Source organism: Petromyzon marinus, chromosome 31, assembly GCF_048934315.1.
Source record: "Petromyzon marinus isolate PM22_M1 ecotype Great Lakes invasive population chromosome 31, UKy_Petmar_22M1.pri1.0, whole genome shotgun sequence".
Taxonomy (NCBI): domain Eukaryota; kingdom Metazoa; phylum Chordata; class Hyperoartia; order Petromyzontiformes; family Petromyzontidae; genus Petromyzon; species Petromyzon marinus.
The window spans coordinates 6,553,905-6,614,852 of NC_133697.1; the positions used below are offsets into that span (position 1 = coordinate 6,553,905).

Here is a 60,948-nt window from a genome sequence, read left to right on the forward strand (position 1 = left end):
TGGTTTAATAGGAGCCCCCCACTTCGTTTGGAGTATGTCACGGTTTAGGAGGAGCCCCCCACTCAGTTTGGAGTATGTCACGGTTTAGGAGGAGCCCCCCACTCAGTCTGGAGTATGTCACGGTTTAGGAGGAGCCCCCCACTCCGTTTGGAGTATTTCACGGTTTAGGGGGAACCGCCCACTCAGTTTGAATATGTCACGGTTTAGGGGGAGCCCCCCCTCAGTCTGGAGTTTGTCACGGATTAGGAGGAGCCCCCCACTCAGACTGGAGTATGTCACGGTTTAGGAGTATCCCCCCACTCAGTCTGGAGTATGTCACGGTTTAGTGGGAGCCCCCCACTCATTCTGGAGTATTTCACGGTTTAGGGGGAACCCCCACTCAGTCTGGAGTATGTCACGGTTTAGGAGCCCCCCACTCAGTCTGGAGTATGTCACGGTTTAGGAGTAGCCCCCCACTCAGTCTGGAGTATGTCACGGTTTAGGGGGAGCCCCCCACTCAGTCTGGAATATGTCACGGTTTAGGAGGTGCCCCCACTCAGTTTGGAGTATGTCACGGTTAAGGGAGAACCCCCACTCAGTCTGGAGTATGTCACGGTTTAGGAGGAGCCCCCCACTCAGTCTGGCGTATGTCACGGTTTAGGGAGAACCCCCCATTCAGTCTGGAGTATGTCACGGTTTAGGAGGAGCCCCCCACTCAGTTTGGAATATGTCACAGTTTAGGAAGAACCCCCTACTCAGTCTGGAGTATCTCACGGTTTAGGAGCCCCCCACTCAGTCTGGAGTATGACACGGTTAAGGAGGAGCGCCCCACTCAGTCTGGAGTATGTCAGGGTTTAGGGGGAGCGCCCCACTCAGTCTGGAGTATGTCACGGTTTAGGAGGAGCCCCCCACTCAGTCTGGAGTATGGCACGGTTTAGGAGGAGCCCCCCACTCAGTCTGGAGTATGTCACGGTTTAGGAGGAGCCCCCCACTCAGTCTGGAGTATGTCACGGTTTAGGAGGAGCCCCCCACTCAGTCTGGAGTATGTCACGGTTTAGGAGGAGCCCCCCACTCAGTCTGGAGTATGTCATGGTTTAGGAGGAGCCCCCCACTCAGTCTAGCGTATGTCACGGTTTAGGAGGAGCCCCCCACTCAGTTTGGAGTATGTTACGGTTTAGGAGGAGCCCCCCACTCAGTCTGGAGTATGTCAAGGTTGAGGAGGAGCCCCCCACTCAGTCTGGAGTATGTCACGGTTTAGGAGGAGCCCCCCACTCAGTTTGGAGTATGTCACAGTTTACAAAGAACCCCCAGTCACTCTGGAGTATCTCACGGTTTAGGAGCCCCCCACTCAGTCTGGAGTATTTCACGGTTTAGAGGGAACCCCCCACTCAGTCAGGAGTTTGTCACGGTTAAGAAGGATCCCCCCACTAAGTCTTGAGTATGTCACGGTTTAGGAGGAGCCCCCCACCCAGTTTGGAGTATGTCACGGTTTAGGAGGAGCCCCCCACTCAGTCTGGAGTATGTCACGGTTTAGGAGGAGCCCCCCACTCAGTCTGGAGTATGTCACGGTTTAGGGGGAGCCCCCCACTCAGTCTGGAGTATGTCACGGTTTAGGAGGAGCCCCCCACTCAGTCTGGAGTATAGCACGGTTTAGGAGGAGCCCCCCACTCAGTCTGGAGTATGTCACGGTTTAGGAGGAGCCCCCCACTCAGTCTGGAGTATGTCACGGTTTAGGAGGAGCCCCCCACTCAGTCTGGAGTATGTCACGGTTTAGGAGGAGCCCCCCAACTCAGTCTGGAGTATGTCACGGTTTAGGAGGAGCCCCCCACTCAGTCTGGAGTATGGCACGGTTTAGGAGGAGCCCCCCACTCAGTCTGGAGTATGTCACGGTTTAGGAGGAGCCCCCCACTCAGTCTGGAGTATGTCACGGTTTAGGAGGAGCCCCCGACTCAGTTTGTAGTATGTTACGGTTTAGGAGGAGCCCCCACTCAGTCTGGAGTATGTCACGGTTTAGGAGCCCCGATTCAGTCTGCAGTATGGCACGGTTTAGGGGGAGCCCCCCACTCAGTCTGGAGTATGTCACGGTTTAGAGGGAACCCCCACTCAATCTGGAGTATGTCACGGTTTAGGAGGAGGCCCCCACTCAGTCTGGAGTATGTCACGGTTTAAGAGGAGCCCCCCACTCAGTCTGGATTATGTCACGGATTAGGAGGAGCCCCCCACTCAGTTTGGAATATGTCACAGTTTAGGAAGAACCCCCCACTCAGTCTGGAGTATCTCACGGTTTAGGAGCCCCCCACTCAGTCTGGAGTATGGCACGGTTTAGGAGGAGCCCCCCACTCAGTCTGGAGTATGTCATGGTTTAGGAGGAGCCCCCCCACTCAGTCTGGAGTATGTCAAGGTTGAGGAGGAGCCCCCCACTCAGTCTGGAGTATGTCACGCTTTAGGGGGAACCCCCCACTCAGTTTGGAGTATGTCACGGTTTAGGAGGAGCCCCCCACTCAGTCTGGAGTATGACACGGTTAAGGAGGAGCCCCCCACTCAGTCTGGAGTATGTCAGGGTTTAGGGGGAGCCCCCCACTCAGTCTGGAGTATGTCACGGTTTAGGAGGAGCCCCCCACTCAGTCTGGAGTATGTCACGGTTTAGGAGGAGCCCCCACTCAGTCTGTAGTATGGCACGGTTTAGGAGGAACCCCCCACTCAGTCCGGAGTATGTCACGGTTTAGGAGGAGCCCCCCACTCAGTCTGGAGTATGTCACGGTTTAGGAGGAGCCCCCCACTCAGTCTGGAGTATGTCACGGTTTAGGAGGAGCCCCCCACTCAGTCTGGAGTATGTCATGGTTTAGGAGGAGCCCCCCACTCAGTCTAGCGTATGTCACGGTTTAGGAGGAGCCCCCCACTCAGTTTGGAGTATGTTACGGTTTAGGAGGAGCCCCCCACTCAGTCTGGAGTATGTCAAGGTTGAGGAGGAGCCCCCCACTCAGTCTGGAGTATGTCACGGTTTAGGAGGAGCCCCCCACTCAGTTTGGAGTATGTCACAGTTTACGAAGAACCCCCAGTCACTCTGGAGTATCTCACGGTTTAGGAGCCCCCCACTCAGTCTGGAGTATTTCACGGTTTAGAGGGAACCCCCCACTCAGTCAGGAGTTTGTCACGGTTAAGAAGGATCCCCCCATTAAGTCTTGAGTATGTCACGGTTTAGGAGGAGCCCCCCACCCAGTTTGGAGTATGTCACGGTTTAGGAGGAGCCCCCCACTCAGTCTGGAGTATGTCACGGTTTAGGAGGAGCCCCCCACTCAGTCTGGAGTATGTCACGGTTTAGGGGGAGCCCCCCACTCAGTCTGGAGTATGTCACGGTTTAGAAGGAGCCCCCCACTCAGTCTGGAGTATAGCACGGTTTAGGAGGAGCCCCCCACTCAGTCTGGAGTATGTCACGGTTTAGGAGGAGCCCCCCACTCAGTCTGGAGTATGTCACGGTTTAGGAGGAGCCTCCCACTCAGTCTGGAGTATGTCACGGTTTAGGAGGAGCCCCCCAACTCAGTCTGGAGTATGTCACGGTTTAGGAGGAGCCCCCCACTCAGTCTGGAGTATGGCACGGTTTAGGAGGAGCCCCCCACTCAGTCTGGAGTATGTCACGGTTTAGGAGGAGCCCCCCAACTCAGTCTGGAGTATGTCACGGTTTAGGAGCCCCGATTCAGTCTGCAGTATGGCACGGTTTAGGGGGAGCCCCCCACTCAGTCTGGAGTATGTCACGGTTTAGAGGGAACCCCCCACTCAATCTGGAGTATGTCACGGTTTAGGAGGAGGCCCCCACTCAGTCTGGAGTATGTCAAAGTTTAGCGGAAGCCCCCCACTCAGTCTGGATTATGTCACGGATTAGGAGGAGCCCCCCACTCAGTCTGGAGTAAGTCACGGTTTATGGGGAACCCCCCACTCAGTCTGGAGTATGTCACGGTTTAGGAGGAGCCCCCACTCAGTCTGGAGTATGTCACAATTTAGGAGGAGCCCCCCACTCAGTCTGGAGTATTTCACGGTTTAGGAGTAGTCCCCCACTCAGCCTGGAGGAAGTCATGGTTTAATAGGAGCCCCCCACTTCGTTTGGAGTATGTCACGGTTTAGGAGGAGCCCCCCACTCAGTTTGGAGTATGTCACGGTTTAGGAGGAGCCTCCCACTCATTCTGGAGTTTGTCCCGGTTTAGGAGGACCCCCCACTCCGTTTGGAGTATGTCACGGTTTAGGAGGAGCCCCCCACTCCGGTTGGAGTATTTCACGGTTTAGGAGGAGCCTCCCACTCATTCTGGAGTTTGTCCCGGTTTAGGAGGACCCCCCACTCCGTTTGGAGTATGTCACGGTTTCGGAGGAGCCCCCCACTCCGGTTGGAGTATTTCACGGTTTAGGAGGAGCCCCCCACTCAGTCTGGAGTATGTCACGGTTTAGGAGGAGCCCCCCACTCCGTTTGGAGTATTTCACGGTTTAGGGGGAACCGCCCACTCAGTTTGAATATGTCACGGTTTAGGGGGAGCCCCCCCTCAGTCTGGAGTTTGTCACGGATTAGGAGGAGCCCCCCACTCAGACTGGAGTATGTCACGGTTTAGGAGGAGCCCCCCACTCAGTCTGGAGTATGTCACGGTTTAGGGGGAGCCCCCCACTCAGTCTGGAGTATGTCACGGTTTAGGAGGAGCCCCCCACTCAGTCTGGAGTATAGCACGGTTTAGGAGGAGCCCCCCACTCAGTCTGGAGTATGTCACGGTTTAGGAGGAGCCCCCCACTCAGTCTGGAGTATGTCACGGTTTAGGAGGAGCCCCCCACTCAGTCTGGAGTATGTCACGGTTTAGGAGGAGCCCCCCAACTCAGTCTGGAGTATGTCACGGTTTAGGAGGAGCCCCCCACTCAGTCTGGAGTATGGCACGGTTTAGGAGGAGCCCCCCACTCAGTCTGGAGTATGTCACGGTTTAGGAGGAGCCCCCCACTCAGTTTGGAGTATGTCACAGTTTACAAAGAACCCCCAGTCACTCTGGAGTATCTCACGGTTTAGGAGCCCCCCACTCAGTCTGGAGTATTTCACGGTTTAGAGGGAACCCCCCACTCAGTCAGGAGTTTGTCACGGTTAAGAAGGATCCCCCCACTAAGTCTTGAGTATGTCACGGTTTAGGAGGAGCCCCCCACCCAGTTTGGAGTATGTCACGGTTTAGGAGGAGCCCCCCACTCAGTCTGGAGTATGTCACGGTTTAGGAGGAGCCCCCCACTCAGTCTGGAGTATGTCACGGTTTAGGGGGAGCCCCCCACTCAGTCTGGAGTATGTCACGGTTTAGGAGGAGCCCCCCACTCAGTCTGGAGTATAGCACGGTTTAGGAGGAGCCCCCCACTCAGTCTGGAGTATGTCACGGTTTAGGAGAAGCCCCCCACTCAGTCTGGAGTATGTCACGGTTTAGGAGGAGCCCCCCACTCAGTCTGGAGTATGTCACGGTTTAGGAGGAGCCCCCCAACTCAGTCTGGAGTATGTCACGGTTTAGGAGGAGCCCCCCACTCAGTCTGGAGTATGGCACGGTTTAGGAGGAGCCCCCCACTCAGTCTGGAGTATGTCACGGTTTAGGAGGAGCCCCCCACTCAGTCTGGAGTATGTCACGGTTTAGGAGGAGCCCCCGACTCAGTTTGTAGTATGTTACGGTTTAGGAGGAGCCCCCACTCAGTCTGGAGTATGTCACGGTTTAGGAGCCCCGATTCAGTCTGCAGTATGGCACGGTTTAGGGGGAGCCCCCCACTCAGTCTGGAGTATGTCACGGTTTAGAGGGAACCCCCACTCAATCTGGAGTATGTCACGGTTTAGGAGGAGGCCCCCACTCAGTCTGGAGTATGTCACGGTTTAAGAGGAGCCCCCCACTCAGTCTGGATTATGTCACGGATTAGGAGGAGCCCCCCACTCAGTCTGGAGTAAGTCACGGTTTATGGGGAACCCCCCACTCAGTCTGGAGTATGTCACGGTTTAGGAGGAGCCCCCACTCAGTCTGGAGTATGTCACAATTTAGGAGGAGCCCCCCACTCAGTCTGGAGTATTTCACGGTTTAGGAGTAGTCCCCCACTCAGCCTGGAGGATGTCATGGTTTAATAGGAGCCCCCCACTTCGTTTGGAGTATGTCACGGTTTAGGAGGAGCCCCCCACTCAGTTTGGAGTATGTCACGGTTTAGGAGGAGCCTCCCACTCATTCTGGAGTTTGTCCCGGTTTAGGAGGACCCCCCACTCCGTTTGGAGTATGTCACGGTTTCGGAGGAGCCCCCCACTCCGGTTGGAGTATTTCACGGTTTAGGAGGAGCCCCCCACTCAGTCTGGAGTATGTCACGGTTTAGGAGGAGCCCCCCACTCCGTTTGGAGTATTTCACGGTTTAGGGGGAACCGCCCACTCAGTTTGAATATGTCACGGTTTAGGGGGAGCCCCCCCTCAGTCTGGAGTTTGTCACGGATTAGGAGGAGCCCCCCACTCAGACTGGCGTATGTCACGGTTTAGGAGTATCCCCCCACTCAGTCTGGAGTATGTCACGGTTTAGTGGGAGCCCCCCACTCATTCTGGAGTATTTCACGGTTTAGGGGGAACCCCCACTCAGTCTGGAGTATGTCACGGTTTAGGAGCCCCCCACTCAGTCTGGAGTATGTCACGGTTTAGGAGTAGCCCCCCACTCAGTCTGGAGTATGTCACGGTTTAGGGGGAGCCCCCCACTCAGTCTGGAATATGTCACGGTTTAGGAGGTGCCCCCACTCAGTTTGGAGTATGTCACGGTTAAGGGAGAACCCCCACTCAGTCTGGAGTATGTCACGGTTTAGGAGGAGCCCCCCACTCAGTCTGGCGTATGTCACGGTTTAGGGAGAACCCCCCATTCAGTCTGGAGTATGTCACGGTTTGGGAGGAGCCCCCCACTCAGTCTGGAGAATGTCACGGTTTAGGAGGAGCCCCCCACTCAGTCTGGAGCATGTCACGTTTTAGGAGGAGCCCCCCACTCAATCTGGAGTATGTCACGGTTTAGGAGGAGCCGCGCAAACAGTCTGAAGTATGTCACGGTTTAGGAGGAGCCCCCCACTCAGTCTGGAGTATGTCACGGTTTAGGAGCCCCCACTCAGTCTGCAGTATGGCACGGTTTAGGGGGAGCCCCCCACTCAGTCTGGAGTATGTCACGGTTAAGAGGGAACCCCCCACTCAGTCTGGTGTATGTCACGGTTTAGGAGGAGTCCCCACTAAGTCTGCAGTATGGCACGGTTTAGGAGGAGCCCCCCACTCAGTCTGGAGCATGTCACGGTTTAGAGGGAACCCCCCACTCAATCTGGAATATGTTACGGTTTAGGAGGAGCCCCCCACTCCGTTTGGAGTATGTCACGGTTTAGGGGGAACCGCCCACTTAGTTTGGATATGTCACAGTTTAGGGGGAGCCCCCCACTCAGTCTGGAGTATGTCACGGTTTTGGAGGATCCCCCCACTCAGTCTGGAGTATGTCACAGTTTAGGGGGAGCCCCCCACTCAGTCTGGAGTATGTAACGGTTTAGGGGGAGCCCCCTTCTCAGTCTGGAGTATTTCACGGTTTAGGAGGAGCCCTCATTCAGTTTGGAGTATGTCACGGTTTAGGGGGAACCCCCCACTCAGTCTGGAGTATGTCACGGTTTAGGATGAGCCCCCACTCAGTCTGGAGTATGTCACGGTTTAGGAGGAGCCCCCTACTCAGTCTGGAGTATGTCACGGTATAGTGGGAGCCCCCCACTCAGTCTGGATTATGTCACGGTTGAGGGGGAACCCCCACTCAGTCTGGAGTATGTCACGGTTTAGGAGGAACCCCCATCTCAGTCTGGCGTATGTCACGGTTTAGAAGGAGCCCCCACTCAGTCTGGAGTATGTCACGGTTTAGGAGGAGCCCCCCACTCAGTCTGGCGTATGTCACGGTTTAGGAGGAGAACTCCACTCAATCTGGAGTATTTGACGGTTTAGGAGGAGCCCCCACTCAGTCGGCAGTATGGCACGGTTTAGGGGGAGCCCCCCACTCAGTCTGGAGTATGTCACGGTTTAGAGGGAACCCCCCACTCAATCTGGAGTATGTCACGGTTTAGGAGGAGGCCCCCACTCAGTCTGGAGAATGTCACAGTTTAGCGGGAGCCCCCCACTCAGTCTGGAGTATGTCACGGATTAGGAGCCCCCCACTCAGTCTGGAGTATGTCACGGTTTACGAGTAGTCCCCCACTCAGCCTGGAGAATGTCACGGTTTAGAAGGAGCCCCCCACTCCGTTTGGAGTATGTCACGGTTTAGGAGGAGCCCCCCACTCAGTTTGGGGTATGTTACGGTTTCGAAGGAACCCCCCACTCAGTCTGGAGTATGTCACGGTTTATGATGAGCCCCCCAGTCAGTTTGGAGTATGTCACGTTTTAGGAGGAACCGCCCACTCAGTTTGGATATGTCACAGTTTAGGGGGAGCCCCCCACTCAGTCTGGAGTATGTCACGGTTTAGGAGCCCCCCACTCAGTCTGGAGTATGTCACAGTTTAGGGGGAGCCCCCTACTCAGTCTGGAGTATGTCACGATTTAGGGGGAGCCCCCTACTCAGTCTGGAGTATGTCACGGTTTAGGGGGAACCCCCAACTCCGTCTGGCGTATGTCACGGTTTAGGAGTAGTCCCCCACTCAGCCTGGAGGATGTCACGGTTTAGAAGGAGCCCCCCACTTCGTTTGAGTATGTCACGGTTTAGGAGGAGCCCCCCACTCAGTCTGGAGTATGTCACGGTTTAGGAGGAGCCCCCCACTCAGTTTGGAGTATGTCACGGTTTAGGGGGAACCCCCCACTCAGTTTGGAGTATGTCACGGTTTAGGAGGAGCCCCCCACTCAGTCTGGAGTATGTCACGGTTTAGGGGGAACCCCCCACTCAGTCTGGAGTATGTCACGGTTTAGGGGGAACCCCCCACTCACTCTGGAGTATGTCACGGTTTATGAGGAGCCCCCCACTCCGTTTGGAGTATGTCACGGTTTAGGAGGAGCCCCCCACTCAGTTTGGGGTATGTTACGGTTTCGGAGGAACCCCCCACTCAGTCTGGAGTATGTCACGGTTTAGGATGAGCCCCCCACTCAGTTTGGAGTATGTCACGGTTCAGGGGGAACCCCCCACTCAGTTTGGAGTATGTCACGGTTTAGGAGGAGCCCCCCACTCAGTCTGGAGTATGTCACGGTTTAGGGGGAACCCCCCACTCAGTCAGGAGTATGTCACGGTTTAGGGGGAACCCCCCACTCAGTCTGGAGTATGTCACGGTTTAGGAGGAGCCCCCCACTCAGTCTGGAGTATGTCACGGTTTAGGGAGAACCCCCCACTCACTCTGGAGTATGTCACGGTTTAGCAGGAGCCCCCCACTCAGTCTGGAGTATGCCACGGTTTAGGAGGAGCCCCCCACTCAGTCTGGAGTATGTCACGGTTTAGGAGGAGCCCCCCACTCAGTCTGGAGTATGTCACGGTTTAGGAGGAGCCCCCCACTCAGTCTGGAGTATGTCACGGTTTAGGAGGAGCCCCCACTCAGTCTGGAGTATGTCACGGTTTAGGAGGAGCCCCCACACAGTCTGGAGTATGTCACGGTTTAGGAGGAGCCCCCCACTCAGTCTGGAGTATGTCACGATTTAGGGGGAACCCCCCACTCAGTTTGGAGTACGTCACGGTTTAGTTAGAGCCCCCCACTCAGTCTGGAGTATGTTCCGGTTTAGGAGGAGCCCCCCACTCAGTCTGGAGTATGTCAGGGTTTAGGAGGAGCCCCCCACTCAGTCTGGAGTATGTCACGGTTTAGGAGGAGCTCCCCACTCAGTCTGGAGTATGTCACAGTTTAGGGGGAGCCCCCACTTAGTCTGGGGTATGTCACGGTTTAGGAGGAGCCCCCCACTCACTCTGGAGTACTTGCCGTGTGGGACCTTTTGGAGGTGCCTTGTCGGCTTGTCCTGCAGGAGATGGCAGGACAGCAACGGATTATTGCGCCCATCTGTGCGGATCGGCTTTGAGTGTCGCCAACCCCGTCTGGTTGCCTCCCACGCAAAGCCGATTTCCCGTTATCATGGAATTGGCTAGACATTCCAGTGTAGCAGTACCCTCCCTAACACTAATCTTGAGTCTCAGTGAGGCTTTTCGGACACTATTAAAGGCTCGAAGCTGATTGTGAACAAATATTCAATATCGTTATCAGCAGCAGCAGCAGCAGCCATGGTCAATCCACTGCTGGATGACGGCCTCCCCATGTATTAATATTACAAGAGGGCTTAACTCAAAGCGGCGTTCTTCATTGCAAGGTCCGCGGGCCACTGGTGACCCCTGGTGGCCTTTAGTGCGGCCCCTGACGTGGGGTCACCGACAATACACGACGAGTGGCAACACCCCCCATTCGTGCTGTCAAACCCAATGGTTTCAAATGTGTGGCAGCGCTGACACTTATTATGCCTTATCAGCGAAAGTGGCCCCCTCCGAAAATGTGTGACGAACACAGATTCAAAATAAGCATTTGCGTCATTGTGGAGAAGATAAATAACAGAAAAGATAAGCATTGTGTCCTTCACATCTCTGTCTCTCCACATAAAAAAGTAAACATTAAGTATTTACTTTACAACCAATCAGCCGCACGGCCTTCCAGAATTGCATCATTTTAACAGCATTACTTCAAGACGAGCAAAACTCTGGACCAGTTTCAACATTCAGTGTCTCATCGCAGAGTCAGACCTGCTTCCATCAATACTGCTGAACTTCTGATCTTACAGACAAAGACTGGTTTCGACAAACAGTGTCTCATCAGTAGCAGAGTCATCAGACTTGCTTGAATCAGTGCTGATCCTACAGGCCATGTCCCTCTGTACGATATGGGGGTCTTTTCGTAAATATTACAAGAGTCGGCCCTAGTGTGCCGCGAGTCAAACAACGCGTGGTATAAATTTGGCGCTAACGTTTTTATAAATAAATAAATAGATATATACACCGTTTAAAAATAAATAAATTTATGCAAACCGACACACCTGATGACGACCGTTTGTGTTATGGTTGAAACGTCGTGAGAATTTGTATTGTTTTATATATATTTTATTATTTTATTGTTTTCCTTCAACGTGACTTTACCGAAAGAACTAAGGATATAACGCGTGGTATGTTCAATCTGAGAGAGACACGCGCACACACAAATCAATGATATTGGATTTTATCAACAACAATAATGATAGCAGTACTAACCAAAGCAGTCCCGACGTTATTAGTCTCCTAGGCAACCATTACAAAAGCGGGGTAATGAATCTCAATGGTTCCTCTGCTGGCGATGAGCTTTTGATTTAAATTGCCCTGATATCGATCTCATAAACAATGACCACGCCCTCCAGTGGGGTTTTTTAATATATAAAGGGGTCATCATCATGGGGGGTCGTGGAGGGTGTTGGATGGGTTGGAGAGGTCAGAGGTGTGGGGGTGGGGGGGAGGTGGGGTACAGGAGACACGTAGTAGAATCTGCATGCTGAAGGTCTCATTGCTGCACTCGAACTTTTACCATGTCCGGCCATGCCTGGACGGTTGGACTGCAGTACTGAGGCGGGGGGGGGGGTGTTGGTCAAAAGAGGATCGGCCACCTTTTAGCCCATGAAGAAACCGCTCGGAAAGCGCCCCGATCGCGTAAGCTAAGCAAAAGGTTTGAGCCTGGATGAGTCCCATGGGCCACAGCAGAATTCGGCACCATTTCATTCGCACCGTTGGCTACGTGCGGTGCGAAAGAAGTTCAACACGCATTCATTCAGGAGAGGTATTGTCGTTTTTCTCTTCCTTCTCCCCATTCCGTTGATAAGAGTGCAGGGTTACTGTGTGGTCTAGAGCGTGGGTTTCATGGCAATGTGCGGCTAATGGCTGTGGGTTCTCTGATGACATCCTTGTTAAATAGCGTTATTGCATTACTCACATAGAGAGATTTAAAGATGCTTGTAAAACTCAAGCGCTTCGGTAATCCTCGCAGCAGCGGCGGCTTTTGACTTAGCCATCGAACAAAGGCGGTCACCGCATCGCGCGCTTTCAGATGCGCTTCGGCGGCCGTCTGGAACGCTCTTCCTTCCGATATTAGAAATCCATCGGAGGTATGCAATTTTATATCTTGATTTAAAACTCACTTTTTCATAACTGCTTTTTGTGTTTAGTTTCTTGTCCTTCCACAGTACCTCCCATTAGCACGCTTGGCTACGTACTGTGCGAAATAAGTTATCTCTGTTGGTACCAACAAGTGAAGGATTTGGTTTGGGCACCATGGATAAATACGGCTCGGATGTGTGACCACCACCATGCATTAAAAAAGCAGGTGCCATAGGCTGCTGCTGCAGGGTTACACTGTGGGCAGCAGAGGGCAGTGCAGCAACATCAATGGTTGTGCTCTACTTCTATGCCCCCGCGTCTATGGCAGTGGTGAACAAGCACAGCCGATAATAGCACTGCCTTATAAAAGAAAACAAATATAATAGGCAATCTTTCGGGCAATGGACAAAACTTGTTTTTTTATTAATTAGGGTCATGGCCCAAAACGTCGCCTGTTACTGTATATGTTTCTCTTTCGGAAGCGTTATTGACAAATGCTAGTTGTTTGTTGGTTATGCAACAACAGGTTATTATCGGCTGCTGCTGCGCTACGCGGTAGGCAGCTGACAGTGGCAGCAAAATGGATTGTTGTACTGTACCTTCCATGCTCCCACGTCTGGTATACCTCCCCCAGTGCCGAATTATCCTCGTAGCAAAAGTAGCTACACATGTAGTAGCTACTACATGTGTAGCTACTACATGTGTAGCTACAACACATGTAGTAGCTACTACATGTGTTGCAGCTACACATATGCTACGGGCCCGGCACTTTCGAGGGTCCCACGCTAAATGCTCTCAAGCTATCAATTCCGGTTCAGTGATTCTGCACTTGCTCTACTACTATAGTACTATACTGCCTTCAACTTTTATGAACGACTGGGTGTTTAAGGTTAGCGATTTGTCGTATCATCTGGCTGTATAGCAAATGAAAAAATACAATTACTTTACTATGCAAGTAAAAAAATTGTTTTAATATGTATGTGTTTTATTTTTATTTTAGAGCCCCTATATAACAACATATGATATAGGCCCCGCACTAGCTTAACCCGGCAATGACCTCCCCGTGTTTACCAACAGTCCGACCAGCGTGGTGAAGTATAACCGCCTTCAAACGCCGTGTGGGGTCGCAGGTGGCACGCTACTAACGTGCATAGCCACAACCACAGCGAGATGGTTTTACTGAGTGTGGTGTATCTGGCATATCGAAACAAATCCCCAATTTTAAAAAAAGAAACCACGGTTGTAGCGTACACTCCCTCGTCTTCACCAACACGCACCGACTCGTGCGGTGAAGTATGGTCAAGTTTAAGAATGTGGCGAGGCCCTCGTCTAGCTAGTGGATTGACACCGCGTCGCTACTCTTTGTAGAAGAATCATTGGCCAACAAATACACGGGACTGGATTAATTGTGCAAGAGGAGACAGGCGGGTTAATGACGTGATCGACACCGTTGTGGGTTGTACAGGAACGCCTCGCGGCTCGAAGAGAGGACGGACGCCGTTCGGGAGTAATAACGGAACGGCAGCCAAGGAATGGAACGCGACCCAGAGAGAGGACGGACAACGTGACCGACGGCGGCGGAGAGATGGAGCTATGAATTCGATTCGCTGTGCGGCTGTCCGGGTGGATTGTCGCTTCGCGGGGATCGTGCGAGGTTGGCGCTGACGGTGGCGGATTGGGGGGGGTGGGGGGTGCCTTCATCCAGCGGTGGATCTAACGTGGCAGGATGATTATTTATTTGAAATCGATTAGCAGCGGCTACAATTCGGAGGAAATATTGTTGACCAACTGCTTCTCGGCTCTTGTTCAAGAGAATTGCGACCCAGTGCTAGCAGCTCCGTCCGTGTGCGTTGCCGAGTTAGATTGAGACACCGTTAACATAGATGACGATTAGTACCGTACCTGGCGGGAGACAAAGGCGGACGGGCGTGGTGCTGACCACCCACCCACTCGTGTGCCGTGCCGGCCTTCACAGGTGCTCGCTAACAGCACTTGCCCCAAAACTCTGTGTGAGGCTATACGGGGGATCTTTGTCTTTGTTGTTGGAGGGTTGTGATTCTGGGTATCGGGAGCGGTAGCGTAGCGGTTAGCGCGCTGCACTACGAACCCGGCGACACGATTTAGATTCCCGCGTCAGCAGCCAACACCAGTGGCGATTATCTGAAGCAGTCCTGGACCTCCCCTAGGTCGACTCAGCCTCAAAGGAGTACCTGGTGCGACCGGGCGTGGTGCTGGCCACCCACCTCTTCGTGTGCCTGCCGGCCTACATACGTGCTCGCTAACAGCACTTGCCCCAAAAACTCTGTGTAAGGCTATAAGGGGGATCTTTGTACGGGGCCGGGACAGGGTAGTGTGGGTGTCTGCAGGAGGACTGTTTTGGGCGCATTCATTGGCCAGTCGTCTCCGTAAATTAACCCATGATCCCTGGGTTCCGCCCCGTCACCTTAACTGCACGTGCACCTAGCCTGGCACGACAGCGTGACCGTCCCCACCACTTGGTGGTGAATGGCGGCTGTTTGTTGCGGTGAGTGGGGGGGGGCGCGCGCGTGCAGTGATCGACCGCAGGGGGGCAGTGCAGTTCTCAGGACGCTGTGACCCGTCCTGCAAATGGGGGGGGGGGGGGGGGGGCACCGCAGACATGCAAAGACAAAGATCCCCCGTGTAGCCTTTAACAGACTGCGGGGGCCAAGTGCTGTGAGCGAACAAAGACCTCCCACCCCATATGCCTTTCATAGACTGGGTGCTGTTAGGTAGTGGCACCTATGAAGGCCGGCAAGGCACACGAGGGGGTGGGTGGGTGGCCAGCAACCACGCCCGGCCGCCTTTGTCTCCCTCGTGGCGATGTTTTACACGCCGGACCAGGTGCTTGTTTTGAGGCTGAGTTAATCTAGGGGAGACCCCGGGACCGGTTCGGATCATCAATCGTCACCGGTTTTTTGGCCGTGAGCCGGAATCGAACTCGGGTTCGTATACGGGGTCTGTGTGTGTGTGTGCAATCGAGCACATCCAGTCCCACACAAAGACAGCAAACCAAAGACAAAGATCCCCCTTATAGACTACACAGGGCTTTTGTAGCAAGTGCTGTTCACGATAACCTTCGTGAAGGCCGGCACGATACACGAGAGGGGTGGTGTGACTACGCCCGAGCGCCTTTGTCTCCCCATTAGTGATGTTTACACACCGCACCAGAATACTCATTTAAGGCTGAATCGACTTAGGGGAGGCCCAAGGTCGGTACAGATATTCACAAAAACAAACAAAGATCCCCCGGATAGTATTTCACAGACTGTGGGGGCAAGTGCTGTAAGCGAGCATCGATGAAAGCCGATACGGCACACGAGGGGGTGGGTGGCCAACACCACGCCCGATCGCCTTTGTCTCCCCTGTGCTGAAGTTTACACGGCCCACACCAGGTACTCATTTGAGGCTGAGTCGACCTAGGGCAGGAACCAAAGACACCCACCCAGACCCACACGCACACATACTCCCATGAATATCTGCACACTCATCCAACATTATGCTTAAACCATGCACACAATGCCCTCCCCCCCCCAACCCCGCGCACAAGCCTGAACAGACTATCGCGCACCAGCTACTAATTTAAAGAGGGAATCGATTTCGGTGGTGTGTGTGGATCTAGCTGTGGATAAACAAAGACGGCCGGGCGCGGTGCTAACCACACGACCCGTCCCTCGTGTGCCGTGCCGGCCGTCAAAGGTGCTCGCTAACAGCACTTGCCCAAACAGTCTCTTAAGGCTATACGGGGGGGGGGGTCGTTGTCTTTGTGTTGTTGTGTGTGTGTGGGGGTCTGTGTTGCTGGGGGTGTGCGGGTCTGCGTGTGTTGCTGGGTGGGGGGCGGTCGTGTAGCGGGTAGCGCGCCGCGCTATGAACCATGGCCACCCGCTCACGGCAAACACCAGTAAGGATTATTTGAACCGGTCGTGAACCTCCCCTAGGTCGACTCAGCCTCAAATGATTACCTGGTGCGGTGTGGTGTATACATCGCCATCGGGAACACAAAGGCGGTCGGATGTGGTGCTGGCCACCCACTTCCCTCGTGTGCCGTGTCGGCCTTCATAGGTGTTCGCTAACAGCACATGCCCCAACAGTCTGAAGCCTATACGGGGGATCTTTGTTTTTTTTTGCAACTGGTAGGGTGTAGGTAAGGGTTCGTGACTGATTGCATGTGTGTAAGGGTTTTATTGCTGGTTTTATGTGGGTAAGGCCGTATTAATGGTGCGTGTGTGGGTTAGGATATGTTGCTGTGTGTGTGAGCCTGTGTTGCTATGTTTGTGTCTAACAGAATTGCCCTCGCCTCCACGTGGTGTCAGACGTGTGGTAGCGCTGTGGCGAGCTGTGAGCGGAACCACAGGGGAAAGGCTGACGCTCGTCGGCTGATTGACGTCACGGCCCGCTCACATCCACCACGGGGCAGACGGTGACTATGGTCTGGGGCAAGGGGCGAGTAACCTCATCATCACCATCTATCAAATCAAAGCAGGAATGTGCCAGAGGCCACAAGGGAACGGATGCCCCCGACGTCACCTGGTCCGCACCTCCGATTAGCACGGTTGGCTACGTACGGTGCCAAAGAAGTTCAACATACTTACATACATACAAACCTTCTGGCTGAACCAGGGAGTTGAAACCCTATCTTGGTAAGCCTCCAGAAACAACAGGCAATCGCTACGTCTGATCCCGTGGAATTCCATCATTCTCACTGGGAAGGAGAGGTTGTCATTCCACTGGATGGAGCTGGACCAGTATCGCCTGGATCTCTGTGGAAGAATACAGGAGGTCCAGAGGATTGGGTTTGATTCCAGTCACCACGAGGGGTGGCAAGCCCTCTACTTACGGCAGGACGTCAAACAACTGGGAGTGGCTCTTCTGAATTAAATAATGAAGGTCGCATCGGAGCACGGAGGTGAGGTGTAGAAGCCGTGAACCCCAATCTGTTGTGGGCTATCAATAAGAAGCAATCAGTGATAGTTGCCTATTCCCCTACAACAAAAAAAGAGAACATCTGTGAAGGGACACGGGCGAAGCTGATGAAGCAGATGCCTTCTATGATCTCCTGTCGTAGGTGTTAGCTAATGGGAGCCCCTTGGGATAGAGTCATCTTATTGGGGAACTTTAATGCCTGTAACAATGTTAGCAGTTTTATGGGGGGTAGTGAGATGAAAGCATGGGCCAGATCAGCTCAGAGAGAATGGCAGGAGGCCGCTAGATTTTTTTTGTTCAGCTGCCGAAGACGTGTGAATAGTGACCCAGAGCCTGGGACCAAATAAAGCTATGGGCAGGGATGATCTCCCAAGTAAATTGCTGAGCGAGGGTGGTGTTTGTGAGCGGGCTGCCTTATATTACACTGCTATAACTGCTTGGATCAATAGACGGTATCAATAATATTCGAAGGATACCCTGATTGTTCCCCTTCGTAAGAAGGGAGACCACACTGTTCATGGTAAATAATAGAGCATCCCCCTCCTAAGTGTGCAAAAAAGGGCCCCGAAAAGTATTATACATCATCGCCTTGCCATGAAGCCTCAATGTGGCTTCAGACCAGGGCGGCCCTGCACGGATACCATATTCTCTGTCCATCTGCTACAGCAGAGATATAGGGAATTTAAACAGGACCGACATTATCAATAGGCTCGGGCTCTGAGCTATTCTTCATTATTTTAGGGTCCCTGACGCTCTGCTCACAATCATTAAGGACTTTCGTGATGGTGGGTAGGCCCCGGTAAGGCTGACTGTTTTGGAGTCAGAGCCATTACCTGTCCCCGTTCGGGGGTGTGACAGGGATGTCCTCTGGCTTAACATATTTTTGTTATCACATTTTGAAAAAAAAAAAAATTGGCCATGCAAGTGAAATTTTCATCTGCTACAATGGGAGGCTGCGATATGCCTGGGTCCTGTCTACTGATCAACCGTGTTATGTATTCTGATGATCTGGTGATTGCTGCTCACTCTTGAGAAGGAGTTGGAAACTCTGCTGCTTGAGCTCAAGCCAGAAATGCATCACAATAATAATACTGTCATGTTATATAGAATCATTCATGCCAACAGCATCCCACAACGCTGTACATTAACCTTATATATAAGGAACAAATCCCGTATACGTGATTGGCATGGTGTGACACACATCGACATACATACCAAGCGAATGAAAACCCTACTCAGAAGCAAAGTAAAAAAAAGAATAAACATGGGGATTTACTATGATCCCCACCATGATAAAAAATACCTGCCTGGGTACTTTGCGCCACCGAACTACACACCCCCTTAACTCTCCATCAGTAATGGATGGTTGTCGAACGGGTGAAGGAGTTCCTGGGCAGTGAGGGGCGGTGGCGCAGTGGTTAGCGCGCTGCGCTACGAACCCGACTTACCTGCGTTCGATTTTCTCTCACGGCCACCAACACCAGTGACGATAATGTGAACCGGTCCTGGGCCTCCCCTAGGTCCACTCAGCCTCATATGAGTACCTGGTGCGCGCTGTGTAAACATCGTCACTCGGGAGACAAAGGCGGCCGGTAGTGAGTGGTGCTGGCCACCCCACCCCCTCGTGTGCCGTGCCGGTTTTCATCGTTGCTAGCCAACACCACTTGCCCCAACATTCCGTTAAAGCTATACGGGGAATCTTTGTCTTTGGAGTTCCCGTATCTGGGCAGTGTGCTAATGATTTGGTCTGGTTTGGCGGCAGCAGCAGAGGTCTCACAGTGAATCAATCGTCACATTATCTTTTCAACCGGCTTTGCATTCGTAGACTCAAGACGGAAATGGTCAGTAACGCTTAAAAAGCATAACCCTAATTGCCTTCCCTTCGTGATACCCTTTGCGCTGTAAGAATGGCACCGATACCAAATGCATTTATTTATTTTCCCATCGGCTGCGTAATGTACGGAAGCCGCCTGGTATGTCGCTCCACGCGACGCTCCCTGGGACCCTTCTCGGCCCCATTCACACACTCGCCATTCAGTGGCGGTGACGTCGCAACGGAGCTTGTGCCAGGCTAGGTGCACTCTGAGGCCACGTAACGTGTCGAGGACTCGCTGGCAGGTCACGGGATAGACCCCGCTGTCATGGGTTAACTGACTTAGATGACTGACCAAAGACACAAATACTGTACTAAGATCCCCCATATAGCCTCAACAGACTTGTTTGGGCAAGTGCTGTTAGCGAGCACCTTTGAAGGCCGGTACGACACACAAGGGGGTGGGTGGTCAATGCCACGCCCGGTCGCCTTCGTCTCCCCAGTACTGATGTTTATACACTGCACATCAGGTATTTGATTTGATGCTGAGTCGACCTAGGGCAGGCCCAAATACACAGACTGATGGGGCAAGTGCTGTTAGCGAGCATCGATAAAGGCTGGCACGGCACACGAGAGGGTGGGTGGTCAGCACCAAAGACAAAGATCCCCCGTACAGCCTGAACAAACTGTTGGGGCAAGTGCTGTTAGCGAGTACCTATGAAGGCTGGCACGGCACACGAGGGGGTGGGTGGCCAGCACCACAAAGATCCCCCGTATACCCTGGATAGACTGTCGAGGCAAGTTCTGTTAGCGAGCACCTATGAAGGCTGGCACGGCATACGAGGGGGTGGGTGGGCAGCACCATGCCCGGACACACACGCACACACACCACATGCATGCACATACCCTACAATACATACACGCACACAGTGTTACCACTGCGTGACGCCTCACAGCAAGAAGTTCCTGGGTTCAAATCCCGACTCGGGCGCAATTCATTCTGCATGGAGCTTGTATGCTCCCCCCCCTGTCCTGAATTGGGGTTTCGTACCGGGTTCCACGGTTTCGTCCTATATAAAAAAAAACCACACATCTAATTTAACTCGTATTTGCCAAAACATCCCGATGTTTAATCCTTCATTGCAATTACTCAATCGGGATTACAAACAGCAGCAACATCGCCTTCCCCTCCCCCAACTAGGACAACATAGCAAGACCCTCCTGAAAACACAGTATTGAGACTCGGTGAGACTTTCCAGGGTTAACAAGAATAGGAATAAAATACGTACATCCAGAATCACGAAACAGCCGCTATTCACCACGAAGTAACAGTGAACGTCATCACGGCTCCTGTGCCCGGTTAGGTGCACGTTGAGACCACGTGGACTGTAAAATGCTCATTGAAAGGTCACGGGAGAGACTCCGGTGTTATGGGTTAACTGGCTGAGATGATTGGCAGATGGACCAATTGATGGCGTAAGTTGGTTGTAGCCGCCCGGCGCTCCGCTCGTTGTTGTGAGCGTCGCTCCTCTGCCCTCCGTTATTGCTGGAGGCGGTTGTTGCCAACTGCCCAGTAGCAGCGTCCTTCACGAGTCTCCTCCACAGAGGCCGATCTTGCCCCCACTGGTAACAATCATTAGCAAGTCTACTCAGCTCCACATTCTCCCGGACAGCATCAGCCCATCTCTTCTCCAGGGCGTGCCGCGCCCATTTAGCTCCCTCTATCCGGCCAAAACAGAAGCCGCTTGGGCATGCGGTGGCTGGACATGCGGGCTACATGACCCAGCCAACGCAGGCTCGCCAGCTTGAGGAGTTCACTGATGGGACTGTGTTCAGATCTTTCAAGCTTCTGTGATCTCCTCGCATAATCCAGTCCGGTGAAAGCCAAGATAGATTGTAGGCAGGCCAGCCTCAATGTGGGCACATGTTTGCCTTTAAAGGAGACAGAATTTCGCAAGAGTACACAAGAGAGGGCATAATAGCGCAGACCGAGAAGACCCAGACCTTTGTGCACAATGACAGGCCGGGCAGCTTCCGCACAGCATTACACTATCATGCAAACCCACACAAAACAAAGATCCCCCGTATAGCCTTGAACACACATACTTGCATCTACTCATCTGTATAAACACGCACACATGCTGCTGCACACTTTTACCAATATTCAACATCCTGCAACACATATTCTCAGACTCTCCACACCCCCCTTACAACACTGAGCCACTGCCCCACCACCCACTTAGCAACACACCCAACACAGCCCAACAACGACGCATCCAGACCCATACACCTTCACCCATGCACAGCCCAAGTAACAACAAAAGACAATCCCCTGTATAATCTTCCAAGGACCTTCGAGCAAGTGCTAATAGCGAGCACACACCTATCAAGGCCAGAACGTTGCACGAGTGGGTTGTGTGGTCAGTACGACGTACGGCTGCGTTTGTATCCCCAGTGTTGACATGTCACACACCTCAGCGGGTACTCATTTAGGGCCGAGTATACCTAGGAGCAGCCCATGCATTGTTCTGCACGTGCTGATGTTGGCCGTGGCTGCGAATCGAGCTCAGATTGCCGGGTTTGTAACCACGCCACCGCTTCGCACACCAAAACAAAGATCCCCCGTGTAGCCTTAACAGACTGTAGGGGCAAGTGCTGTTAGCGAGCACCTATGGAGGCCGGAACGGCACACGAGGCGGTGGGTGGCCAGCACCACGCCCGAGCGCCTTTCTCTACCCAGTGGCGATGTTTACATGGCCCCAGGTGCTCATTTGTGGCTGAGTAGACCTAGGGGAGGCCCAGGACCGGTTCAAATAATCGTCACCGGTGTTGGTGGCCGTGAGCGCGAACCGGGTTGCCGGGTTCGTCGCGCGGCGCGCCAACCGCTCCGCCACCGCTCCCCACACCACACCCAGAGCCCGCACAACCCCATAAATACCCCCTAACTCATCTCTCCTACACCCCACAGTCCCACACACCCAAGATGCACACCCCTCCCCCTCACTGTGTCTCACTCAACACAACACACAGCAGGGGTGGGGGGCGCTTTGAACAAAGTGAGCTGTGGTGAGTGTGCGTGAGTCCACACACGTACCGTATTCACTGGCTTATAAGACGCAATGGGAAATTAAGACGCATCCAAGACTTGTGCCCGGTGCCAATAAAGTCATACACTTTTGGTCACCCGCGCATACACACACACGGACACCACGTCTACCGTATTTTAAGACGCACCCCCAACTTTCGCTTTAAAATACAGGATGGGAGGTGGGGGGTCGTAAAAGACGGAGAATACGGTAACTGTGGATCCTCTGGCATCCCTTGTTTGTGTGGGTCTGTGGACCAGGGCGTGACTGATCAGCGCGATGTCGTTTCAAACTCCGCAATTTGTCCTGCTGAAAGTATAGTACAGTAGTAACAGCAATCCACTGCTGGATGAAGGCCGTCCGATACTTTTCGGTACGAGGGCTCGTTTCACTATACTTCACGATATCAGAATACAAATTTGTGTTTATAATGGAGAAATACGATGAGCTATACGAGCTATTTTTTTCTAATTATGTCCACTAATTTACACAGGCAAGCCTCAGCGAGTCTCAAAACTGATTTTCACGAGGGTGCTGCTATTTTGGGATGTTCGGCCAATGCCAATAATGAGTGTGGGTGGCTCCGTGCGGGAGGGGAACCAGAGGCTAAACCCTGACCTCCGCACAGATAGATTCAAGAACCGATCATCTCTGCAGGCCCATTCTAGAAGAAACAGTAATAAGCTTGTGCCTTCTTTGTTGATGTTATTCTGGGCAGGTAACATGCATTGTTATTTAACTTTTTGCCAATTACCAAATCAACCCGAATGCATTTGATATTGGAAGATCGCGGAAGCTAAGCAAGGAATTCGACCTGGCCAGTGCCATACACGAGAGGTGTTATAGGCTGTGGCGCTGAAAAAAATGTTTTGTACCACGTCTATGCCCCCCCACCCGCTTTCACCGGCATTTAACCAGCGTGAAGTATGCTCAAATGAATTCCACGTCGTGGGGAAGCACCTCATCCAGCAGTGTAATCGACAAAGTGCTGCGTGTGTACCGTACATCATCACGATGACCAGCCACGGCCGGATGAAGGCCCTCTTTAAAGCAGTCGCCATTTCTCACGGCCCTGCAGATGTAACCGCACCCAGCTGCTCCGCACGAGCTCAATTCGTCACTCCATCTCCGGAGAGGATGGGCCGTCCCTAACTGCCTCCTTTGGCTGCCACTCCGTGGTTATTCTCGCCCCACGGGCGTCCTGCCCAAGCCTCACACTGGCTTTCCTTAACGGGCTGACTGATGCCATCGAGCTGCGTATGTCCTCGAATCCGAGCGTTCCTCTTTCTGTCTCAGTGTAATTCCGAGCACGCGTCGCTCTGTGCGCTTCTTTGTGCACTTTTCATTTCTGTACGTTTCGCTAATTCACGCGTTTACATTTTGCAAAATCATTTTTTTTCCTGTATAGTTTTCAGTAGGGTCCTGCATTTGAATGTTTGGCCAATTCCGTTAATGAGTGTCACGCACTCAGCACGCAGCCGCGCAAATGGGACACAGGCATTGTCCGCGCCGCTCATCGCAACACCGTCACACGCGTGCGCACTGAAGTGGACATCACTCACCACCCTGTCCACCACCACCATCACAGCGCAGGGAGAGGGCAGAGCGAGGTGAGAGGAGAGGAGAGAGAGAGGAGATGAGAGATCGAAGAAATGGGAGAGCGAGGTGAGACGTGGAGAGCGAAATGGGAGGAGGGGGAAGAGCGAGGTGAGGGGAGTGGGGTGAGCGAGGAGAAAGGCAAGGGGAGAGCGACGTAAGACGACAAGGAAGAGTGAGTTAAGAGGATAGGAACGATTGAGGTGAGAGGAGAGAGATAGAGTGGGGAGAGCGATGTGGGAACAGAGGGGAGAGAGAGGAGAGGGGAGTGCGGGGTGAGATGTGAGATCGAAGAGGGGGTGAGCGAGAGGAGCGAGCGAGGAGAGGGAAAAGTGAGTTGAGCGAAGAGGGGAGGACAAGGCGAGATGAGAGGGAGAGCAAGCGGTGATCAGGCGAGGCGGAACAGAACAAAGGAGAACCAGGAAGGGATGCGAACCTGGGATAGTTAGGTGAGAGGCTGAACGAGTTGTAACCAGCCTTCGCCCAAATTACACTAAAGGCGCCCGCTCTCGTCATATTTCTGAAGCTAAGCAGGTTGGAGCCTGGTAAGTACTTGTTGACCACCAGCAGGCTTACTAGGTGTTATAGGGTGGGGCTGTGTGGTGTGGCCAGGAGATGGCAGTGCCGAGTGCCAGCTCCTCGCATATGCGCTTGGTGTTCTCCGGGTTCTCCTCCATCCACACGAAGTCAAACTCTCATGGTGTCAACCAATACCGAAATGTAGCAGGACCCTCCTAAATACTCGGTGAGATTTTCCTGGATGAATCCGCCCTTCTGAGTTAAATTCCCAGCGACGGCTAACATCAGTGGAGAGTGATATCTGAATTGGTCCTTGGCCTGCCGCCCACCCTCCCCCCCACATTCACCAACTCGCACTGAGCAGCGTCGTGAAGTGTGGTCAAAAAACCTCCATGACCCACACGGAACGGACAGGTCTTCATCCAGTCTTCATCCAGCACGGAACGGAATGCAAATCAGAAAAATGAGAGACGCCACGTGGTTGATACGTGTTCACGGTTTAAAGGGGAGTTAGCAGTGGTTGAGCTATGGACGTATTAGTTCTTTCCATAGAAACGTGGAATATCTACCGCTGGCTCGCTCAGGCCCAAAGCCTACTTTGAACACGTGGATCGTATGCATCAACATAAAAAAGATGAAAGATGCAATTTTTTTAATGCGCAAATGAAGGAGAGATCATCATCATCGGCCACGATCGATCCACTGCTAGATGAAGGCCTCGCCCCTAGCCGTCATCGTTGACGGTTCTGCAGATGTATCAATGAGAGATGCGTGCTCAGAATTACACTGGGAGATTAGACGCACGCGGATCAGGAAACCAAATCAAATCAGATGCATCCGAGTGAACGTGCAGGGCAATCAAGTGGGCTCGGGCAGGACGCGTCGTGGCTAGAAGGGATTTTGCAAAAAGGTTAAGACTGGTGAGGAAACGGCAACTAAGCGAGAGAATGGGCCAGAAATTACGACCACGCAGGAGAACGATTGATGGTGGGATTGCAGGATTGTAAGGGATGGCGACGGGGTAAGCAAGTAAATGAAATGACTCGGGATAATGATTATGATGACGATGATGCCATAGCTGAATTATAACACAGTATCATCACCTGTCCAATGTGCCTGGTTTGAGAGCACAATGGCTCAGGTACCAGTCAATAGGTACTAACATCAACTCATTCAATCGTGGTGCAAATTTAAACCGGCGTTCGCTTGCTCAGAATAAGGAAGCCAGTTTCAAAATGTTTGCCATAGCTTTGTTCACTTGATTACTCTATTGTAGCTCGGTGAGCCTTGGGCAGAATCTATCGTCAGCATAATCAGCCATGGTGAATCCACTGCTGGATGAATGCATCGGGAAGCCTCCATGGTTAGAGACAATACCAAAGAAAAATAATAATTTACATTTCAGGAAAAGTATGTAAAGTCTTGTTATACCTTGGCACCCAAAGACAACAGCTGCTCTTTACGAGAGTCCACTATCCAGGAATCCATTACAAGTTTTGCAAGAGCGACGTGCACTGCACAAGCTTTGGGGGTTGTGGGGGTGGGGGTTGGTATTGAATAGAGACACAATGCGGTGAATGCAGGTGGCGTTCCAGGATAATGCCTCTCGGCGATGCGGTGCCCTGCAGAAATCCATAATCCACACTCATCTGGAGTCCATCCCGGGCGCTGGGTCATCCCGAGCTTAATTGACAGTGTTTGGCCCAGCAGCGCTTGGCACACACAAAGGGCCCCTAGCAAAACCTGGCCTGCAGTCAGAACGCGCGAGCTGAGCGTGTGACGCGCGCTGACCTTGCGCCGTGATCCAGAATCCAGGAGGGAAACTGATACACGCCGGTCATTGGGAATTACCGCGCGCACGGCGATGCAACACGGAGGCGCGTGAGTCAGCACGGAGGGCCACAAACAAAAGGCATCTCGCAACACCCGGCGTGGAGTTCAGAGTTTGGTGGCACATCGAGAGCGTATAGCTGCACTGCACTTTTTTTTTAACCAGAGTAGCGCGGAGAATGGTATCACAAAAGGGGGTTTGTCTTGCAGCATTCACTTGCCCTCACTACCCCCCCACCGCCACCCCCCCCCCAACAAGTACCAGTTTTGACCGATCCACCAAAAATAGGCTAGGGCAAATGGAAACAGGAAGTTTAAAATGGCCTTAGGTATTCGTGGTATGTATTTGTTTAGCATTTCCTGAGATCGGTAACCGTCGAGAGTATTTGGTGTTAGAGTGTGTGTGTATGCGCGCGTGTGTGTTCGTGTCATTCGACCCACAAAACCTCGATCACTTCTGTGATGACCTGGTGCCAGCGAGACTTCAAACACTTCGCGTGGCCTCATAGTGCACCTAGCCTGGCACCATCGTTGTGGTGATACCACCGTCGCTGAAGTGGCGAACGGCGGCTGTTGTTATGTGTATCTGTGTGACCTCTATACCTATGTAGCTGTATAGAAGAGGTTATTACAGGTATGCACGCGTATGTTTCAATTTAACTGATCATCATTAGCCACTCTGATCAGCTTAAATGCATCACCCCGTCTCCTCTCGTCTAAAGTAAACTGTTTTTATTTTACCAGGTAAGGTCCACTGAATTAAATAGCTCTTTTTCAGAAACGACCCGGCCACAAACGATAGTTCAACGAAGTGGCTTATGTGGAAATGTATACAAGCCAAATACTCTAAACCCATGATTCTAAATGTGGAGGGAATAACCAGAGGACCCCGAGAAAAATCCACGCGACAGAGGAGAGAGGCACCGCCAACTCCAAATATACAAGCGTCAGGGTCAGGATCGAACCCACGACCTGCATACCAGGCGATGCAGTTAACATCTCGCCACTAAATCTAACTTAGTTTGCGCAGATTTTGCACTTAAATCCGGCACAAATAGTTGGCAGATTTTAGTCCTTTCCATGTTTGATGCCGAAACAACAGAAAGACCAATAAGTTGGTGTTATTTACAAAACACCACGTACAGTCAAAAGCAAACGTTAACACGTCGTCTCCGCGCCCAAACTGGCATCGGGTGGCCCTGAGCCAGTCGTGGAAATTCCACATTTCCAGGGCACTATAAATAATTCGCACAGCTCCGTGTATAAATAAAAAAGCCCCACCCCTCCCACCTCTCTGTGTGTGAGGGTAAACTTGGAATGGCGTCACAGTGTGATACACAATTAAAACTAACCCCACTGTCAAACCCACAGCATGAACGTGTACAGGCAGTATGTTCAATCCACTGCTGGATTCCGGTCGCCTCCCCAGACCGTGTCAGTCGGTGGGGATTGTTTGACCATTCATAAATCAACCCCGCTGGTCAGTGCTGGTTGGTGAAGACGGGGAGCATAGAATAACAGTACAGCGTTTAATTGTTCTGAAATTCCCCACTGTAGTTCCACAGCGAGACTACTTGACACGGTACTTCAGTTGCCTATGATAACGTGCAGTAAGGCCTACCGAGCTATATAGCTTTTTTTCAGAAGGGACCTGGCCACAAATTATAGCTCAGCGAAGTGGCTTATCACGTGGAAATGTACAGCAGCCAAATACTCTAAACGCATGTTTCTAAATGTGGAGTGAAAAAACGGAGGACCTGGAGAAAACTCCACGCGACCACGGTGAGAACATGTAAACTCCAAATATTGCGGCGTAAGGGTTGGGATCAAACCCATCATGACCTCCTTGCATACCAGCCGAGGGAGCTAACATCTCGCTGCCTTGGCGCCCCTGTGATGAAATAGGGCGAATAACTAGGTGATTTGTTTATATCGGCGTATGAGTGATAATAATGCCTTTAATTTACACGGGAAAGCCTCACCGAGCCTCGGGACTCTTGGGATGTTAGGCCAATTCCATTATTAATGAGTGGGCTTCGTGTGGGAGGAAATTGGAGATCTTGGAGATAACCTGCAATGCATAGGAGGAGATAGCACTCAAAGCATCATACGGCTGGATTCCAAAATCCATTCTGTTCTGCCACCTCCTGGCTACTTCGCTGCCAAAGCCTATAACACCTGATACTACTGAGAGAGTGTCTCCCATATCCATGGAGTAATCACCAGCCTCAATCCTGCTTTGTCAATGTGAGAGCTGTGTTTAATAAAATCCAAGTATGGTCGAAACAGTGTATAGAATGAATCACCGAAACTGACGCCTAAAATGTACGAATGTTTCACTTATTTTGCATCGTACGTAGCCAACCGTCCTAATCGGGGATGCTACGTCCTAAAAAGAGGAATCTATGGTTATATTTTTCTCAAAGGTTCCATCTCTATCTCAGCCATTTACACTTAATATTTACGAACATGCTTTATTTAGCGAGGTGAAAACCCACTGCGGCAGGTTTGCTTCACATAATCAGTCGACTAATAACGTGTGCTAAGAAGTGTGAGCCATTCATAAATTTCGCAGCAATACAGTTGCAGTTCTTCAGGTGAACAATTAACTCGCGCTGATTAGAAATTCATTTTCACTGGATGTAAACGCAATCCCGTGAATTGTGTCGTTTGTTTTTGTTGTTCTAATTGAGAGGCAGAGGAAAGGGGTGCAATTCATGTTGCAGCACAATTAGGGTAGCGGGGACGCGAAAGTTGAGCGGCATTTGTGTCACAAAACTCCCCAACATCCGTGTCACCTATCGCGGTCGCCAGGGCAACGCAAGCCGCCATATCCAGGGCAACGACATTGCCCTAAATTACAGTGAATGTTTTGATTTAAAGCTTTCGTGACTGCAGAGATTCATATTCTTGGTTCTTTCGGTAAAGTCACGTAGAAGGGAAACAATAAAATAATAAAAAAATATAAAACAATAAAATTCTCACGACGTTTCGACTGCAACACAAGCAATCGTCATCAGGTGTGAAAACTATTTTATTGCTGTGGTGTTCACACCTGATGATGATTGCTTGTGTTGCAGTCGAAACGTCGTGAGAATTTTATTGTTTTATATTTTTATTTTTTAAATTATTTTATTGTTTCCCTTCTACGTGACTTTACGGAAAGAACCAAGAATACAGTGAATGTTGTTATATTACGTTCGTTCCGCGCGAGCGTCGTGTAAAGTTGCTGCGCCAAGTGAACTTTTGCCAATATGAACCTCAAGTTGTTTGAGGGAGGTGTTTTTATTCTCACCGCCACTGAGTTTGAAGGGGAGAGGGGGAAGATACAAAATTGTAAAAAAATACACGGTGGTGGTCCGTTTGACCTAATTCGTTGAAAGACTGAAGGCGGCCTAATTCAATACATGTTTCGATTGTGCAAAAGTGTGAGGGAGGTGTGTGCAAACATAACACGATGACTGTCAGAGATTATATCTGGATACCGTTCAAGGGTACTGATTAATAAACAAACAAAAAAACATTCATTTAGGCTGGTGAGGGGAAATAACAATCATGTATTCTAGATGTGAAGCTTTCGTGACTGCAAGGATCCATCCATACTCTTTGGTTCTATTCGGTAAAGTCACGTAGGTAAAAAAATAAAACAACAAAAATCACGATGTTTCGGCCACAACACAAGTAGCCTTCTTCAGGTGAAGGAACAGAACTGTCGTGACTTCACCGAATAGAACCAAAGAGTATAACAATCATGTAATTTATTTTTGGCAGTATTCTGATACCTCCTGTGCAAAAAATGACAACGTCGCCTCCGAGAGTCCCCACAACGAAAATTGTAATAAATTAATTGATAAGAAAGTAAAATTCTTGAAAGTTTGATGCAAAATTTAAAACCCAACCCCTCCCCTCACAATATACCTCAACCGCGCCCCCCCCCCCATTCTCGGCGGGGGAGGGGAGGGGCACGAGTTGGTCGGGGGCGGGGCATTTGGGGGGGTGGTCGCTGTGTGGCCCCGCCAAGTCGGCGCGCGGGCGACCGAGTCCTCTTCCGAAGATTGCCGAAGACGGCGTGACGTCACTCGGCGGAAGTGGGCCTCGGCTTCGGCCACTCGCTCGGGGAGGGGGTGGTGGGCATTAGACGCTCGCGCTCGGTGTCGCGTGCGAGCGGGCGGGAGGGCGCAAGCCCCCCCCCCCCGTCCCCTCCAACCAACACGCTCCGCCCCTTCTCCGACACGCCCCCTTCGCTCTCTCTCCGCGCGCCCTCGCCTCGCGCTCCCCCACCCCAACCCCCGCACTCGCCACGCGCTCCTCGGATCCCCCCCCACTCCCTCCCCCCACAACGCTCGATCCATTCCACTCACCCCCCCTTCAGCTCTCGCCCCGCCCCTCGCCCCCCCACCGACCCTTTCGCCCCGCCCCTCGCCCCCTACCCCCCCCCGCCCCCCAGCCGCTCTCGCCGAGCGCTGCCCCGGCGCTGGTGAAGACGACGCGCGCGGCCGAGCCCCTTTCCCGCCAATTTGTCGGCGATAAACAACAATAATAACAATAACAACAAAAAAACAACAGTAGGTGACAAATTTACCTCATTAAAGTGACGGAAGACGAAAAGGAATAAGAAGGAGAAATAAAAAAAAGAAAGCGGAGTCGGTCGGGGTTTTTTTTCCCCCTCGCGTCGCGAGGATGGCGGCGAACATGTACCGGGTTGGAGGTGAGTGAGTGGATTTAACCCCTGAGGGGGGGGGGGTCCCTTCGCGCGACGGCACGGGTCCCCTTTCGCGGGGGTTCTCCGCGATTAAGATTATTATTGTCTTTGAACTACTGCAAGTCTCGTTCGTGCGCGATTGAGAGTCGTGCTCGCCGACGATGTTTCCTCGGAAAGTCATCTCGGATCGCGGCGGCCTCTCCCGATTTCCCGTCCCCTCGCCGGGTCCCCTGTTCCCTTATACCACTCGCTTCCCAGACCCTCACGCGTTGTGGCGGGCGGGGGGGGGCGCCCAAGGGCCCCCCCCCACAACTTAACAAAGCACCCCCCCCCATTCCCCTCACAGCACGGCACACGCCGTCGTGAATACAACCAAACCCCATCACCGCGCACCATCAACACCATCTCCGTCGTTCGCCTTAAATTTCTCGTCGGGGTGGTGGTGGTGGTGGGGGGGGGTGGTCTGCTCCGATGTCGGCCCTGAGTGTGGACCGAATGGAGGGAGTGAGAGAGATAGAGAAGAAGGAGAGTCGGGGAGAGGGAAGGGAGAGCGCTGGGGGGCGGTGGTGGTGGTGATCGTGGTGGTCGCGAGGAGAGCGGCCGATGTCGAAATACGGTCCGGGATTAAAAATGGCGATGGTGACACATCCAGGATAGCCGAGGGCTCGGCCCTGCGTCAGGGTTCACTTAGTCGCGACACACTTTATTATTATTTTATTATTATTGACACCAAAAAAACACACATCGTGGTCATACCGTCTTATTTGTGTGCCGTGTGTACTGTCGTAGAGTGTTACTGTAATGCAGTCGCCGCTCGTACACTTGTTTGGTCTCTTCGAACGACCCACGCCGGGGACTGGATGAGGGTCGCTTCCTTTCGGCCCTGCGTCAGGGTTCATTTGGTCCGCGACACTTGGTATTAATTAATTGTTGTTTTAATCGCGGTTTTACGTGGTTTTTTCTTTTTATATTCATGTGTGTGCGCACGTGTGGTAGTTTTGAGTGCATTCGCTCACACTTATTTGTGAGCGACCACAACACCGGTACCAATAGAGCGTAAGGGTTCGCTTGGTCCACGGTACTTTTAGTTTATTATTTAACTCACGTTTTTTAAGAAAAACTCGTCCCTTTTCGCGTACGACAATGCGGTCACACAGGTACATTCGTGGGGCAGTAAAACAACTTGATACTCAGCCCTGAGACCGAAGGGGTCACTTCCCCTCTGCACTTAGTCCCTGGGTCACTTCACTTATCCGCAACGCAATTGTGATTTTTTTACGTTATTTGACTTTAATTGTATCATTAGTTGTACTGTTCGTGTTTATAGTTTTTAGAGTTGTACGGCAGTATCCATTTCACACTGGGGGACGAGAGTAACTTTCATCTACTCGGCCATGTGTCGTCCACTGTGGCCAAGATACGTTTATCATTATTACTGTTTCGTATCCAATAAATGTTATTTGTGTCCTAATATATAGTCACGTTCACCAATCCGCACTGACGAGCTTTGTCAATAAAGGATGGTCAGCGTAACCCAACTACGACTGCGCAGCAGGGGGAGGTCTCTTGTCCAGCAGTGGATTTCCGAAAGGATCTACATGGAACTGTTTAGTCGCACGTGTCCATTTGTGGGGCTCTGAACCGCCACCATTACTGATGCTGGGACCTTGGGTCCTTACCTGGTTCAGGGTTCACTTGGCCGCAACGTTTAATTTTTATTTATTTATGTACATTTATATATTTGGAAGTTATATACATACCGCAAACAGTATTTCATGTATGTACGCATGTAGGGGGCAGTGAAAGACCACAATAAATGCTATGCCATCGTAGTCGCCTCCCTCTGCGTTGGGGTTTATGTTGCCCGCCCCACGCTTGAATTTCACTCGTAATTTGACCAAACGTTTTGGCTCCTACGTACACCAATACTTGTTATACATTATCGTACACATGTGCACGGTCGTTATCGGGTCGGGAATGACCACCCACGGTGGTGAAGTGTGGTCAAAAAGTTACCACGATCCCGCACGACGTGGAGATGTTCTCTTCCAGCAATGGATTACAAAAGGGCCGTACATGTCCGTGAATGACCACAGCACCAGCGTGAGGTTGCCTGCCTCACTCTTGAGAGCAGCATAGGGTTACTCCTGTGTCTGATCCCCTGAAGGTTGCGTCGTGGCTCTTTGCTGGTCCCAGTTCCTTTATTGTAACAACATCTGTTGCTTTCGTTGCAGACTATGTCTTCTTTGAGAACTCTTCAAGCAACCCCTATCTGATCAGAAGGATTGAAGAACTCAATAAGGTGAACTTCACTGACCCACTGCTCACTTTGAAATGTCCCATGGTATAATAGAGTAGTGTTGTCCATTCCGGAACCCGACAAGTCATTGATAGTATTTTACAAAAAGTCCCCAAATGCAATGTTTTTCTTTCAGTGTTTTTTAAACAAACTTACTGATTGTTTTGTTTAATTTTAGTGGTCATTATGTACTTGTGCGGTTTCACCACAATAACACCAGGCAGCTGAGACTTGTACTAATTCTGAATGTGTTTGTCGCTGGTCACAGACGCCGAGTGGCAACGTGGAGGCCAAAGTCGTGTGTTTCTACAGGAGAAGGGACATCTCCAGCACGTTGATCACGCTCGCTGATAAACATGCCAGTAAGTGCTGCAGTGAGCCTTCAACGCAACATTGAGGCAAGGCGGCAATATCATTCTTAATGGGACTTTCAGAAAAAAATATATCCTCTTAATTATCCATCACTGAAATTCAACCAGCAGATTTTGTATTCCGTAAACACGATGGCTCACATCGCTTGTTGCCTTAGCTTTAGACTGAAGCAATCTGGCACATTTATCTGGTTTCAGTGTTAGTTTTATATTGGCATTTGCCTCGTTGTGAGTAGTAGACACATCTGTGGTGCTTGCATAAGACTTGAGTGGTTTGCAAGTTAGCAAATTATTCCATTAAATAAAGACACCCATCGTAATGAAGCGGCAGCCAAAGAATGGGAAGTGTCCGAGAGAATGTCGACCGAGGAGATGGAGTGAGTAAAACAGATTCGTGTGCAGGCGTGAGGGGGAATACTGCATAGCAGAATCGTGAGAGATGGCATTGCCTTGGGGGATCTTCATCAAGCAGTGGATTGATTCAGGCTAACGATGATGATTGCCCTTCATCTTGAAAGAGCCCAGGGTTCTCAATGTGACCTCCTTTTTGGGCATTTGCTGAAATTTGCATGTGTGTAGAGCCTCACCATTTTGCAAAACCAGTCCCACATTGCATCCTTTTAATTTCCAGTTGACAAAGATGTGTCGTGGGCCTTGTGAAGAGTTGTATTCAGGAACAAAAAGAAGTGTCTCCATGCCCTAACCAAACTCGTGTATGGAGATGTGACGTTGTTGTGTAGCTCTCCATTTACTCAGATCCTCATTAAAAATAACGTCGAGAACAGGAAAGCATTAGAACCCTGCTGATGTGATTTTTTTTGGATCAGTTAAGGTTCATTATATTATTAGTGATGTAAAAAGATGCAGCTGTGGTTTACAGCATACAGTGCATTGTTACATCAGGCCTTGCAGTTATTTACTGTAAAAGGAATGTGCTCCAAAAGTAGTGCTGATTTTGTTTAATTCTAACAGCACTTTTAAAGAAGATGGATGTTGTGTCAGTGACCGAATGCTTGGAAAGTATAATCTTCATCTCTATTGTGTCATTTTATGTAGAAAAATGTGCAGCATTGGGCCTTGTAGATGACGTTTGTGCCTGCAGGCAAAGACTAGGGCTGGGAAGGGGTTAAGCTTTGCTGGAGTCATTAGGCAGATGTTTTTGAAGCGCAGCATGTAAGGGGTTTCCTGGTTGGGCTGGCAGGGGCTGTAACCTGTGCAGACAGGTCACGGCAAGTGAGACGTGCCGAGTCGTGTGGCTTGGGTCACTCCGCATTTGACGCCTGTGTGGAATAATGGGTGGGGGCAGGGGGACGGGGTGGGAGTGGAGGAGGTGAAGACAGAAAGAGTTAATGTCCCATCTGAAAGAGGATGAGCAAATGGACATTTAATACAAACATCTATTGTTTCTGCCTTAGAGTTTTACTGACCATGGCTGTGGATGTAAAAAAAAAGGTTAACCCCTTTGTACATTTTGGCTTAAATAGTAGGTAATATCCTTCATATGAGCATATAATTTGTATCATCGAAATGTATGTGAATAATACTGTAGGAGCATTGCAGAGTGGTTTTTGGTAAATCACATTTAGTTGGCTTTATAATGCTCATAGTTATTGATACTTTCTAGTTTTTGTAACTGGTTGTTTTCACCGAGAGATTTTGAAGAGTATAAATGCATTTTCATCCTATAAATCATTAAGTGTATGAATAGTCAAGTTGTTTAACCAGGTAATAATTCAATAGACCAGGGTAGGCTTATTTGCAAGAATGACCTGGGAATAGGATGCCACACTCACTTATTTTATCATACGTTTTAAAATTGGAATGTTGTACTGGGTTTTTCCTTTTTTTGTGATATATTCTCAAATTTTTCATGGAATATCAAATTTATAACAGCACAGTTTTTGATAAGGTGCTCCAGTTTATTCATCCCTCCTGTTTGTGTCTTATGAACCTAAACATAATGGCGGATGGAGCGATGATGGTGATGCAATTATTAGCACACTGGCAACCTCGGTTCAAATCCCAGCTACAGCTAACATCGGTGGCGAGTGATACCTGAATTTGTCCTGGGGACCCCCCACTTCACCATCGAACACCGACCCACGTAGATAAGTGGTTTCAAACAACCATCACGGCTGACATGGTGTGGTAAGGCCTTCATTCAGCAGTGGATTGACAAAGGTTGTAAGATAAACAAATAGGTAAAACTACCAGGACCTGTGTAACTACTTCTGTCGCATGCTGCCGTGATGTGGCTTGCATTTCTAATGCGTAAAACTGACCTGACGCACGTTAGGTGGTTCTTTGTTGCATGAAACAGAGGAGATGGAGGAAGAAATGGAGAGCGTGGATGACCTTTCTGAGAAGCAGAGGCATCAGCTCAAACACCGTGAGCTCTTCCTTTCTCGACAGTTTGAGAGCCTCGCTGCCACACACATCAGGTACGTGAATACCTCTCACTGAATTTCAGCACCCAAGTGCCATGTGGAACTATGTCAGGGTCCGTTATGCCAGTTTGACATTGGATTTGTGGCAGCTGTTGAAATGCAGATAAAATTTTGGTTCGGTTGGAGCAGATATTTACATGTTATGTGTATGATGTGTTCCTTTGCTAAAATGAAGTAGCTGGCGGGTTTTCGTGTCACAGCCAGAAAGCTGAAAATTGTAATAAATGACTAAAACCCCCACTTTTTTACATATTGGACTGGTGCAAACCTCGGATACTTTCCCCAGATTTTAACCGGCTAAATCAAGTATGCAAGATATGTTTTTACACCTCATGCTGTAGTATGGTTACCTGGGGTTTCCATTGAGGGTTTACCATAGTCTTGTTTACTTTGGGCAAATTGTGTTATGTTGCATTTTTAACACTGGCAACAGTCTTTGGTTGCCGCTATAATCAACTTAGTATATTTTGCTTGGTTGCTGATCATAAGGATTATTTAAGTTGTTCATTGTCAATGTGAAGCCACTTTTCCTTCGTCAATTAGGCTGTCTGCGATAGCCAAACAGTGCAAAGCAATTAATGTAATGCCCATTCCTGCTTTTAGGGGGAAGTGTAGTGTGACATTGCTGAATGAAACTGAAGCCCTGTCATCGTACCTGGAGAGGGAGGTGAGAACACCTTAAAGTTAGAGAATCGTGTATCTCGAGATTGTAAAATTATATACATTGTTCGTTTTATTTGTAGACTTGTTGACTTTGATGCTTCATAGCGAATGTATTGTTTCTAGATTGTTGCACGTGGCTGAAATTTTAAATATTCTCCACTTTGTTTACTTTCTCGCAGTATGGTGTTATCAAAAGGAATAGTCAATGGTGCTGTTTATAAGACTGCCTTGCATCTCTAAGCTACATGCTTCTTTTCTTTCATAAACAGGACTGTTTCTACTACTCTCTGGTATACGACCCAGCTCAGAAAACCTTACTAGCCGACAAAGGGGAAATCCGTGTTGGACCAAGGTACCAGGCAGATGTGCCAGACATGCTGAAAGAAGGTACGTTGAGTACATTTCCACACACAATATTTTAACCAGACCAACGATTCTATTACCCTTATTTAAAATTGTTATATGTCATTGGGCACGGTTTAAAAATGTAAAAAAAAAGTGTTTCCTTTATTTTACTGGCATATCTATCTATCACCTTGCTCTTCTCTCCAGTTTGTCAATCTCAGTTTGAGAAGACAATATACCCCAGGCTGAAACAACATCACATGGTAGCATAACTTCTGGTTAAGGGTTGGATGGGCATGGCTGCTTGCTTCCTGTGGGAACACTGTTGTTTGTCATGTATTTATAAATATTTAACTTTAACAGTAACCCCATTAGATTTGTTCCATGTTAATTTTGGAGAATTTTAATACAAACACCAAAAGCAAATACTGTAAATGTCAACATTTGAAGTGTGCGTTCATTAATTAATGAATGCGAAGAATGTTGTATTGGGGCATTGTATCATCTCTGCATTTTCTTTAATTTCAGTAAGAAAAACCTCCCAGCAGTTGTTAATTTTTTGCAATGGTGGTTGTGAAATAGTGATGGTGGTGGTGGCAGTTGTGTCGTATGGCTGCAGTGGTGTGACAAACTAGGATGCCCTGCGCTTTGCTTGGAAAGCTGCAGTACACCCGAGTAATGAGGCTTCACACCTAAACAGCCGAAAAATGTATTTCACACAGCACTGGCAACAGCTCTGATAAAATGCCTCAATTATAAGAATAATGCTGCTCTTGACCCATGGGTGGTTATGCGTCTTTAATTTTGTGGGCGGGGGGGGGTAACGAAATGTGAAAATTGTAATTTGCCATTGTGAACAATCAATGTGTAAACGACCAAATTAATGGAATCCTGGTAGTTGAGTCCTGTTAGGTGTACGACTGGTTCTGAGACTGGTGTGTTTGTATGTGTGTGTGTATGTATAATCAAGGTCCCGACTTTGAAGATGACAGGGACCAGGTGAAGCTGGAAACAAAGATCTGGGACCCCGAAAGCCCACTTACGGACCGGCAGATTGACCAGTTTATGGTGATCGCTCGGTATGCCATTCGTGATCACCTAACCTCAGAATAGCCATGGAACAGGGAGGGCTGTGCAATCCTTTTCTTTCTAGCTTTGTGTTTGTTCTTTTGGTAATTGTGAGAATATTGTTGTAAATATTTGGCCCTTTGTCAGTAAAACTACTGGGTGAAATTCTCCCCATGCGATGTTGGTGATGGGGTTGTTTGACCATACTTAACCACGCTGGTCAGTCATGGAACTTTGGTCACTGGGTTCATATGGCAATCCATTAACCGCTATGCCACTGCTTCAGCCCATACATTATTACTATTTGTGAAACAAACCTGTAACTGGAACCATGGTGATATATCCTTGACCATGGTGTACCTCTGCCTCTATGAATGCTATTGCAGGCAGTGTAGTGAGGCATGTGTTGTGGAAGTTGCCATCTGTGAAAGGCGTGTTACGCTTAATTTTGTCGAATGCATTTGATAGATTTATAGAATTACACAACGGAGCCTGTGCTATTGGCTCTGCATGTATACAATATCTTTCCACCTGTTTGTTAGAATGGCAGTTTTGATTGTGCCGTAAATGAACCAGATGTAATAAAATAATAAGATATGGTTGTATTTATATGGTATTTAAATGCATTTTTTTGCAGCAGGATTTATTCAGGAAAGCTTCAGTGAATAAATGCTGTTTTTTTTCAGGAAAGCCCCAGTGGTTTCCTGCATTGGGATGTTTGACCAATTCCTTATTTTTATTGAGGGTTTTAGATGTGGAAGGATACTTCAGTTCCTGGAGGAAATTCATAATGCACCTATTCGAGGGGATTACCCCCCCCCCCAAGTGTCCACAAAGACGATTTGCAAACCCATTTGCTGTATTGTTGTCATGACCAACTTGGGTTTGGTAGTCTCACAGATGAACTATGCATGACAGGTTGTTTTAGGATCTTGTTGCTAAATGGTGGCAAGCTGAGTGCATTAGAGCAAAACCATTAATCTCGTGTATAGGCTCCCTGCCTTCACTATTCCGTACTAACCAGCGTGGTGAAATATTGTCAAATAACCCCCACAACCTGCATGGCATGGGGAGCCCCTTATCCAGCAGTAGATTAACAAAACGACTGTACATGTTTATGTACACCAACCCATACTTCCAAAGCAGTGCATAACAGGCATGTGTAGCCTGCCATGTCTGGATAAGATTTAAAGTTTTATATATTTTACGAGTGCACAGAGTATACGCATGTCAATTGAATCTTAAGGATGTGTTGTAATTGTTGGTTAATGATAAAAAAAACATGTAATGTTCACATGATGGCATGCTGCTTCAGTGTTATATGTCTATGTACACGTGTGCTGTGTTCGTGGGTGTCACTACCTGATTTTTTTTATGCATGGTCCCACAGTTCGGTGGGTACATTTGCCCGTGCACTGGACTGTACAAGCTCCGTCCGGCAGCCCAGCCTGCATATGAGTGCCGCTGCCGCCTCCCGGGACATCACACTGGTGAGCCTGGGCCCAGCGCCCCCTTCTGGCCCGTGTTTTGTAACTGAATCCTGTTAAGCTGAGGAGGCAAACATGCGGCCCATGAGCCGTGACGCACCTGCAACTTCATTTCATTCTGTCCGCAGCGACATGCCTACCCCTCTTTAAACGGTCCCGCAAACAACATTTGTCAGCACTGCAAGCATCTTAGCCATACTAGTAAGGTATTAGAGGAACATTTCTGACCTGCAAGACTCTAATTTTAGCATGCATAGTCACTTTTTTTACTGCATAGGGCCTCTTGTGGGGCGGATGTGACTGTGAGGTGTGTGGTAATGGCTGGCCCCGGAACAGTTATTGATAGTTCTATTAGCCTTGAGTAACAAAAAGTTTTCCCCACCCTTGCTGTAAACCAATGTTATACTGTCAGAAGTAATGAAACGTCCGGTTCCTAACCTGGGTGGAGGAGATGGGCACCAGCGCAAGATGTCATCGTATTATGTACTTGTTATTCCAAGCAATGTAGGTTTTTAAATATTTCAGTGACTTTGTGTAGGCCACTTGTGCTCAGAATGGATATGGAAGCAAAGTATTGTAGATTTAATCAGAATGAGGAGGTTGCGATGGGTGAAAACTATTTGCAGGATGGAGAAGGGCAGGTTACCGAGGCAGGAATTGGAGTGGCAATCAAAGAGAATACCTCATGCCAGATGTTGGGTTATCTTAAGAGCAGACTTTCGTAGCAACTGTGAGATATGGTAGAGAAAAGGATGTTGATAAGTGTGGCCACATCGACATTGGCCGTGGTGACATCATGATCTTGGCTTATGTTAAAGTCATTTAATTACAATTATTGTCGCTGTTATACTATTTCTGGTCAGTAAGTTTGAATAGTAATAACATTAGGCATGGCTGTTTTTGTATTTGGACAGATTTGTATTGCAGTACAATTGGTGACCATGCAGCCATGTATTAGCTTGCAGTTTAGATGAGTTAGAATGTATTTTCAATTCAATGCTTCTTGACCGAGAAGTGGATAATGATTCCGAAGGCGGAGCCTAGGTTATGGAATGGTAGCCAAGAGAACATGCCAGAGATGAGGACCACCATACATGTGAATCGAATAAATCAATTAAAGTGCAGGAGTGAGATGGATTGTGGCATTACATGTAGAAGCAGTGAAGAGGAAATGGATGATGATAACAACACATATTTTTATTATCGTCTTCTTGTGGGTACTTCTGGGAAAGGCAGCATTTTTTTAAGGGGACTCATGCTCGATGGCTTTTCCATGCATCTCCAAATAGTTCCACGCGATGGACACGCTTCACCGGAGCACGTATGAAGTGGCGAAGGCCATCGGCCTGCTCGTGCCGCAGGGCGGGCCAGTCTTGTGCCGCGACGAGATGGAGGAGTGGTCAGCCGCTGAGGCCAACCTCTTCGAGGAGGCACTTGAGAAGTATGGGAAGGACTTCACCGACATTCGACTCGACTTTGTAAGTGAGCCCCCCCCCCCTGCTTTTGTGGCAATGCTTGTAAGCGGTCGTGTCTAACTCCCCCCTCCCCCCATGGCTCCTAGAAAAGGCTTAGAATAGACACATTTTAATCCGCAGCAGTGCTCCTTGGGAGTAGTTGCTATATTTCCCAAAAGCCGACCTTACCTATTTCATTTAGCAATTCTCCAGGGGCCCTTGTCTTGCCTGCTTATCCATAAGCCCAAAGAAATACATGGAACCGAAGAAATATTGGTATAAAACATTTATTTGATCAATCACTGCTCTGGCAGTCAAGGACACCACTGTGTTTGGGAACATGAAATGAGAAACTGGTCATTAAAAATAAATAGCCGTTTTGTTCGTGAAGGATGGAAGGAAATCCCAAATGTTATTTTGTTAATGTTGGCAAAAGCAGCGATGTGATTTATGTTAATTGCCATGCATTCTCTTCCCAAGGTTCCTTGAATTTCCAATTTAAAGGAGAGTACACAAAAAACAAATGGCTGTTAGGTTTTTAATATATACCTAGGTTGTATCCCGGGCTGTCTGACACAAGTTTCAACCTTTCATGAGAAATAAGCTATTTAAATGCTGTCTTTTGTGCCATTATGGCACTAGTGATGTCAGAGGAGTAACAAGTGAGTGACCTGTATCAATGCAATGATGTCCCATAATCTCAAAACACATGTTCGTGATTTTAAAGTGTTTTCTCACTGTTGAACATTAAAACTTGTCAGACAAACCCAGACACATCCTCCATACTTATCTGCATATTTTTTTGAGATGTATTTTCCTTTAGACCATTGTTTTTAAAGGATAAAGTCTTGGCCTGCAATTTGTATGAACAAACATTGCTGTTTTTGCAGCTTCCTTGGAAGTCACTCACCAGCATCATCGAATATTACTACATGTGGAAAACGACAGACCGATACGTGCAACAGGTAATGTGTTGCTTCCATGAAAAAACGCACATTGATATTTTTTGCCTGGTTTCTTTGTGCATGCCAATGTTCAGTCCCGATTGACAGGAAATTGATTTTCTGTCTACTTTTGTTCAGAAGCGGCTGAAGGCTGCAGAAGCGGAGAGCAAATTGAAACAGGTGTACATCCCCAATTAGTGAGTAATCCTTTTCTTCTTCTGCCTTAGAGTGTTGCCATTGTAGCTATCGCACAGAATCACATAATCCAAATGTTCCAGGTACAAGGTGTTTCACCTTCTTGGGAGGATTTGAGGATTCATTTTTAGAGGAGCTGAAATATGTGCCAGAATCACTCGGTTCCCTGAGTGATTGAGGCTTGTGTCTTGATGTCTCAATAGTGATAACATGACTGTTGAAACACCCTTAAATTGCATTGTCTTCTTCATTTTAATATTTTGGTGAAAAAAAAATTTAGACTGCTGTTTTTGTATGCACAAGAAATTCAGTAAAATATGCATTGTGTATTCATCCTAGGTTATATTTGTAAAAGATAATTGAGTCTCGGTGAGTGCTCACGTGATTATAAACAAGTTTGTCTCATTACATTGAATAGCATTTTCTTGTACTAAATTATCTAACCTCATTTAGTGAAGGAAAGCCTCACATTCTTGAGACCCTTTTATTAAGATTTTTATTGAGATAATTTGGCCATTCTTAAGATAATGCTTGTAGAACAATGTGTGCAGCATCATTTTCTATATTAGCTATCGTGTGAAGGCCTCTCACAAGCCAAATGAACATCTGTTGTTCCGATCTTGCCCTCAACATTTTCTGTGCAGCAACAAACCCAACCCCAACCAGATATTCACCAAGCAGGGGGTGCCCAATGGCTCGGGCACAGCAGGGCCCGGCCAGGCTTCAGGAACCGGCAGAGCCTGTGAGAGCTGCTTTGGTGAGTCACCACCCACTACGTCCGAGCGTGCATTAACTTCACCCATGCTGCTGCACAAATATTTTTTTGTCCTACTTCGCTTCTCGACCTGTGTGACACGTGCTGATGACACTGGTTGTGACGTGCGCGCTTGTGTGTGCAGCATCGCAGTCACAGCAGTGGTACTCGTGGGGCCCGCCTGCTATGCAGTGCCGCCTGTGCTCCTCGTGTTGGACCTACTGGAAGAAGTACGGCGGGCTGCGTCTCCCTACGCGCCTCGACGGGGAGCGCCCGGGCCCGAACCGTGCCAGCAGTGGCCTGCCCCTATCCATCCAGACCAGCGAAGGCACTCTCAAGTGTGCCGTCAACGGTTGTGGAAAGGTATTGTCTTCATCATCATCATCTTCATGATTTGTCCACTGCTAAATGCAGGCATTTCAGATTCGATCGACTGGACCAGGGGTCAGCAATCAAAATAAGAAGAGCCTTTTTTTCGAATTCGGTAATGAAAATAGTATATTTCAAGAACTGCAATGCAAGTGAATATGAGATGGTCCTTAATAAATGACGTCACCAAGCAGTCCTTAAAGAGCCATATTTAGCTCCGGAGCCACATGTTGCCAACCCCTGTACTAGACTGACTGTCATCCATACTTTGTTTTAGCACCTTAGGGCAGTTCACAACACTTCTCTTTATCTCGCACTGCTCCACTTGGCATTCCTTCTCATCGTTTCTTTTTCCAAGTTCTTATAATTTCCCCAAGTTCTCAGTTCAAGAAACGTATCAACTCTTATCTGTTCCATATTTCGATTTAAAGCTTTCGTGACTGCAGGGATTAATATTCTTGGTTCTTTTGGTAAAGTCACGTAGAAGGGAAATAATAAAAAAACTAAAATAAAACAATAAAAATATATGTTTTATTTTTATTATTGTATTATTTCCCTTCTACGTGACTTTACCGAAAGAACCAAGAAGATGTTCCATATTTATTGTGCATTTTGTTTCTGGTCACTTGGCATTTTGGGCCAGTCCTCAGCAACTGATAAAAAAAAGTCCCTTGCTAGATCTCACAGTCTGATGGTTGCGTGCAGGAGCTGTAGCCCTATCTCCGTGGTGGAGGTCCGTTCTCTCTTGCCTGCGCTCCGCCGTTAGTCTTGGCCGTTATCTGTCCAAACGACGTGTCCTGTCTAAAGCCCACTTTTATCGACAGTCAATATGATATTCTTTGGTTCTTTCGGTAAAGTCACGTAGATAGAAATAATAAAAATAAAAACCACGATGTTTCGATCGCAACACAAGCGGTCGTCATCAGGACGACCGCTTGTGTTGCCCCACCCCTCTTTTCTACGTGACTTTCCCGAAAGAACCAAAGAATATGAATTCCTGCAGTCACGGAAGTTTTAAGTCAAAAGTCAATATAATCTCTCTAATTATGTTGTGTTTCTCTTCCTGTGTCTCAGTGTAATCTCACCATCTCACGGTACTTACTTTTCACGTGTTGGCCAATCTGTTCAATTCGCACGATTGAAGTGTATTCCCTACCCCCAACCCGCACCCCTGAGCTTAGCACAGTTAGCTACGTACGGTTCAAAAGAAATTCAACATACATACATTTGTTATTCCAAGCATGCATATCTTAATGCTGCTTTGCATAATCTTCAGTTGTTAATTTTTATTTGTGAATGTCCATGTTTCTATATGATATAGCAGTTAATTTGCATTGATTCAAATATTTCTTAAGTTTAGATTACCAATGGCACTCTAACCCGCTCTCGTCTTCCAGTTGTGTTCCTCCAACAGATATACTTATTTGTTCAGGGAACTTATATTGTTACTTTTTTCATGCAACCTCTGTCGATGTTCAATTTTTGTAAATGGTTTTAATTTGGAAGTACTTTTTTATTTTATTTAAGCCTTGGATTGTGAATTGGGATGACTGCATCGATATCTTCTTTGGCAAATACGTTTCCATAGTATACAAGAGCTAGGTGTATTGGGAATTGATATAGTTTCGTCCAGAATCGGGTTCGCAGTATGTGTGTTGTCGGTGGTAGAGAAACCTCATTGTAAATGCAGCAAGACGCTCACCCCTCTCATTCCTCGATTCAATGCCCAACTTACCTTTTGTACTCCCTGCACCTTTTGCCGACTTTTTACATTATTCACCCATTACGATGTTGTGGTTTACTCTCCCGTAGAAATGTGTTCATTTCTTCACATTTGGTCTATTGCTTCATCTTCATGGCTTGTTTTTGGAGCATTCTATTTTAATTATCTTCAACTTGTGGTTCAAGAACCTCCATATTATCTGGGCAACTCTGTCCCATGTGCCCTTGAAACCTAAAACGGTCTGGAAACTACGTGATTACTTATTCTTGAAAGTTAATATTTGGTAGTTTATTGTGATTAATTCTTCTTCTTTACCCTTGTTTTGTTTATTATTAATACTATTTCATTCATTGTGATGACATTAAGGCAAGACTGTATTTTTTCGATTATAATATGTTATTGTAATAGTGACTATAGTTAATTTGTAATAATGAAATAGTATAATGACAACGTCAAGCAATACAGTGAATATTCAATAGAGTGATCTTTCTGAAATGTTCTATAGTCACAATCATCAACAATCAGTCATGGAAAATTCAATAGATTCCGATTAGCATGGTTGGGTACGTACGGTGCAAATTTTTTTCAATATACACGTACATTATCTCGTGAGGCAATTTTTATCGTGTAGCATAATAACATAATAAATGGCAAAACAGCATATTACTCATATCGTTATACCTACTATAATCACCCAGGAATGTCTGCCCTTAATGCTCGTGACGTCACTCCACATCGACCAGCCCCCCTCCAAATGGACACCCCCCCACCCCTCATTAATAATCATGAGCGGGTGACATCACTCAATATGGAGCACTCCCCCCTCACATAATCATGCGCAAGTGACGTCACTCCACATCGAACAGCCCCCCTCATTAATAATTATGTGCAGGTGACGTCCTCCAAATGGACACCCCCCCATTATTATTACCTACTATAATGAGCCAAAAATGTCTGTGCAACGCTCGTGACGTCACTCCACATCGAACAGCCACCCTCATTTATAATCATTAACCGGTGACGCCCTCCAAATGGACCCCCCCCCCCCCATTCATAACAATTAGCGGCTGACGTCACTCCATATGGGGGGCTGAGGCGCCTTCTCCCCCCTCCTTGGCGTCAACTGACAACCATCACTACAAAGGCAGAACCCTCATGTCACGTGATCTCCGTAACGCTATTGAGACATCAAAGTAAAAAGGACGTCATGATGAACAAGGGATTATAACCTTAAAATGAAATAGGTCTGTGTCACCACGCCCTTACAAATTGCACGCGCATTAATGCAGTAAATATCACGTCGCGGTCTGCTTTTCACTTGCAAGTTTCAGATTTACTGCAATACACCCGTCCTTGGACAGGCAAAAGGCTAGTATTTATATAGCAGCATTAGGGCAGTTTAGCTAAATCCGTTATACTTAACTATCTATGCTCTCACGTCTATTCTCGCTCTCTTTGACCCGCACTGACCAGTGTAGTGAAGAGCGGTCAAAAACCCCATAACCAATATGGTGTTAGGAAGCTCTCATCCAGTAGTGAAAAAACAAAACGGCTGTACATCTTCATATAATTATAATATAAATGCTGTGATATTTATTAAATTACCTGCTATATACTGTTATTCAGGCTGGACGTTGCCCTGTAAACACAGTCGTAGCTGGCATCATTATAGACTGGTAGTGCAGCCTGAATCACAGTCACTTGCAACTCTTATTTCATCAAACACGTTCATTGCAGGGTAGTTGTAGGGGTAGACGATGCTCTTAAAAATTACTGAGAGCAGGATGCCTTCCCGATTTGGCCATTGCAACATACAATGTGCAGACTCCATCTGAAGAATCAAACCTTGGTGAACTGGTGGCTGAATTTACAAAAATAAATTGGGACAGCTGGCCTCAGACGGGAAGCAATCCATACTTCTGAAAAGTGCTATCCTTTTCTATCATCGGGGGAGGGTTCACAGCAATTATGGAGGAGTGGGATTCTTAGTCTCTCTGGGAAGGTACTGTATCATCAGCACATTTGGAACATTGCCTCTTGTTAAAATAATGGGATGTTTATTCCGAAGTTCACGTCTGGCAAATGTTCCATTTCATCAGATTTTTGGCAAAAATGTGCCATTGTCTCCACCACTAATAATGAGGGAAATTGGCAAGGCAATTAATTTTGGCCATTTCATCAGGATGTGAATTTGTCCCTTATTGTGGCTTGTTTGGTCTCTGGAGCTGATGTCCATGTCAGAAAAAAAAGAGCCACCCACTGTCTTAATGTCTACAATTTGAAGCTACCCAGAGAGAAAACCATCCCATTTAAACTTGCCATTATGCTTATAAATGTAATTAATTTGACTTCCATATTTACATGTTTTTACTTATGTAAATAGTTTATTTGTTATATTACGTTTATGCTTGTCTGGATAATTATTTTTTATATTTATACACATTTCTGAGTGGTGAACAGAAACCTCTTTTTGGAAAACAGCATCTTAAATTGTCTTAATGGTAGTATGAGCTTTGTCAATGTAACATTTTTACAATATAATTGAGTGATATTTACATATACCACCCTGTTTGGGACCTTCCTGATAAAAGTACCCTGTACCATTTATTAAATTCACTAAGACGACGCCTCTCATTGTTGGTTCTTAACCATCATGGACGTTTTGTCTTGCACCTCTCCGTGTAGGAGTTCCGCACACAGGGCCACCTGTACCGCCACTGTCAAGCAGTACACGGCCTGTCGGTGCGAAGCCAGGGCAGTTCACGCGTGGCCCTCAAGACACGCCAGGCCTTCTACCTGCACACGACCAAGCTGACGCGCATCGCCCGCCGTCTCTGTTGTGACATTTTCAGCGGGCGGCAGGCAGCGCGTCGCCCTTTCCAGCCCATCAATGCAACGACCATCAAGACAGAGTGTAAGGCAACTTATTGCAGTCATCCGGAATGAATGCCCAACCAGTGATAAATGTCTTTCGTCAGTTTCCACTTGTGGTGATAAACCTGTGTACGTGGATGGCATTGCCAGCGTATTAGTGTGTTGTCAGAAACAAAACATATTGGAGAAGGTACTGTCATGCTTAGTACGCTGCACTATGAGCTCATCTACCCGAGTTTGATTCCCACTTCATGGCCAACATCTGTTATGCATTTCTGAACCAGTTCTGGACCTTGACTAAGTCGATCTAGCCTTAAGTGAGTACCTGGTGCAGTGTGTAAACATCATCACTCTGGAGACAAAGGCGGCCGGGCCCGGTGCTACACCACTCTCTTGCGTGCCATGTCAGCCTTAATAAGTGCTCACTAACGGCACTTGTCCCAACAGTTTGGCAAAGAGTATAGTGGAATATTTGTTTTTGGTAGAAATATGGACAGTCTTCCTTTGTGTTTGTCAGGACTGTTGATACAGTGGTTAGATTTAAAATGTTTACTCTCAATTGCTGTGTAATTATATTCTTGGTTCTTTCGGTAATGTCACGTAGAAGGGAAACAATAAAATAATAAAAATGTTAACAATGAAATTCTCACGACGTTTTGACTGCAACACAAGCAATCATCATCAGGTGTGAAAACCACAACAAGAAAATTTGAAAAAGGGACTTCTGTTAATGATTATATGTGCTGTGTAATTGTCTATACTGTGTTGTTTCTAAATGTATTTATGCTGTAATTGCAAATACCCCTTTTACTGATGCTCAAAATACATTGCATGGGAGACATGGTGTAAATAATACATTATGGTCCACTCCTGTGATCCCAGTGGGTCGAGTTTGATTCCCAGCCATAGGCAATAATTGGTGCCAAATGATGTCTGAACCTGTCTTGGACCTTACACTAGGTTAACTCGACCTTATATGGGTATCCACTGCAGTGTGTGTGAAAATTGGCTTTGGGGACACAGAAGCAATTGGCCAGAGTACTTGTAGCTGTTGCTGCCTTAATAAGTGCACTTGCTGCCTTAATAAGTGTACCATCTGTAAAGCTACATTGTGTTTTGTTGTCGTGGTGCAGGCACGGCACGTTTGCCTGAAGCAGCCAAAACCCCCCTCAAGGTCAAGCCTGTGGTTCGGAAGCCATTGGAGAGCGTGGTCAAGTACATGGGTATATACAAGACTTGCACATGTACACAACGTACCATCACCACGGTCGACCCACGCCTGTGCACGTTACCGACCGAATGACCGTTGTGCCGTCACCGTCACTATACTGTAAACAAGTTGTGACATTCCAGCATTGGCGTCTTGACAAACTATTGTGGCTGGCAGGGTTTTTAGGGGGTGCAGTAAATACACGGGTCCTCGGGTATAATGCACGACAGAGAGGCTTACAGCACTCATGTGGATCTGTTCTATTTTGAATAGAGATGTCTTCATAAAAGCAACTCCCACAATTATTATCAATGCATTTGGGAAAAAAAGTTCAATAAAAAATGTTGTTAGTGTGGCAAAAATTAATATTTACACTAATTTTTGTAAAAGTAAAATGAAAGCATTTCACACTGCATTCACCAAATCGGTTTTGATGTAAATTATTCTGAAATCCTTGGGTGTTAAATATTGCAACTGAGATGTCCGCATAGACCAGGGGTCGGAAGCCTGTGGCTCCAGAGCCGCATGCAGCTCTTTAAGGACTGCATAGTGACGTTATTCAATAGCTTACATTACGGCTCTTGAAATATTGAGTTATCTACCAAATTCTAAAAAAATGGCTCGAGTTATTTTGGTTGCCGACCCCTGACGTATACCAAATCAGCCGAGGATGGTGCTGCATGCTTTTGATTCGGCACTTTGAGGGTAAGAATTGGTGGATCATGCAGATTTATAAGTGAATAAACCCCACAAACTCCATGGTTTGGGGTGGCCCTCATCCAGCAGTATATTGACATTTACGTGTTAAAAATCATCGCTGACAGTTGTTATCCGTGTGTCCCCCTTGCCACTTTCCCCCTCCTTTCCACCCCCATGCAGAGGCACACCCGTGCCCCGTGCGTGTGGCACAGCCCCTACCGCCACGCACGGTGAGCAGTATCACCCCCACCAAGGTACTCTCGGTGCTCAACCACGGCTCGCCCACCATCCTGGGCAAGCGTAGCTACGATCAGCACAACGGTACGGACGGTGAGTTCCCAAGCGGCGCTTGATAGCGTGCTGGCTGGGTATTTGTGGTACATTGCGAGACCTGTGTCTAGCACAGGGGTGGGGAACATTTTCATTCCCGAGGGCCAAATAGGACTTTCATATATATCTTTGACAGGCCACATGTACCGTATTTTCACGCATATAGCCCACATACACATACAGTGAGGGAAAAAAGTATTTGATCCCCTGCTGATTTAGTACGTTTGCCCACTGACAAAGAAATGATCAGTCTATAATTTTAATGGTAGGTTTATTTGAACAGTGAGAGACAGAATAACAACAACAAAATCCAGAAAAACGCATGTCAAAAAAGTTATAAATTGATTTGCATTTTAATGAGGGAAATAAGTATTTGACCCCCTCTGCAAAACATGACAGTACTTGGTGGCAAAACCCTTGTTGGCAATCACAGAGGTCAGACGTTTCTTGTAGTTGGCCACCAGGTTTGCACACATCTCAAAGAGGGATTTTGTCCCACTCTTTGCAGATCTTCTCTAAAGTCATTAAGGTTTCGAGGCTGACGTTTGGCAACTCGAACCTTCAGCTCCCTCCACAGGTTTTCTATGGGATTAAGGTCTGGAGACTGGCTAGGCCACTCCAGGACCTTAATGTGCTTCTTCTTGAGCCACTCCTTTGTTGCCTTGGCCGTGTGTTTTGGGTCATTGTCATGCTGGAATACCCATCCACGACCCATTTTCAATGCCCTGGCTGAGGGAAGGAGGTTCTCACCCAAGATTTGACGGTACATGGCCCCGTCCATCATCCATTTGATGCGGTGATGTTGTCTTGTCCACTTAGCAGAAATACACCCCCAAAGCATAATGTTTCCACCTCCATGTTTGACAATGGTAATGGTGTTCTTGGGGTCATAGGCAGCATTCCTCCTCCTCCAAACACGGCGAGTTGAGTTGATGCCAAAGAGCTCCATTTTGGTCTCATCTGACCACAACACTTTCACCCAGTTGTCCTCTGAATCATTCAGATGTTCATTGACAAACTTCAGATGGGCATGTATATGTGCTTTCTTGAGCAGGGGGACCTTGCGGGCGCTGCAGGATTTCAGTCCTTCACGGCGTAGTGTTACCAATTGTTTTCTTGGTGACTATGGTCCCAGCTGCCTTGAGATCATTGACAAGATCCTCCCGTGTAGTTTTGGGCTGATTCCTCACCGTTCTCATGATCATTGCAACTCCACGAGGTGAGATCTTGCATGGAGCCCCAGGCTGAGGGAGATTGACAGTTCTTTTGTGTTTCTTCCATTTGCGAATAATCGCACCAACTGTTGTCACCTTCTCACCAAGCTGCTTGGCAATTGTCTTGTAGCCCATTCCAGCCTTGTGTAGGTCTACAATCTTGTCCCTGACATCCTTGGAGAGCTCTTTGGTCTTAGCCATGGTGGAGAGTTTTGAATTTCATTTATTGATTGCTTCTGTGGACAGGTGTCTTTTATACAGGTAACAAGCTGAGATTAGGAGCACTCCCTTTAAGAGTGTGCTCCTAATCTCAGCTCATTACCTGTATAAAAGATACCTGTGAGCCAGAAATATTTCTGATTGAGAGGGGGTCAAATACTTATTTCCCTCATTAAAATGCAAATCAATTTATAATTTTTTTGACATGCGTTTTTCTGGATTTTGTTGTTATTCTGTCTCACTGTTCAAATAAACCTCCCATTAAAATTATAGACTGATCATTTCTTTTTCAGTGGGCAAACGTACAAAATCAGCAGGGGATCAAATACTTTTTGCCCTCGCTGTATAACCCGCAGACGCATATACGCCACAAAAATAGCGTTTTGTGTAAAACAAATTTCAGATAGCCCGCACCTCCATATACCCTGCATGCATTTATATATTTAACGTCGTTACTGCAGCTTAATTCCATCATATTAATACAAAGTTTATATTTGTAATACATTCCACTATCAATTGTTACCATTAAAATCATAACGTGCACAAAGAAAACAAACTAACCAGAAACGAGTGAACTGAAAACAATAAATAAATAACACATTACTGGTAGATAAGTAAGTAAGTGTACTGTTAAGCATACCAGTATTCGACCTCATCCTATGACCGGTAGTTACCCCTGTACAGTTTTAGCACTGGTAGATTGCGCACTGCGCAGACAATAGCGGCACTACGGTAACGCCATTGCCTCCTGGCAACAAAGCCATTGGAAGTTTGAAACAAAGCTCATGGTCGCAACTGTGTAGTGCTCAGCCAATAGCAGCGGCCTAAGGGACTCGGCAATTATTCCGCATCTGGTAGACGACGCTTGTTAAGGCCCCTTCCCATTGTGCAATCCATAGCCTCAGCTGAAACTTTCGCACCCCCCTACAGCCACTGAAATTATTATGGTAAACAAAGTGCGCCCACTTCAAACATTGTCGTTTCATTGTACAAACAATTAGAATAATTTAAAACGTGATAACATGTGCAATTTTAGTGCGAGTGGTTTATTCAGCAGTGCTTTAGTCAAAGGTAAGTGTTGCAAAGTGGGTAGTCCTACCATGAAAAAATTAAACGAGTTATGACATGTCACACGTGTAAAATATTTTTGGAATAGCCCGCACCTCCATATACCCCGCAGGGTCTTGTTTTGTTTGTAAAAAGTGGTATACCCCGCGGGTTATATGCGGGAAAATACGGTACATTTTGATCATGCTGGGACTGTATGCATTCATTCTTAATTATGTACTCGGCGTTTTAAAATGAGAAGTGTTGCCAGTTTAAAATTATTCCCCTCTTGTACCTGATTAGTGCAGCTAAGATGCTTGCAGTTATGTATAAATATTTTCTGCAGGCTGTTTAATTTCAAAATTGGTTTGTGCGATTTTGACAAATTTGTGGAACTGCTTAGAGCCAAAACCCACTGTCATGGAACCTGCCATTTGGAAGTCGTGAATGGGTGGTCTTGTGAACAGCTTATTTTTTTCATCAATCTCCATTAATTTTACTAACATCGACACGTCATCCTTCTCTCATCCTCTTTTAAAATGTTGGCTGTCCTTCAATTTTAGTCATCACTATTAGCGCATCCACAATTGTGTGTAATCCAAACAGGCAGCATGCAAAGAGGAACACAAATATGTAGGTTTGGAATATAGTGATATTTACAATTCAGATAATGCCCTTTATGGATCTAAATAAATACAATCATTCTGTGTACATGTGCATTAGTCAGTCTTGTGTAAAACTTTAAAACTATTTCTCTGTATAAAAAAGTGAATGGCTTTGTCTCTCCAATGAGCAAGTTCTAATGACTGTTGTGATGCTTCTCCTCACCAGGCAACACAAAGAAGAGAATGCTGATGCCTTGTCGTGGTAAGTCTAACATTATGGGCAATAGTATGAGCTGGAAGTTCCCCTTCATTTGTTGTAGCAAGTCATGGTTATATATTTTTATTATTTGCACGTCATTTATGGACAGCTTCACGTAACAAACACTTTTATGTGTCAGTGTTTCCACTGGCTTGCCATGATTGTTGGCATTTGGGCTATGCTAAGATGTTTGCAATGTGCTTACAAAGGCTCCCCTCACTCCCTTGAGTACACGTTTTCCCTCTCCATGTTTTACACCCTGAGTCCAACATCTTTCTCGTGCAGGTATTCTTCGTAGTGTATTTCCCACATCATCCTATTGTTTGTCATCTTGTGTGCTCCAAATTCTTATAGTCCAAATCGACAAAACTAAGTTTCCATAAGAGTTTTTTTGGGTTGCGTCGTGTGAATATAAATGTGCCGTTAAACCCGCCACCACCCGACACAGCCAATTAGTACGGTTTGTCACGTAAACAAAACATGTCAATTTGTTACCAGTACAGCACACAGGTGTGTGTTGGAGAGTAAACGCACAACATTTACAATTCGTACTCTTTGGTTCTTTCGGTAAAGTCACGTAGGTATGATTGTGATTTATTTTATTTTATACCTACGTGACATTACCGAAAGAACCAAAGAGTATGGATTCCTGCAGTCACGAAAGCTTCAAATCAAGATTTACAATTCGGTTTATACATTTATAGCAGAAGTGCACGGTTTTGTTAACTTATAAGTAATTTGTTGTTTGTCTTTTAACAGTTGCGAAGAATCACACTCAAGTGAAGCCAACGGTGAGTATTTTTGCTTTGGATGCAAACACCGTTGTGTCTGTTTGGAATATCTTATTTTTATAATGCTCATAATTGTAATGTAAATGACTCCGTTTAGCTTCATGGGAACTTGATACTGATTATCTTATGGGAAATAGTAAAAAAAAGATCCCTTCCCCCAGCCACCCGTGCTGTCCGACTCCCTGTCCTTGTTCAAGTTCAGACTCAAGACCTATTTTTTATTCCGCTTATGACTGTTTATGAACCAAATACACCTACAGTTCCTGCACAGGTACAGCTTTTTGAGATGTCGTTGGATGTAGACACTATATCAATATTTTTAACATTATATTGTGGTGAATGTATGTGTGTAGAAAGTTGATGCAGCGATATTTAGGGTTTAGTGCCCTAATTGAAGAAGTTGCTGGTGGAGTGTATTTAAACATCAGCGCTGGGGAGGCAGATGTAAAGACATGGCAATGACTTCACCACCCACTCACATGTTGTAATATCTGCTCACTAATTGTTTTCTATTGACGTGCATTGGTTAGTGCACTACGAACCCGGCGACCCAAGTTTGACTTCCGCTCATGGCCAACACCAGTGACGATTATATGAACGGGTCCTGGGATTCTCCTAGGTCGACTCGGCCTCAAATGAGACCTGGTGTGGTGTGTAAACATCACCACTAGGGAGACGAAGGCGGCCAGGTGTGGTGCTGGTCACCAACCCCCCCTCACGTGCCGTGATGGCTTTTATAGGTACTCGCTAAAAGCACTTACCCCAAAACTATGGTGTATGGTTATATGGGGGATATTTATCTTGACAGGTGTCTGCGAACCGCTGCTACCTGGTGAACGGGAAGCCGTTTGCGGGGAGCGCACGTTTCGTGGCCAAGGGGGCCACTCCTCCCATGGCCAAGCGGCGGAGACTCAACTGCATCAATGCACCAGACGACGTCTTTTTCATGGCCACAGCAGATACAAGGTGTGTGCAGGCTCACATGGCGCAGGCCCTTTGGTGTTGCTGATGTTCGTGATTTTTCATGAATGTAAGGGTTAAGTTTTTGGTGAACCCAGTGGTTTACTGGTGTCTAATTGGACCCAAATGTCCTCCATTGCACCTACAATGCCATTTTACCCTGATTGCTCTGGATGTAACGATTCACCGATTAACATTTATTCTATGTGACGTTAGATGGTGCAACTTTTCCGCGTGTAGTTTTATTGCATTGTTCAAATGTTGTGCAGCATTTCACGTGAAAACATTTAGTTGCTTTCATTTTGCAACACGGTTGATTGTTACTGATCCATTATACTCAATCTTGGCCCATTTGTATAAGAAAGTAAAGCCTGGTAAGTCTGACCCCCGTTCTCCTCTCTCGCCTGGGTAGCCTGGCCCAGGGAGTCCAGCAGGGGACATAGGTAAGAAAAGGCACTGCTTCGGCCTATTAATAGAAAACAGAATCAGGCATTTTTAAGGTAAAATATAAGGGAAATAACTCAGGTAATTTACTTATATTCCTAAACAAAGATTAATCCAGTTTTTTCCTTAATGAAAAATCTCCACATTGCCATGCATGAAATAATTAAATTAGCTATGTTCAATGTATTGTTGCCATAAAGACGATGGGAACCTCTCTAGCCAATCAAGAGAGTTTTTGCTTTCACAACAATACATTTTAAACTGGGATTCAATGAAGTTATGTGTTGTAGAGATATGTGGAACTTTATTTTATCGATGTTGCATACTTTTAAATTGAGTGAGAAGGACAGCATTATTTTATTCCATCTTTTTGCATGAAAATTGTACCGTTGAACTTTGGCTTTGTGCGCTATGCTTATATTTTTCATCCGTTTGTGAGTGTGGAAATTTATTATTTTCAATTCATATCGTTTATTTAAATTATACCACTATTTTTTTTAGTCTCATCACTTCACAATTTACACACAGATAATTAAAATAATCAAATTGTGAAAACAATAGAGGTTTATCGAATTTGATATGTAATTAAATATTGTAATATTTGGTACATACCTAGATTCAAATCATGACCCTGAATTGTAACAACTCACTTGTAGATGGTTGAGAATATAAGAACCTTTATATGCGCATCAGTCTGCCAGGCAGTCACAGCACCCTTTAGTATTTTTTGTTGTACTGAGCTTATTCTGACGACAGACAATCATGAAACTATGCTTTTTGAGGAGCTGACCTCGGGTTCTGCTATCATACTACCAATATAGGGCAGTATTAAAGGTGGGAAAAACCTTGAGGGTTTAAGGTAACTCGTGCCCTCGCCACCCCGCACTGACTCGCCGCGTGTCGAGGATGATCAGGTTTCTCTCACGACCCATAGTGTGGGGGGGGGGCTTCTCTACAGTACCGAACTGACTTTAAGGGCTGTTCACGTCTGTAAGAACAGACCTGTACGACCAGCTTTCTATCGCATAATTATCGCATCATGAAGCAGGTGAATCTGAATCACTACATCCGTTGTCTATCACCTTTGCAGGAAAGTGCGCAAGCTGCTGGTGGCGCTGGAGATGAAACGCTCGGCGCGGCGTCCCTACCAGCGCATCGCCACCCGTCCCAGCTCGTCCACCCAGCGAGCAGTGCTGCCCGTGAACACGGAGCCCATCGTCATCGAAGACTGAGGGGAGCAGTGATGTCTCTGCGGCTGAGGGGCGGCAGAAGAAGCACCCTCTTGCCACGGTTGCCCTCGTTCAGCAGCTCCACGGGCTGCCCCACGCAGGCCGGCTGGCATGCACGGGAGAATGCAACTAGGGCTTATTAAAAAAAAAAAATCACCATTGAGCTCTCTCTTCTGTCTCCGGTCTTATGATTTCCTTTTAATATATTGTTATTAATACTATTGCTGTTATTATTTTTATTTGTCATTTTAAAATGCGTGTGGTCATTAACATAAAGTTGGGTAGTGCTTTTGCAATGCCGGAATCTTCTTGAGTAAATACTTTTTAAATGTAAAAAAAAATAAAAAGGAAAAAAAATGACAGTACATAAAAAAAAACTAAAAAAAAACTTTTTTGGAACCCTTTAAATAGAAAGTTGTGTGGAATGCCTTGGCAGTAATTTGTAAGGTTGGAACAGTGGATAACCAGCCCTGTTTCTGCCTTCTCTCCAGTGAAGCCGCTGCCACTTATTGGGGGCGGCAGTTCTACTTTATTTTTTTATCACGCATTTGATAAGTTATGATCTTCGTTTGTCACCGTTAAATTCGTGTACATTAGCTGGTGTACATTTAGGCTGAGCACAATTATAAGAGTTAAAAGGGGCAGGGATGGGCATTGATGTAGTGGGGGACGGGGTTTGGGAGGGACGTAGGTGTCGAGGAAATGACAGTTGACACATTGTCTCCAGGTTAGAAAGTTGTTGAGTGTAATGAAGGTGGATTTGTGTTACTTGAAATAACAGATGGACGTTTGGAGTTCCAACATTTGAAGTGGGGTTCAGCCAAAGGTGGTGTTCTTCTCGTCAGGCATTTGTAACAACGTTTGTAACATTTTAGGTTAGTAATGCAGTTCCCCATTGGTGTCAAACTCATGCAGAAGTAATGTTTCCCTTTTTGGCCGTTTTTCACCACGGTCATGTTTGTGTTGCTGCAGTTCCGCGGCCTCCCTGTTTAACTGGCGTAGTTTGTGTACAAGTGCAAGCGCGGTTGCGCTCGCGACCGCTTCGTTTCAGGTGTGCGGCTTTTTAAAAGCACCAGCCGTGCGTGCAAAGTGGAGCCTTAACGCTTGTGACCTGCTGCAGCATTTACACCGCTTTGCATGAGCAAGGCTCCTGTGGAAGAGTGCGCCATGGCAAGCAATGGCGCGAGCAGGGCACAGAAGGGAGGAGAATGAAAATAGAACAAAGTGGTGGGTAAGAAATTTTACTCGAGTTCAGGAACAGACAGATTTCTATTTTGTTTGCACCTGATTCTTATTTAGTAAATGAAGCATCACCCCTGTCTACTGCTTTATAGTTTCCATCGCCCGTGTTGATGGTTCCAAAATCACACGAGTACCACTTAGAAGTCTGCTCTTTTTCTCTCAGATTGAATATTATTTAACCGTTGATAATGTAATGTTTTCATATTCAGGTATTACCGCTTTGGTAGACGTTGACCTGTGTGAAAAATACACATTTGCCGTTTACTATGTTGCTTTTGAGTCTCTTCTAACCGGTGGGTGTATTCGTTGGGGGAGAGGCTGCAGCAATGTTTCCTTCCGTTGTGGCAAATCCACCGGATCTTGATCCCTCCCGGTTAAGAAACGAGCGTTCTCACATTTGTTCATCTAAGCCACCCCCACAACAACCCCGTGTCGTCCAAGCCATCGGCCCCAACGAATACGGACCTTGTGTACAGTTCTGTAAGTTATGAGTGCGGCTGCTATGGAGCAGAAACCGCGTGAGACCAGCACACCTGCAATCCCTAGTCGATCTGTAAAACTCACCGAATTGCCCCGTGTGCGGCCCCGTCTCTTCTTTCTGTGTCTAGCCTTGTAGTAATTGTACATGTTCAGTTTTTGCATGGGAGAAGAAAACGCAATTTGCGAAATGTACGCCCAACCTTGTGCAAACACTTGAGAACCATCTGGGTTTTTGCAGTGCATTGAAAGGGTTCCTTTGGATATAATAGAAATAAGCGGAAACTTTGCAATTATTTTTTTTTACATATTTACGGTATACAATAAATTGATTTTGATGTTCATGTGTAGTAGTGCAGTGCTTTGAACTTCTGCACCGAGTGATCAGTGGTTTTCCAGCCTGCTGCTGGTTAACGTTTGGTAGACTGCTTTTGCGGCATTCGCTTTACAACAAAGTATTTGGCAGAATTGGACACGTCTAGCCACTACCCCAACGTGGCGCAAAATGCCACACGGACCTAATTGTTTAAAGGTTTTACATTTTGTATCCAAATGCGACTTCGGCTCTTGGCGCGTGTGTATTATCAATGCATATGCTGCCAAGTCCAGTGACCTTAGCTTAAATTGTCCTTTTTGTGCAAGTTGTAATTTCCCTGCTTTTACTATATTTTGAAGTGTAACGATACCTCTAACTTTTTTTTCCAAACGCTTGGTTTACCAATTTGAATTTTGCTCATCTGTATATACATTTTTGTTCCGTTTCCTTTGAATTTTATTTGTGTAATGGTAAATGCATTCCAGCGCTATCCCGGGAGGCAAGTGGCGCTTCAAGCACGGTAGCGGGCTTGGGCCGCTACCCCAGGATTGAGCGGAGTGTTAATCGCATGCCCTTTGGAATATACTGGCTGTTCCGCCATCTGCCCCGTGTACGGTATTCAGTAATAAAATAAGTACCCTTTCGGAATCTGCCTCATGTTGTTAAGTTTCGCCCTCCCCCACGGTCGCATCTTGAAGAGATGGCCGAAGCCTCGTTTCTTTCGTGATTTCCCCCACTTGTTGATGGGAGGCTTGAACACGTTTTAACTGAAAAGTCGCATGTGCTAGAGGAACACTGCAAAACGTTTACACGTTTGCATCGGGCGGCAGTCACAAGCTTCCAAATATAAACTGAAGCCTTCAAATGTCTGTCTTCCCGTCAGTTGTCACATGGCAGCTGACAATTGGGTTGCACAAAACCTCTTCCACGCCCTAGTTTCTCTGGTCTTGCAATGTTTACGTAAGTTACATTTCAGTTTTAAAATAAGCACAGTTGATTCTGAGGCTGTCTCCCCTAAGTCCAATCTGGTGTATAGATGTATTTGTTTGGGTCTCCCTGAAACAGCCTGTGTTGGCACTGACCTGTTTTTTGGGTTGTACCGCTTTGTTGGGCATGAAGTGTCACGTTTCAATTCACGTATTGGGAGCTTGAGTTCACGAAGAAGCTTCCTTTCCCAAAAGCGCATGGAGCGAAACGTCGAACAACAACGCGGTACAACTCAACAGCTTTACAGCAAAAGCATATGTCCGTATCCTTTTAAAGTATCGTTTAATGCTGGCGCTGAGTTTCCACTACCCTTCGTGTGTCCGCCAGGTGGCGCTCTGCACACTTGAGTGTCTCGCTCGCAAATGGATTGAATTGAAAAACCCCCACGCGGCTGAAGATGAACAAAGTGCATTCACACGCGTCGACGCGTACGTAAAACGGCTCGTAAACTTGAAACGACGCGGCGCGCTGGCTGGGGCTGGCAATCTCAATGTACCGGAGAAGCCCTTTTTGGGGAGCAAATCCTGCCGTGTGGAATGCGGACAAGGGGGAGGACTGCCTTGCTGCGGTGGAAACACGATGATCGTGGGTCAAAGTTTTCTGGGAGCCGGGGGGGGGGGGTGCATGTTGTGTGTGCATGCGCGCATCGAGTCCAACAACGGCTGCGAAAAGCAAATGGAGGCTGTGACATCAGCCTCGGACACGATCCTAACCTCAGCGTCAATCCCGGTGACGTCACGCGTGGCCGGGGGAATTGTGTGAAGAGACAGCCAAATCGGTACGGGATAAAGGGGGGGGGGGGTCTGGGGGTCCCAGATCGGGTGTGTGTGTTGGGGCCATGTGACTAAACAAGTGGCAGAGATGGATGAGGGTGGGAGTGCCACTGGGATGAGGTGGGCGGTAGGTAATTGTATGATGAAGTGGGGGCGGTGACTAATGATACGGAGGGAAAGCGGAAAGCATTAGTATTCGGGTGTTTTTTTTGGCCCACAGATAATGCAGTTTTCTGTTAAATACAGTCGCCTGTTTTCTATGTCTGACAATGTAAATATGTACTGCACTCGTGCTGAATGTATACAATTAAAAGATTATGTAAAGGTTCAGTGGGGGTTTTCTTTTGGGACCATTGTTGACATGAATGTCTTTTCCACTCAAAAAGTACTGTATTTATGAATATCGCATATGTGCAACGGTTGTTTGATTACAAAAATATTTTTTTTTTTTACAATAAGCTTGTTTTTCGACACAACCCTAGGAAAGTTTGTATCTGGCAGTTTTAAAACGTGATGAATAAATATTTATATATAATTGGACTTTTGGTAATTTCAATTTCTGAGGACTTATTTAGTGAGTGACAGTTAAAGCCAAACATT

At 47.6% G+C, this 60,948-nt stretch overlaps 1 protein-coding gene across 6 annotated transcripts; it reads left to right on the plus strand.

Annotated features, from left to right (window-relative positions):
* The first annotated feature begins 30,270 nt into the window (after positions 1-30,270).
* LOC116947725 (metastasis-associated protein MTA1-like) lies at positions 30,271-59,236 on the plus strand. Of its 6 annotated transcripts, XM_076071039.1 has the most exons (21): positions 30,271-30,559; positions 32,788-32,855; positions 33,121-33,214; positions 35,520-35,664; positions 36,274-36,337; positions 36,603-36,720; positions 37,649-37,757; positions 39,137-39,236; positions 40,523-40,711; positions 41,578-41,652; positions 41,770-41,828; positions 42,471-42,583; positions 42,726-42,943; positions 47,358-47,586; positions 48,680-48,769; positions 49,636-49,785; positions 53,097-53,132; positions 53,889-53,920; positions 54,729-54,886; positions 55,293-55,323; positions 56,415-56,542. In XM_076071039.1, exons 1-20 carry the CDS (start codon positions 30,532-30,534, stop codon positions 55,321-55,323), a joined length of 2,106 nt encoding a protein of 701 aa, XP_075927154.1. In that variant the 5' UTR covers positions 30,271-30,531; the 3' UTR covers positions 56,415-56,542. The 6 variants fall into 6 exon arrangements, with proteins under 6 accessions (XP_075927154.1, XP_032819657.1, XP_032819658.1 ...); XM_032963766.2 differs by lacking the exon at positions 55,293-55,323 and having other exon boundaries at positions 56,415-59,236; XM_032963767.2 differs by lacking the exon at positions 55,293-55,323 and having other exon boundaries at positions 49,636-49,776; positions 56,415-59,236.
* The last annotated feature ends 1,712 nt before the right edge of the window (positions 59,237-60,948 follow it).

Excerpts from the sequence above, each read along its gene's own strand:
- LOC116947725 (XM_032963766.2), top strand. The coding sequence starts at position 30,532 with ATGGCGGCGAACATGTACCGGGTTGGAG. Across the intron at positions 42,584-42,725 it reads AGCCTGTGAGAGCTGCTTTG|CATCGCAGTCACAGCAGTGG; the intron begins GTGAGTCACCAC and ends TTGTGTGTGCAG. Across the intron at positions 47,587-48,679 it reads AACGACCATCAAGACAGAGT|GCACGGCACGTTTGCCTGAA; the intron begins GTAAGGCAACTT and ends GTCGTGGTGCAG.